The 65534-nt window shown below is 39.7% G+C and overlaps 4 protein-coding genes across 5 annotated transcripts; 2 read left to right on the top strand and 2 right to left on the bottom strand.

The window, feature by feature from the left end:
* The first annotated feature begins 10426 nt into the window (after nt 1-10426).
* Nucleotides 10427-16155, top strand: LOC120426708 (uncharacterized). Its single transcript, XM_039591488.2, has one exon. It carries the CDS (start codon nt 12530-12532, stop codon nt 14723-14725), a length of 2196 nt encoding a protein of 731 aa, XP_039447422.2. The 5' UTR covers nt 10427-12529; the 3' UTR covers nt 14726-16155.
* An 8081-nt stretch (nt 16156-24236) lies between these two features.
* LOC120426707 (craniofacial development protein 2-like) lies at nt 24237-36530 on the bottom strand. The gene is made up of 3 exons (XM_039591487.1): nt 35753-36530; nt 28870-28930; nt 24237-24405 (listed from the first exon to the last, which is right to left on the bottom strand). Exons 1-3 carry the CDS (start codon nt 36528-36530, stop codon nt 24237-24239), a joined length of 1008 nt encoding a protein of 335 aa, XP_039447421.1.
* An 8668-nt stretch (nt 36531-45198) lies between these two features.
* LOC120426712 (protein naked cuticle homolog) lies at nt 45199-47100 on the top strand. Its single transcript, XM_039591490.1, has 2 exons — nt 45199-45369; nt 45430-47100. Exons 1-2 carry the CDS (start codon nt 45230-45232, stop codon nt 45611-45613), a joined length of 324 nt encoding a protein of 107 aa, XP_039447424.1. The 5' UTR covers nt 45199-45229; the 3' UTR covers nt 45614-47100.
* A 5225-nt stretch (nt 47101-52325) lies between these two features.
* On the bottom strand, nt 52326-57976 carry LOC120426704 (uncharacterized). 2 transcript variants are annotated; one of them, XR_008212672.1, is made up of 4 exons: nt 57696-57976; nt 57494-57577; nt 52897-55477; nt 52327-52799 (listed from the first exon to the last, which is right to left on the bottom strand). XR_008212672.1 is itself a non-coding variant. In XM_039591483.2 (3 exons), exons 1-3 carry the CDS (start codon nt 57956-57958, stop codon nt 55462-55464), a joined length of 363 nt encoding a protein of 120 aa, XP_039447417.1. In that variant the 5' UTR covers nt 57959-57976; the 3' UTR covers nt 52326-55461. The 2 variants fall into 2 exon arrangements, 1 of the variants encoding a protein (XP_039447417.1); XM_039591483.2 differs by having other exon boundaries at nt 52326-55477.
* Between the last annotated feature and the right edge of the window lie 7558 nt (nt 57977-65534).

The following is a 65534-nucleotide window of genomic DNA, read 5'->3' as shown; positions in this document are numbered from 1 at the left end:
AAACCTCTTTTTACACCTTAGCTTCCATCCACCCCGGGATTCGAACTGACGACCTTTGGATTGTTAGTCCAATTGCCTACCAGCGACTCCACCGAGGCAGGACCCAGGGAGACGACTCCTACACCTGGACTGAGCTAACGACCTAACCTTTTAGGTTAGTTCGGGGCCAACATTTACTTCCCTTCCGACGGAAGGCGTGATCAGACAAATCTCGTCTCGAAAAATGCCACCGGGACCATCTGGGATCGAACCCAGGCCGACTGGGTGAGAGGCAATCACGCTTACCCCTGCACCACGGTCCCGGCTAAAAAAATACAAATAAAATCCATTTCCGGTGTTGGTAGAGAATTGCTCAGAGAAGGAAATGCTTGATGCTAAAAAAGCTTTTTGAAACTCACCGCACAAGTGTCGGTAATGTAGTATTTTGTTGTTTTTCTGGCAGCATAACTCTATATCAACATTACTGTATATCAACTCTAAACGTCGCCACTTTTGGCTTTATTCTCACTTTACTAGAAAATATAGAGTTATGTGACTGTAAATAGCTTACTATTTTGATATAGAGTTGATATAATGTTACTTTTAAGTGTCCCACGGTTACTTGGGTAATCCTCGGTCCTAACCTGGCCTTAGCACCTAAGAGGACCTAATAAAAATAAGTTTAGAATAAAAAAAAATTCATAGACGAAATTGTAGGAAATTTTCAAATACATGTCATGAATAGACAATCATAGACCCTACTTTTAAAAATCAAAAAACCGGAATTTTTCGGACAAAATTAAACTATGAATGGCTATATTTTGAAAACTGTGCACTTAATCAAAAAAATTTAAAAGTACTATGCAAATCCGATTTTACAAAAAATAAATTAAAGTCAAAAAATTGTAAGTAGGTACGAGATTCCATTTTTTACAAAAATAACTATTTGAATAAAATCATAACTCGTCGGCAATTTTGGTCCATACTTCTGAATGGCAGAAAAGATGCGGTATTTCGTCCCCTTAAACCTATAAAAAATAATAAATTTAAAAAACGGATTTTGGGAAATTGAATTTTGTGAAAAAAAAAGTTAATTAAAAAGTCACATTTTTTCCGAGTAGGTACCTTTTTTTAAATAGTCCTCATCAATACCTACAACTTTGCCGAAGACACCAGACCAATAAAAAAAATGCTCATTCCTTTGTGGACCACCAATCAGTGAGGTTCTCCTCGATATTAGCTCCTGAAAAGTGCAAAAATGCCTCACGGCAAGAAAAAGAGGCGGTCCTCACCAGCAGGATCGGTAGAATTGAAGAAGTTCAAGAATGCCGAAGCGCTACCTGTAAAGCCAGGCAGTTTGAGCAAGGAAGCTAAAAAATCGTCTGGAAACCAGTTTGCTACCCTCCCTGTGGACGTGAGCCAGAAAGAAGAATTTGAACGACGGGAAAAGGTGCCACTCATTTTTGCGAAAACATCGTCATCGGATTCGGTGCGAAAGTGGCTGACCGGGTTTATCAAATCTGTACGACATGGATGTGAGTATGCTGAAAGAAGAGCTCAAAACTCTTAAGTTGAACGTGATCGAAGTCTTCAAGAAGACGAGGCACAACAAGGACATCAAGTATCGTGATCAACTGTACCTGGTTCATCTGACCGATTCTTCGGCTCCTTTTCAAAAAAATTCCAAGTTTTTTTCAGCGTTTTGGCTGTAGTGGCAAAATAAAAGAAGAAACCCCCCAATGTTATAACATATTTGGAAAGATAATTGATTTTCCTAAAAAGAAATACCATATAGTACCTGGGCTTCTCCTGAAATAAAAATGTAGCGTGACGGGACAACATCGTAAAACTAGACTTTTAAAAGGCACACTACAAAAATCGCTACAGTTTTTCCAGTTTGATTTTCAAAAACTTTTGCTCTTCTACACATTATCACAAATTAAAAAACGAATCTTTTGCTCCTTGAACTGAAAGAATTGGTTGAAATTTGAGTTTTTGCCAGCCATTTCTTTTCGTGACGGGACAACGAAAGGAGCAGATTTATGAAAAAACTCCTCTCCCGTTCAATGGCTTGCAGACCACATTTGGTCAATATTCTTGGCTTTTAAGGTAAGAAAACGCATTTAAAGCACATTGCAATTATTGCATCATAATAAAAAGGATTTTTTTCATATTGAAAATCACATTGAAAATTGAAAAATGTGACATTTTGGTGTAGCTTCGCTAAGAATTGGTCATCTCGAGAAAGGATCGACAACGCCGTCTGAGCTGAAAGCAGTTCAGGCAATTTTCAACATCATCGTGACTTGGGAACGTTATCGTCCAGTGCACCGTGACGTGACACAATGTTCGAATTGCTTGCAGTTTGGACATGGTGGAAAAAAACTGTTTCATCAAGAGTCGTTGTGCAACCTGCGGAGTTGAGCACAAAACTCAAGCTTGCAACACAATCAATTCCAGCTTTGGTGTCACCAGGAGCAGGATCTGTTCAAGTGGTTCCAAATCTACGGCCATTTGCCGTTGAATCAGCGGCATAAAGTTGCAGAGAATACAACACCTCCAGGCTTCAGTCAGCAACCGAGAGAAAACTAACCAACATGAAGGCAGTAGTGACCTGTTTTCACCACAAGAACTTTTGAACATTTTCATCGAGATGACAACAACACTTCGTGGTTGCAAAACTTGCCAGGAACAAGTAAGAACTCTTGGAGCATTCATCTTAAAATACAGTTCGTAGTTTAATCGTTGGAAACCGTGGTGTAGGGGTAAGCGTGATTGCCTCTCACCCAGTCGGCCTGGGTTCGATCCCAGAAGGTCCCGGTGGCATTTTTCGAGACGAGATTTGTCTGATCACGCCTTCCGTTGGAAGGGAAGTAAATGTTGGCCCCGAACTAACCTAAAAGGTTAGGTCGTTAGCTCAGTCCAGGTGTAGGAGTCGTCTCCCTGGGTCCTGTCTCGGTGGAGTCGCTGGTAGGCAGTTGGACTAACAATCCAAAGGTCGTCAGTTCGAATCCCGGGGTGGATGGAAGCTAAGGTGTAAAAAGAGGTTTGAAATTGCCTCAACAATCAAGCCTTCGGACACCTAGTTTCGAATAGGAATCTCGCAGTGTCTTGCGAACCCTCGAGGTGAACGGACACTACAGCTGCGGTATTTTTTACTACCTAAGCTCAGAGTTATTTCAAACAAAATTCACAGTCTTTTTAAAGACTACCTTAGTTACTTTCCAAAATTCTAAACAGTCTTTTCAAGACTAACCCCACTTGAAATTTGTTGTATTTTACAAACGAAGCCATGCTTGCAAAATGCGTCAAAACAAAGGTAAACGCAAATCTTCTGAAGATTTGGTCGTTACGTCGGTGAAGCGTTTGAACGCTAAAACGGCTAACGGAAACAGAAAAAGAAAACAGCCTCATCCGAAGTCTGATTCTGATTCTGAAAGTGAGGTCAATCCTCCAATTCCATTGGCAAACAGTTTCGGTGTTTTATCCGAAACTGTTGACAAGGATCCTTCTCCTCGTACTGAGCCTTCTGCCGTCGAGAAACGAGTAAAGGCTCCGCCAATTGTAGTGCCATCCGTCTCCGATTTGGCCAGCTTTCGAACGCAACTGAAGAATTGCAAGGAAACCTGCAATTTGAAGGTTTCCTTCCAGCTTGGTCGAAGAGGAGAATGTCGCTTGTTGACGGAATCTTTACAAGATCACCAAACTTTTGTTGGTTATTTGAAAAACCACAAACACAATTCTACCACGTATGAGACCAAGAATGCTCGTCCATTCAAGGCGGTCCTGAAAGGTCTCTCCAACGACTTGTCGGTGGATGAGATCAAAAACGAACTTAAGGTGTTGCTTGGCTTTGCCCCATCCCAAGTAATACCAATGAAGAAAAAATCAAACGGGAATATTTCTCGCTATGGTTTGACTTCACAATTTTATCTGATTCATTTCAACAGAAATGAAATCAACAATTTGAAACTTTTGGACAAAGTACAGTTTTTGTTCCATGTACGGGTAAAGTGGGAGCATTTTAAGAAACATGGCGGTAATGGCCAGAATCTGACCCAGTGCCGGCGTTGCCAGGCATTCGGTCACGGTACTGATCATTGCGCCATGGTTCCAAAATGCATGGTTTGCGGGGATTCTTCTCACGACAAGGACAATTGTCCCGTGAAAGAAGTCACCCAATTTAAATGTGCCTGAAATTGGGCAGGTACCTCAAATTTCATTTGAAAATTTTTCTGCTGGCAACGCTTTGGGATCTTCTGATCTCGGCGATGTTACGTTTGAAAAAATGACTTTTTTGCAAAACTCACTGTTTGGTTTGATTCAAACAATGAGTAATGCTACATCCATGATGGAAGCTATCCAGATTGGATTAAAATTTGCGAATGATGTAATTCCAATCAATATTATGAATTTTAATGCTCGCTCTTTAAAAGCGAAAGAAAATGAATTTTTCAACTTTTTACGAGTTCATAACGTGCATGTTGCTGTTATAACCGAAACATTTTTAAAAACTGGCACTTATTTGAAAAGTGATCCAGATTATAAAGTTATAACCAATAACAGAATGAATCGAAATGGCGGTGGAGTTGCAATAGTTATCCACCGTAGTATGACTTATAGTACGTTACGTGACTTTAAGTTAAAAGTTATTGAAAGTTTGGGCATTGAACTTGAAACTTCTTTTGGGAAAATTATGATTGCTGCTGCATATTTGCCTTTCCAATGCACTGGGGAAAATAAAAATTATTTCAAAGGGGATTTGAATAAACTTACTCGGCATAGATCTCGATTTTTGATTATCGGCCAAACACCAATCTTGGAATCATTCAAAAGTAAATTCCAATGGTAAAATTCTATTCAGAGATTGCACTTCTGGTCTTTATTCGGTTATATACCCGAATGGGCCAACTTGTTTTTCTTCTGTTAGAAATCCATCAACAATTGATTTGGTTTTGACAAAACAAAGTCAGTATTGTGGTCCTTTAGTGACTCATGCTGATTTTGATTCTGATCACCTTCCAGTAACATTTTCACTTTCTCATGAAGCAGTTACCAGACCCAATAGTTCTGTGTTTAATTACCACAAAGCTAATTGGGACAGGTATCAGCATCATATTGAGAATAATTTAAATCATGATTTTGTTTTAGAAACCAAAGCTGATATTGATTCAGCCTTGGAATCTTTAACTAATGCAATTTTGGATGCTAGGAATATTGCTATTCCTAAAGTCCAAGTCAAATTTGATTCTCCCATTATTGATGACGATCTTCAGCTTTTGATTCGTCTAAAAAATGTTCGCCGAAGACAGTATCAACGTTCTCGTGATCCTGCACTGAAGCGAATTCAAAAAGATTTGCAAAAGGTTATTGACCACAGATTCACTCTCCTGCGAAATGAAAAGTTCGCAAGAGATGTCGAACAAATTAAACCTTATTCCAAACCTCTTTGGAAACTTTCAAAGGTTCTTAAGAAACCTCAAAAACCCATCCCTTCTTTAAAAGATGGTGATAATATTCTATTAACTAATGGGGAAAAAGCTCAAAAACTTGCTCAGCAGTTTGAGAGTGCTCATAATTTCAACTTGAATGTTTTGAGTCCTATTGAAAATCAAATTTCAATAGAATTTCAGAATATTGTTGAACAAGAATTTTCATCAGATGAAGTTTTTAATACGGATCTGAATGAAATAAAATCTATTATCAAAAAATTTAAAAATATGAAAGCCCCTGGTGAGGATGGCATTTTTTACATTTTAATTAAAAAATTACCAGAAGCAACTTTAAGTAGCTTGGTCAAAATTTTCAACAAATGTTTTGATTTGGCATATTTTCCCAGTAGTTGGAAAAATGCCAAAGTAATTCCGATTTTGAAACCGGATAAAAATCCTGCTGAAGCCTCAAGCTATCGGCCCATTAGTTTGCTTTCATCTATTCGCAATTCGCAATTCGCAATTTTCAGTGTAAGAACGGGCCTTGACCGATCTTATGCACTAGGTTCCCGACGAACACGCACTGCCCTTACACCTACATCTCACCCTTGCTCTGAGTCAGTACGAGCAGCACGCTAGAACACGCTTTGAGTGTTCGTGCCAGGCATGCACACCTTCTTTTCCGGTTACGCATTTTAACTCGGCCGGGGGTGGTACATTAAGTAGGGTTTGATGTAAGTATAAGCGCCTAACCATTTATAGTGTGCCTATCAACTTCATTAAAGCAAAAACTGTTTTATTTTAGTTTGAATTCAAAAACTTATTGTTATTTACTGTGTATTGATTTCTCCTGAAATCTTCCCTATTGTTGAGTCTGTTTATCTGTTGCTATTTCTTTTGTCGCGGTGTTTTGTTACAATTTTTAGTCCTAAGCATGTTATAAAAGTTTACCAAAAATACAATAGTAATATTTGTGTTAATCCTTTAACCATTCCATAAATTGAGTAAGGGCTCAAACCTCACTTGTTTGAAAAAAAAGGGTGAAGATTGAAAACAATAGACAGTAAAAGAGAATATATTTCATAAAAATCAGGTATCAATAGTAAGAGAATGATGAGCGTATTTTGAAGAATAAAAATGAGAAGCTAGATGTATTAGATGTAAAATTAGACAATAGTTAATAAATAGAGATACAAAACAAGCTTAGATTATAGTAATGATAATTTATAGAACAGATAAAGAATTATTCAAATAAATAAATTCGCAATAAAATCAAAAAAGATTAGGCGAATGATAAATAGACTTGATATTACTAGTACATTAAGGAAAAGTTTATTTTTAAGGAAAAAAACAAAACAAAGTTTGTTACAGCCTTGGTTACAGCAGTATCAATTGATAGAAAAGAGTGGAAAAGCTTTGAGAGATAAGAGAATCAAAAGTTAGTAAAATTAAAATCAAATGTTGGATATTAAATAGAAGAATCAGTGAAGAATTGGGAATCAGAAGAGCAAAATAAAAATAGGAGATAGGTGGTAGCTGAGAATGAAGAGAAGAGAAACCCCGTTGTGCGATGTTTCAGGTACATCTACAGCAGTTGACTCAACATACTGCGAATCAAAACAATACCGTCTACAATCACAAATTACTTCCCTTTCCCACATTGTCGCGCCCCTTTCTTTTAGCCGTCTCGACTCTGACCCGCGGTGGTCAAAGGTTTACGATCCGTTTCCACAGGCCACCAGCTAGGTCATCATGAAAACCAAGCCAACGTGGAGGTAAGAAAATAGGACACTCGCAAGGAACCAGAGCTATACTGTTCTGATCAAGATAATTCGGATGATCTAACAGAACTACGGATGTAGTTAGTTACGCTCCTTCCAGGATGTTCCTTACGTGGACGTCAACCGAAGAGCACGCAACAAGGTCAGTGCCATTGCATGCTCTTAGGTATCAATCCTTGGCCTGCATTAGTTTGCTTTCATCTATTAGTAAATTATTCGAAAGAATAATTCTTAATAGAATGATGACGCACATTAATGAAAATTCAATTTTCGCTGATGAGCAGTTTGGATTTCGCCTTGGGCATTCAACTACTCATCAGTTGTTGAGAGTTTCAAATTTAATTCGAAGCAACAAATCTGAGGGCTATTCTACTGGCGCTGCTCTTCTAGACATAGAAAAAGCATTTGACAGTGTTTGGCATAAAGGTTTGATTGCGAAATTGAAAAGGTTTAATTTTCCGATTTATATCGTGAAAATTATTCAAAATTATTTGACGGATCGTACTCTGCAGGTATGTTATCAGAATAGCAAATCTGATCAACTACCTGTACGTGCTGGCGTCCCTCAAGGAAGCATTTTGGGTCCAATTTTATACAATATTTTTACTTCTGACTTGCCTGATTTGCCCCCAGGATGTCAGAAATCACTTTTTGCTGATGACACAAGCATCTCCGCCAAAGGCAGAAGCCTTCGTGTCATCACAAGAAGATTACAAAAAAGCTTGGATATTTTCAATTCTTATTTGAAAGAATGGAAAATTACTCCAAATGCTGCAAAAACTCAACTTATTATTTTCCCTCACAAACCAAGGGCTGATTTTCTTAAACCAAAAAGTCATCACATTATAAAGATGAATGAGGTAAATTTAAAGTGGGAGGATCAAGTGAAATATCTTGGACTTGGTTTTGACAAAAACCTTACTTACAAGGATCACATTGAAAGTATCCAGGTTAAATGTAACAAATATATTAAATGTTTGTATCCTCTTATAAACAGGAATTCTAGGCTTTGTCTCAAGAATAAACTGTTAATTTATAAACAAATTTTCAGACCTGCCATGCTTTATGCTGTGCCGATCTGGACAAGCTGTTGCTTAACCAGGAAGAAAAAACTTCAGAGGATTCAGAACAAAATTCTGAAAATGATTCTGAAACTTCCTCCCTGGTTCAGCACCAGTGAACTTCATCAATTAGCCGAAGTTGACACTTTGGATGTTATGTCCAATAAGATAATTGATGCATTTCGACAAAAATCATTGCAGTCTTCAGCTGCATTGATCCGCTCTTTATATAGTTTATAAGTTAGTTTTAAGGTATCCCTTTTCCCTTTTGTACATGTAGGACCTCCTACATTTGAAATCACTGAATAGCGAAAGCTACAATATTTCATGAATAAATGAAAGTTGCTAGTATTTAAAATTGAGGTGAAAAGTCATCGATTGTGATTGGACACTCAATAATATTTTAACTGAATGAATGTACATGGAAGAGAAAATCAAAATAAATATAAACTAAAAAAAAAAAAAAAAAAACTGGCGGTATCCCGGGTAGTTTCGGAAAATTAGAAACGCCGAAAGCAGCCTCCGATGACTGTTTGCGATCTTTTGGGACGGCGCCGAGTTCCTTGGTCAGGGGCGTTGAAGTTCGCCCTGCGTTAAGCTGGTTCACCGGATTTCCATACAGTTGGTTAATAGACTCGGTAGGGTCGGTCATCGGTTTGTCGATGCCATGGCCGGAATTCTCGGCCATTCCTTGGTCCATTATCCAATCTTGGACTCTGTCCGTGGTCGTCCGGCTACTACGACCGCTGCTACGGGACTTGGCGTCTCCCTTCTGGCTCAACAGTTCATGTCTTTTGGCCATCAGCTGTTTCTTGCGTTCTAACAGCAGTGACATCTGATCCTCTAGTTGTAACTCTTCTTCTACTCTCCGCAGTTCCGCGGAAATCTGCGAGCTGCGCACGCTCACACTCGATGCAGAACGCACTGATGGGGTATTTCTTGCCGGGCGTAACTGGGCGCAGGTCTTGCAAACGAACGGCTTCAGGTACACCGTATCTATTGTGATTCCTGCGCACGAAAAGTGGTAGTAGATTTGGCACTGCCCGCATTGCACCATACAGCAATTCCCCACGAAAACAGCATGATTCGAAAAAAAAGTTCTCCGATCGGGCTCAAAATTTTTCTGGGGGATCCTTGGCCGAAATAATTAGACCCGTATTTTTTTGTTTGGCCATTAGGGTGACCTACGCCGTGTTAGGGTGGTCCGAAAAATGGCAATTTTCGTCGATTTTCGCAAAAACCACTTTTTTCAAAAAATCATATCTCCGCGCCATTTCATCCGATTTTAGCTGTCCTAGACGCAAAAGAAAGGTGATTAGTTTGGCTATTTGGGAAAAATAGTAAGAAGTTTCGAAAATCTAGCTTAACATTTGAAAAGGTCATATGAAAACTTAAAATGCTGTTTTGAAGGTCTCGGGACCAAAGAGCCTATGTCTGAAAATATTTTTATCGGATTCCTCGGAAAATTTCACATAACATATCAAAAAATGGTGAAGTTATGTTTTCGATACTTGCGATAGTTGCGTCTTTTAATTACGAAAATTTTAGTACCCTAACATGTATAGGTCATCGCTGAAATTTCAAAGTTATCGCAGTTTTAGTGATAAAAGTCGATTTTTTCCCGTTTTCGTCATTTTCCAATTTTTGCGCGTGGCGCGTCGAAAAACACAGTTTTTATTTTCAAAAAATCGTATCTCACAGTATCGAAAACATAACTTCACCATTTTTTGATATGTTATGTGAAATTTTCCGAGGAATCCGATAAAAATATTTTCAGACATAGGCTCTTTGGTCCCGAGACCTTCAAAACAGCATTTCAAGTTTTCATATGACCTTTTCAAATGTTAAGCTAGATTTTCGAAACTTCTTACTATTTTTCCCAAATAGCCAAACTAATCACCTTTCTTTTGCGTCTAGGACAGCTAAAATCGGATAAAATTGCGCGGAGATATGATTTTTTGAAAAAAGTAGTTTTTGCGAAAATCGATGAAAATTGCCATTTTTCGGACCACCCTAACACGGCGTAGGTCACCCTAATGGCCAAACAAAAAAAAAATACGGGTCTAATTATTTCGGCCAAGGATCCCCCAGAAAAATGTTGAGCCCGATCGGAGAACTTTTTTTTCGAATCATGCTGTTTTCGTGGGGAATTGCTGCATATACATCTCGGCGTTGTTCGGACGGACGCAACTCCCACAATCAATATCATCTCCGCCCTCGATGTCAACTGTTGAGGCTTCAAAGACTGCGGGCCGAGCTGCGGGCTCGCCTGCAGCGTCAACACTTTGGAGGTTAATTCCTGCTTGCTGCTGAAATTGCTGAGTTAGAGTTTGACGGGTGTTTGGACGCTGATCATGATTTATTCTGATCAAATGTATGATTTGCGGTAAATCTTCGAGTTTTCTGTACGTGGTGATTAGAACTCGGATTAATCCTGGAAGCAGAACACGCTAGTTGCAGTTCAGTTCAGCTCGAAGCTAAAATATTGATTTTTATTAGAGGCCGTCCTCGGCTAAGAAGGATAGAGAATAGTTACATTTATAGTGTCCGTTTATAATTCTAACCACTACAGAACGAACTCTTATTTGTAAGCAACCCAATAGATGTGCTGAAATTTCAATCGATTATAATAAATTTAAGTAAATTATAAATTATAAGTCCACCTTAATTGTACACGTCTACCGTTGAAGAGATTGCTAATAGACTGATGTCAGAAAAGGCTGACGGAGCGAATTTGAACTTGACGTTCCTTGACCATCTATCAAATGTGACAAATCGAACAAATGTACTCAACAGTTGGCTCCCGTGTCGACGAGGGATACCTACTGCACCGATTGCTCTTAACAACATCTGTAATGGGTTCCGGGCCACCGGGTATAGATGGAAACGAAAAAGCCAACTGTTCGAGCCTGAACATTTCAGCTCGAAGAAAATTTTACTTTGTTTTGACAGCACTGCGGTTGCTTCGATCTCAGTCGCAGCGATGTTGGCAACCATGCCTACGCCGTTGTAAACAACGAAGGGAACGCGCACAAAGAGTGCGCGAAACGACGTGCGTGGCAACAGCGCGCCGTTGACGACGGCGAAGGAGAGAAAGAGAGCGGAAACCCGAACGACGACGAAGAGTGGAGAGTTTTTTGGCGCGCAACGGACGAGTTTGCGCGATCGTTCGGAGAAGAGACAAGTCTATCGCAAGCAGCCGAACCGGTCGGACGTCAAGTCGAGCGCGTCGCGATCGTCGGAAGCAACACTAAATTAATCACTTAAGCTAAGTTTTAGTCGTAAAATAGAAAGTAGTGAGAGAAATTCTAGTGTTGTGTTTGTGTTTGCGATACTTTCGACCCTCCCAAACTGGTTCCCCAAGTCCGCCTGCAGTTAAGTGCAAAAAATACAGTCCGCTCCGAACATGGTCCGAACGACCCGGATTAATTGAACCAGAAGTGCCGGGATTTGCGGGGACAGTGAAGGACAAAAGGCGGAGGGTCGATTCTATCGCGGCAAGTGGGCACAAGGCCCACTGAGTGAAAAAAGACGCCGCGGAAAAAAGTGAAAAAAGACGCCATCTTGGCTCAAAAAAGTGCAAAGAGTGAAAAGTGCTAAGCGACGCCATCTTGGATGCGTCCAGAGCCTTCTGAAGCCGGAAAAAGGTTCCGGAAAGAAGGTTCAAGTGTAGTGAAGTTCCGGCCAAGAGGACACAAAGTTCCCCCAAGTACCGCGATTACAGACTTGGCTGTTTTCCGTGCTTGGTTCGGACACTGGGTCCGATCGTTGGTGTTCCTCTTGTGCCGGAAACTGCCATAAAGTGCCTGCAATAATTCCCGGGAGCGGCGCTGAGCAAGGACGCGTCGACTCCAGAGAAGAAGAAGCGGAAGTTGCAGGCAGAGTCGGAAGAAGCTTTCGGGAATTGGTCCTGTAAGTGAACGCTGAAGAAGAGGAGCGAAAACCTTCTGCGAACTTGGTCCGGAAGTGAAGACGCTCGAAGTGAGAAGACTTGCGCGAAAGTGGTTCCGGAAAACGCGAAGAACGTTCTGGAAAGTGGTTCCGGATGTTCGACGCAAAGTGAAGTGAAAGCGAACGGTTCCAGCAGCCGTTCCGAGCTCAGTGCTCCACCACTGTAGCATCGGTGGCCAAAGCGCTTCGCCCGAGGAAGTCACCGGAGAGGCTGGTGAACTCGGAGAAGGCGGCCACACCGAAGAAGAAGACCGGCGGCAAGTCCGGTCACTAAGTGCACTGAGTGATCCCCTGCGGAGCGAGCAGTGTAAAGAAGCTGGCGGAGATGGAGCGGTTCAGCGACGTCGTCCACCAGCGTGAGCTGGCTCAAGGTAAGCTTGTTACAATTCTTGACAGCTTGGAAGATGCCACGACGCTCACATGGGCAGCGTTGAAGACGTGTCAGAAGGAGGTAGAAGCCGCGTACGATGCGTACCATACGGCGTACGGGCAGATCCTTGGCATGGTTCCGTCAACATCACGGGACGAGCAAGATGCCCTCTACGACGCCTTCGACGACCTGCACACAGAGGTCCTGATGGTCATCGAAGAGAAGCTGCTAGAAGTGAGCCAGCCCACACGACGAAGAAACGCGTACACGCCTGGTGTACCACAATGGGTGGACGAGATAACGAACGCAACAACCGCTAAGATCGTCGGATGCGCCAACGAGACGACCATCGACGAACCCCCGAAGCGTTCCGGGAAGCTGCTGGCAGAGCAGCTGGACACGGAAGATCGGGTACGACCGGAGTTTACCATCCCGCATGGTGAACGGTCCGAGAACAACCACAAGATCGAGAAGTCCAAGACATTCATCGACACATGCAAGATCGCTGACGAGAAGGACTCGTCACATCCCACCAAGAAGCCACCCGGACAGAACGCTACGGATGATCCGTGTCAGCAGAAGATGGTCTCGACCGCCGGAAGTGAGCCGGCACAGAAGTGCGACGTGTGCGGACTAGGCCAGCACAAGAGCTGGAAGTGTCCGCAGTTCCTAGAGATGGCAGTCCCCCAGCGGCTGATCAAGATGAAGGAGAAGCAACTCTGCTTCAATTGCCTCCGGACGGGACATACCTCGGCGCAGTGTGTGTCCACCGGAGCGTGCGCGACGTGCGAGGAGCGGCACCACACCCTGCTGCACGCCGAGTACCAGAGAAACTCAAAGCAACCGACAACACAAACGAAGGTGGAGCAACCTGGTGCTCCACAACAAGCCGAATCGGATCAAGTGACGCCAGAGGCCAGCTCCTCTGGACAACTAGCGCCGGACGCGCTGTCAGCCGTCGCGGACTCTCAGAATAAACCCTGCAGCCCACACCCCTGCCGTGGTTTATTGATAGCAGCAAGTAAGACACATTTGACGAAAGACATCCTGGACAAACACAACGCGAACAAGTTGGCTGGCGTCGAGCAGATGCAGTCACGTTCCAACACCATGGCGATTCCTGCTGGAGTTCAACTCGCCGTCAGAGTCAACTTGGTGGCTCTGCGCGAGACGAGCTTCAGCCAGGTCTTGGACGGCACGATTGGAAGCGGTGCAGCACGTGAAGAAGCGGTTTGGGCTCAAGCCACGGCGTTTGAGAACGAACCCAAGTTGAAGCAGCACATCGAAGAACATGAAGGTGGACCGCCCTACAAGAAAGCGAGTGAGGTGAGCGATCCAACGAATGCGAATAAAGATTACCTGTCGTTCCATGCAGTAGCACGTACACCAAAGACGACGCTGGCTTTCCTAGCTGAGCGTTTCCTGCTAGAAGGCACGAGATTGGAAGTGACGGGGTGCAGCATTTTGCTGCAATCGAACGCATTGTGGCTCGTGGAGCAGATGATGGAACGTACAAGAGCGGCATCGGCACCGTACAAGGCGGCTGCAGTTGACTTACAGCTGATGATCGGTGAGCGGTCGAAGTATCCACCAGCTGCAGCACCAACGAACAAGAGGCAGAAGAGTGGCACTGGAGGAATTCACCCATACGAGCGGTCGGTGTACGCCGATCCACTGAAGCGAGTGTCACCAGACGGGACAGAAGAAAGTCCATTGAGAAGCAGAACAAGATGCCGGTTTTCGACAATCGGCAAGCACCAACAATCCCTGGAGTACATTCCACAAGTCGGCCAGGCCTTTTGGCGGCCCCTGCGACTGTCAATTGCGCTGACCGGCACATTCTGTAAGAACGCAACGAAATTAAGCCCAGTTTTGGACAACAGGGCGAAATGGGTTCGCATCGACTTGCGGATCCCAAGAGCTCCCGGCGAAGAAGTGAAAGAATACTTACCTGGCCAACGTACGGCCCAACGTGGAAGGCGAAAGAGTGACCTTTGGATCGCCTGGAGATCAACGGCAGTTCTTCGCGGGTGGAGGATGTTCGAGCCTGAACATTTCAGCTCGAAGAAAATTTTACTTTGTTTTGACAGCACTGCGGTTGCTTCGATCTCAGTCGCAGCGATGTTGGCAACCATGCCTACGCCGTTGTAAACAACGAAGGGAACGCGCACAAAGAGTGCGCGAAACGACGTGCGTGGCAACAGCGCGCCGTTGACGACGGCGAAGGAGAGAAAGAGAGCGGAAACCCGAACGACGACGAAGAGTGGAGAGTTTTTTGGCGCGCAACGGACGAGTTTGCGCGATCGTTCGGAGAAGAGACAAGTTTTTCGCAGGTAGCCGAACCGGTCGGACGTCAATTCGAGCGCGTCGCGATCATCGGAAGCAACACTAAATTAATCACTTAAGCTAAGTTTTAGTAGTAAATAGAAAGTAGTGAGAGAAATTCTAGTGTTGTGTTTGTGTTTGCGATACTTCCGATCCTCCCAAGCTGGTTCCCCAAGTCCGCCTGAAGTGAAGTAAAAATACAGTCCGCTTCGAACACCAACTTTCTTGCTAGAAATGGGTCAGAAGGGCACTTTATTGACCCAGAACCCTTCTGTGGGGTCTCAAAAATCGTATTAAAAATGGAGTTTGTAAAATATGAGGAAAAGACGATTCAGTTGAACTGGACGAAAACACAATTACTGAGACAATCTAGGGAGTTCATCACTCCCTCTACTCAAAAATAAAAAAATAAATACTCAATCTGAACAAGAAATATCTTGATATCTATATCGGGCTTATAACAGGACACTGTCCGTCTAGATATCATTTGAAAAAGCTAGGTCTTAGTCAAATAGATATCTGTCGGTTCTATGACTGTGAAACCGAAACATCAAAACATCTGATATGCGACTGCAGCGCACTATCTGCAAGGCGAAGGCAGATTCTTAACAGGCCTATTTTAAGCCCTAAAGAGATCTGGCAAGAACACCCCAGTAAGGTAGTTGATTTCATTTTAGAAATTATACTTGAATGGGGCATACCGCAACGTCAGCCAATGACCGCTACCCTAAATGGTAACGTCAAATCAAAATCAAACCATCCACATTAACGACCCCCGGGTCTTTTGTGGTCTCTATTGCAAGTTTCTGAGCACCAAAACCTCTTTCTACTCCAAGCACCCAAACCTCTTTCTACTCCAAGGAACCTTCCACCCCAGTGTTTGAACTGACGACCTTTGGATTGCGAGTCCAACCGCCGCCAGCGATTCCACCGGAGTAGGCTTGGTTTGGTGTGTTTTTTGTTCTTATGGCATGGAGACGACTCCTACACCTGGAATGACTTAACGGCCTAACAACAACCAAGGCCGAGACCGACATTTTACTTCCTCATCCGATGAAAGGTTGGAGCAGATGGGAATCGAACCCAGAATCATCCGCTTACAAAGCGGACAGCGTAACCATTCGGCCACGCACTGCCCCACAAATGGTAACGTGTCATCCTGAAGTCTGCGATAATAAAATGGGTATACGGTATACCACAATAGATCAAAGTCATGGTCGCAGTGGTCACAACCCAACAAAAAAAAAAAAAAAAAAAAAAAACGGAAGCAACCTGCTAGGTGCAATCGTTTTGGAGATACTGGTCCTCAAAGTAGGGGCCTCAAAAAGGACTTTCTTCGGTTGTAGCAAGTTCTCGGTTGCCACGGTGTCCAAAACCGGTTCTGCCGGTCGAAGACATTCAGGCTTTCATTTGCGGCCAAGACATCCAAAATCGGTAACATCAAGCTTCCCATGCGCCAGTGCCAACGCACACCGCGGGTTTGGTTTTCTAGCTTCGGTACGTGCCTGAACCCATTTGTGTATTGGTATCTTGGTACATCGTACCAGCGCACCACGACACTCTCGGCTCGCCCCATCGGTTTTGTGTCTGGCACTCACCCATGGCATGAACCCAGCGTGCCGTGGTACGTGTCGTGGTATTGAACCCGTTTTGTACCGCCAGCGCGTACCACGACACGTACCTCGGCTCGTAACGAGTGAAGCACCTTGGCTCATATACCGGGTTCATGCCATGGGTGAGTGCCAGACACAAAACCGACGCGGCGAACCGAGAGTGTCGTGGTGCGCTGGTACGATGAACCAAAATACCCTCGGTTCGTGTGAGTCGGGTACGGGTGTAAACCGAACAAAGCAGGCGCAAAGCAAACCCGAGGTACAAGCGAACCGCGTGTACCGCACGGTGCAGGGAAGCTTGGGTAACAGTCTTGAATTTTGGCAGCCGAAAACATTTCTGGGTCCTATAAACCCGGAATACCATTCGTGTATGTAAAAAACGAAGACCATAGCCAGGTTAATATCAATAGTTCATAAACACAAAATTGTAGTATTATTTAAGGCTGTTTAATGTTTTGATTATTTTTAATAAACTTACTCCAATAAACGTAGCAGGTCGGCGAAATGGAATTGTAAAGTCAAGATCTCCAGGCCACCATTCGGGTTCACTGTATTCATCAGATGTTGCAATTTGAATGAATCCTAAGGAACATTGCACCATAAATGGAATGAACTTCTCCAGTTGTACTTCAGTTATTTTTTCCAATGAGGTTGGATATCCTCCAGTAAACAGCAATGGCAAATTTGATACCATATTTTTGCAATTTCCTTGATCCATTGTTAACAACTTGTTAGTGCAGCACCTGGAAAAATAAAGTAGCATGACATACAAAATAGGTGATGTTGCCCTACGTGAGGTGAGGCAGTGCATTTCTTACTTAATAAAATATATTGACGGTGTTCATAAATTATTATAAATATGTCTTATGACTTTATACTAATTTAAAATTTCCAAAAAATCAAAATCGTATCATGTAAAACGTGTTTTGCAGGCGAATGGTCCTGGGTTCCATGTCCATCTGCTCCAACGAGAAAGTTTAGGACTTAGAAATATGTGAATTTGAACAAAGATAGGTAACAAGCAAAGCAATCCACTTTAGCGACCCCCGGGTCTTTTGTGGGCTCTGTTGCAAGTTTCTGCTCATTTCTAGGCGTCCGAAGGTTATGTGTGGTGAGTAACCCAAAGCCTCTTTTACGCAAATAGACCGACGTTTTACTTCCCCATCCGATAGAAGGCGTGATCAGGCAAATCTCGTCTCGAAAAATGCCACCGGATCCGTCTGGGATTGAACCCAGGCCATACTGGGGTTTATAGGCTACCACGCTAACCCCTAAACCACCGGACCCGGCAAAGATACCTGATTTAAAAAGATAGACAACTCTCAAAATCTGGGAACAACGCTCAATCATCAAAACCGCAGAGCCATCTGGTGGGCTGACATCTAAGTTGTCGAGCTTTTCAATGCCCGTACACGCACACAGTGAAACAAAATATGCGCGCACGCACACAGTCAAACATGGTAGTGATGTAGTTTTTCGTTCATCTCTTTCGCACTGTTTTGACCAAATTTTGACAGAGCGAGGAAAACATTCAGCGAAATGGCGAGCAAGTTTTGGAATTTCATGATTATTAATTAAGTTCAGATCAAATTGAACACCGGGCGGGTTTGTGCCCACACAGAAAAAAAAATGATGGTAATATTCATCAGGAAATGGTGACAGATTTTGTGGCAAAATAAATGTTAAATTTTACCTCAGAAAATGATGAATTTTCATTAGTTTTTGATGAATATTCATCAGGTTCACATTTTTACACATTTTTTATGTAATATTACACAAATAAAGAGGTAATATCCAACCTACCGAATTTTCAACATTCCAAAATTCAACTTTTTTTTCTGTGCAGTGGAAAAATCAATTCAATCAAAGAAACCTAATAGGGTGGGTCAATTTTTTCGAAAGTACTCGGATCCGACTTCAAAATCTCTATTTTAACGGTCGACGCATGCTACGAACCTATGAATGAAGCATTGGAAACACGACGCTAAACGTCAACACACTTTCCATAAAATTCAAAACCTCCATCGCCGGTTCACGATCCTCGTCCTGGAAGTTACTCTTATCGATCCACATCTCGCACGGCTATGTTGGTTTGCTTTTGGCATACAATGTTGCTTATTAAACGTTTGTTAGGATTATATACATATTATGGACCGAAACAAGCAAAAAATACAAAACATATTTCATGATCCAAAACAAGCAAAAAATCACATGCCGTCAACTCCGTCAAATTTCAGGCATTAAAGCACTAGCGACACTCCGATGCGAACGGGAAAATATTCAAACAATAAGCTTTAAAGCGATGGTGGGAGAGCGTGAGAAAAAAATAAAGTTTCAGCGCAGCGAAGAGAAGAAACACAAGAAACGAAAAAGCTTGTTGCTGCACTGCTTTTCGCACCACCTCACGAGATGGATGTATTTTGTTGTGCGTAGCGCTTTTTGTTTTAAATTTTTATTTGAAGCAAATCAATCAGTTAGCGAACATTTTTGTTGTTTTTCGATTGTGTAGTGATACGTATTGATCTGCATTGTTTTGACTGAAATAAATGAATCAATTTGTGACGTGAGAATATAATTTTAAGTAATAACTTATTTTGTAAGAAAACCCTCGTGATTATATTTGCTTTGATGCTTTGAGACAGTCCAAAATATTGATTTAAATATCGTTAAAAATACAAACACCCGTCTGACCTGTGTCCGATTGTTGTCCAATCCGGTCTTACCGGATGTGTGTGTGGTCCAATCCAATACCCGCTGGCCGGCAGCGAAATTATGGTAAAGTATAGTTTGTATCAGACTTGGGTTATGCTGATACAGCTTATCTCAGTCTCGGGTATTCGGTGGTGATAGCCCTCGCGCTGCTTCTAACGACCCATTTCAGAATGACAGAGCTCCTTGCGGTCCAATTCCGAGGTCTTGAGAGCTGATTTATGTTTAATCACTTCCAATAACATTCCTTTGCACACTGCTTCTATTTTCTTTCGCACTATTTGATTTTTGTCAAGATTTTTTGTTATTTTAGGCGTAGAAAAAACAACAGGTTAAATACCACCCTTAAAGCGAGCTAGCTCACATCACACTAATTCAACTGCAAGACCGAAACCACCGCGACGATTTGCTTGAACTGTCAAACCAGGCGTCGTAGAAAAAAAAATCGCGAAAAACTGGACAAAATCACAAAATTTAAGGAAATCTTCACTTTCTTCAAGCAAATCCACACATTTTACAAGCTTTTCACTACTTTTCAAGCCCATTACTATAACACAAACGTTCAAATAATTGAAATTCCGCGGACCGCACAGCTCCAGCTTCTGCTCTCTTGTCCAATCCGGTCTTACCGGATCACCTGAAAATAGTTTTGCTTGTAAACCTATCAATTAATTCGTCTTGAGGGCCCCTTTTGTTCTCTAACTCTACCACGCCCTCGTGTAGCGTTTCCTTTAAAGACCGGAAAAAGGCACTAACCAGGCACTACCTGTTGGCTGCTTTTGTCCCTGGGAGCCTGTGACAGTTCTCTATCTGGAAGAATTTACCAGCAGAGCATTTTCGATTGTGTCACGTTCCCCAGAAAACCATTCCCCCGAATACCATTCCCCAGTGTTGGAAGTCAAGCCTAAGTGCGGCCCTTGAAGATTAGTTTAAGTTAGCTTTAGGCGCAGTAGGCCATGCCACGCGCAAACTTTATAAAAACCCCACCCACTGTTAATTCCTCCTCTTTCCCCGAATAAACGCCAACTCGTCAGGTTGTGTGGCCCAGCACATCGCGTGGCGCGTTGCCATAGTAACCGCGATCGGAAGGAAAACATTTTCCACGTGCGCAGAGTTCGGGAAAGTGACGACATTTTTCGCGATTCGATTTGAGTTAAGTTTTTCGGGAAGTAAGACGCGGAAAGAAACGTGCTCGCGATGGAATACGAACAAAATCCGCGATTGTACCTGTACAACGGGAAGAATTGGCCGAATTGGAGTCTTCGGATGGAGGCCTACCTCCGGGAACTGAAGATTTTTCACTGTGTTGAGCGGACGCTGGAGCAGGAACCGTTTTTCCCGGCGGTGGAGGCGGATGATGCGGCGGAACAGGCGCGGAAGGAAGCGCTTCGGAACGTCCGAAGAGAGGAGGACGCGAAGTGTGTGTCGGTCCTGCTCCACAAGATTGCCGACTCGCAGCTGGAAAGAATCCGTGGAAAGCGGTCTCCGAAGGCCATTTGGGACACCCTCCAGAAGGCGTTCGACAAGAAGGGAGTTTCCGGCGTGTTTCTGCTGTTGAACCAGTTTACCACGTTGCGGTACGACGAAGAGCAGGACATGGAGGAGCACATTCTGGAGTTCGATAGGGTGGTCCGGGAGCTGGAAGCGGCCAACATCAAGTTCGTCGAGCCGGTGCAAGTGTTTTTCCTGCTGCAATCGATGCCGAAGTCCTACGCCCAGTTGGTTACCGTGCTGAAGACGTTGCCGGTCGAGCAATGCTCGATGGAATTCATCAAGTCACGGCTTTTGAACGAGGACGTGGAACGGCACCATCTTGCAGTGAAGGTTGAGCCCAAGGCGGAACCGAGTTCAGCGTTTGCGGGAAAAGGCGGCAAATTTACGTTCAAGTGTCACGCCTGCGGCAAACCTGGACACAAGAAGGCGGACGGCCCGGAGAAGGAGAAAGCGGAACAGGCCGCCGGAAGCTCGCATCGCCGGAAGAAGGGGAAGGCACACGCGGCGGATACGAAGGACGGTGCCAACGATGACGTGTCGTTTGTGTCAGTAACGCAAGAAGCCAACAGCGTGGAGACACACGGAAAGTTCCGGTGGGTGCTGGACAGCAGTGCGTCCGAGCACATGGTTGGCGAGAAGGGTCTACTGGTCAACGTACGACGGATGGAATCCCCCACGGTGATCAACGTGGCCAAGGCTGGAGTGACGCTCGAGGGTCGCTACGTTGGTGACGTCAAAATGAAGGCCGACATCGGAACGCGGACGTTGAACTGCACGGTTCGCGACGTTCTGTACGTGCCTGGATTGCTGACGAACCTGTTCTCCGTGAAGAAGGTTGCCGAGCGCGGCATGGAGGTGATTTTTGGCCAGAAAGGTGCGCGAATCACGAAGAACGGAGAGGTCAAGTGTACGGCGAAACAGAACGGGCGTTTGTACGAGCTGGATGTGAAAGTCGTGCGTGGATCGGCCATGGTTGGTGAGTCGGAGAGCAAGTTGTCGCTGTGGCATCGCCGGTACGGACACATCGGGAATACTGGTCTGATGAAGCTGATCCGGAACGAGATGGTCGAAGGACTGGTTGTTGGAAAGAACGCGAAGCCAGAGAAGGAGATTTGCGAGTGCTGCATGAAGGGGAAGCAAGCGAGGTTGCCGTTTGAAGAAGCGACCAAGCCTCGTTCTTCGCGTCCCTTGGAGCTCATCCACTCCGACGTGTGTGGCCCGTTCAACCCGGCATCCTGGAATGGCAAGAAGATGTTCGTGAGCTTCATCGACGACTACACTCACTTCGCTGCTGTTTACATCCTTGAGGCGAAGAGTGAGGTGTTGGATGCGTTCCGGAAGTACGCGGCGATGGCCACTGCTCACTTCGGAACCAAAATTGCCCGACTGAGAAGTGACAACGGCCGTGAGTACATCAACACCGAGTTCAAGAAGTACTGCGACGATGCTGGTATCGTCATGGAACCGACCGTACCGTACACTCCGGAACAGAACGGGAAATCGGAGCGGTTCAACCGGACGGTGATGGAGCGTGCACGTGCCATGATGGAGGACGCGGAAATCGACTGCAACATGTGGAATGAAGCGGTGCTGGCTACGGTGCACGTGATCAACAGGAGTCCCACGGCTGCGCTTCGGGACGCGAAAACGCCGTACGAGATGTGGTTTGGACGCAAGCCAAACGTGTCGAAACTGCGTGTCTTCGGCAGCAAGGCGTACACCCACATTCCGAAGGAGAAGCGGTCGAAGCTGAGCGCGAAAAGCCATGTCTGTGTCCTGGTCGGCTACGGGATGAATGACGTCTGCGTCGCTTTTGCGTTGAACGCCGAGGCCTACGTGGACGAGATTCCCGACACCATTGAAGCGCTGCAGAAACGTGACGACTGGCCGCTGTGGAAGCGTGCTATCGACGACGAGTTGCGGTCGCTAGAGAAGAACCGCACGTGGGACCTCGTCGAAGCTCCCGCTGGTCGCCGAGTTGTGTCTTGTAAGTGGGTGTTCAGAATCAAAAAGAAGGAAGACGGTACCGCTGCCAGGTACAAAGCACGGCTCGTCGCGAACGGGTGCTCGCAACGTGCGGGGTACGACTACCAGGAAACGTACGCCCCTGTCGTCCGGATGAGCACCGTTCGCACGCTGCTGGCTGTAGCGGTTCAGCAAAATCTTCACCTGCACCAGATGGATGTCCGCACAGCATTTCTGAACGGGCACCTGAACGAAACCGTGTACATGCGACAGCCTCCAGGATTTGAGAGGGGAAGTAAGGTATGCAAGCTAAACAAATCCCTGTACGGCTTGAAGCAGGCGCCAAGGAGCTGGAACGAGAGGTTCGACCAGTTCATCCTCAAGCTGGGGTTCAAGCGGTCGCCGTACGATTGCTGTCTGTACACGAAGGTCACGAAGGACGTTAAACTGTACCTGGTGCTCTACGTGGACGACATTGTGCTGGCGTCCAACTCTCTGGAGGAGCTGAAGAACGTGAAGGTGCAGCTGGCCAAAGAGTTCGAGATGGAAGACTTGGAGGGGCTTCGGAACTTCCTAGGGCTGAAGATCGAGCGCGACGTCGAGAAAGGTACGTTGACCATCAACCAGTCTCAGTACGTTTCTGGGTTGCTAAAGCGATTTGGGATGGAGCAATGCAAGCCCCTCGGAACGCCGCTGGAAGCGAACGTGAAGCTGGCTCGCAAGAAGGACGAGGAAGCAGTCACGGAACATCCTTACCGTGAGCTAATCGGATGCCTCACGTATCTGATGCTGTCGTCGCGGCCCGACATCAGCATCGCGGTGAACTTCTTGAGCCGTTTCCAGAGCGCCGCCACTGACACGCATTGGATCCACTTGAAGCGTGTCCTGCGGTACCTGCAAGGAACGAAGGAGTTCAGCCTGGAGTACAAACGGTCCGAGACCGCCGACCCGTTGGTGGGATTTGCGGACGCGGACTGGGGAAGCAACATCGATGATCGTCGCTCAACATCTGGGTTCGTGTTCAAGGTGTTCGGCAACACAGTCTCGTGGACAAGCAGGAAGCAAGCCACTGTGTCACTCTCGTCGATCGAAGCCGAATACGTGTCCCTCAGCCAAGCTGCCTGCGAATCGATTTGGCTGATGAACCTGCTGAGCGATTTCGGGATCGCGCTGGACGCACCGGCTGTAATTCACGAGGACAACCAGTCGTGCATTCACATCGCGGAGGAGCCACGAGACCACAAGCGGATGAAACACCTGGACATGCGCTACAACTACATCCGTGAGTGTATCCAGGACGAGCTCATCAAGGTGCAGTACATCCCGACGAAGGACCAACTCGCAGATGTCTTCACCAAGGGCCTCCCAGCTGTTTCTTTCAAGAAGCATCGAAGCACGTTAGGATTGAGAGGGGGTGTTGGAAGTCAAGCCTAAGTGCGGCCCTTGAAGATTAGTTTAAGTTAGCTTTAGGCGCAGTAGGCCATGCCACGCGCAAACTTTATAAAAACCCCACCCACTGTTAATTCCTCCTCTTTCCCCGAATAAACGCCAACTCGTCAGCTAAACAAATCCCTGTACGGCTTGAAGCAGGCGCCAAGGAGCTGGAACGAGAGGTTCGACCAGTTCATCCTCAAGCTGGGGTTCAAGCGGTCGCCGTACGATTGCTGTCTGTACACGAAGGTCACGAAGGACGTTAGGATTGAGAGGGGGTGTTGGATGTCAAGCCTAAGTGCGGCCCTTGAAGATTAGTTTAAGTTAGCTTTAGGCGCAGTAGGCCATGCCACGCGCAAACTTTATAAAAACCCCACCCACTGTTAATTCCTCCTCTTTCCCCGAATAAACGCCAACTCGTCACCCAGAAATCAATTCCCCAGAATGAACCGTTCCCCAGAAAAACATTCCCCAGAATGTATTATTCCCCAGAAAACCATTCCCCAGAAAACCATTCCCCAGAAAACCATTCCCCAGAATGTACCGTTCCCCAGAAATATTTATCGTGGTGATTATAATTATTTCCAAAATTTCAAAAAAAAAAACAAAATTTTCAAAATTTTTGAATGTTTTCAAAATTTTCCAAATTTCCAAAATTTTAAAAATTTCCAAAATTTTAAAAAATTCCAAAATTTCCAAAATCTCTAAAATTTTCAAAATTTCAAAAAAATTCAAATTTTCTAAAATTTACAAAATTTTTCTGGGGAACGGTTTTCTGGGGAATGGTTTTCGGGGGAATGGTTTTCTGGGGAACGTGACACAATCGCATTTTCCTTCGTCTTTGGCTGGATCCGGGTTTGTTATAGTTTGGTTTGCCATGAAAACTGCTTTGCATTAAGTATCTTTTATTGAATTGATTTTTCCACTGGGCCCATTCCAAACCAGCCCGGTGTTCAATTTGATCAAAACTTAAACCCTTACAGTCCGAACGTCTGATGCGAGATACCGAAAAAACCTTTAAAATGCTGTATCTTTGGCCTCTTTCGACCAAATAAGTTCGTTCACCCCTCAAAAGAACCGGACAAATGTCTATTTTCAGAATCTACAAAGAAACCCGGAATCGGACACTTGGCCACGGAGATATTACGGAAGGTTTTTGTCCGGGTATGCAACCCAATCTACAAATCATGATTATTATCATAAGTTCTTCAGAAAAAACCATCACAATTTGCTCCAAGACCTGTTCTGGACATATTAGGCATATTCCTTTGATCCCGGACCTACAGATATGAATTGGCCACCCTTCCGGAACCGACTACACAGGAACGGATGTCGAATTCTTCATCAATTCTAATATGGCTTCCGACATGTCAAACGACACTAATTTTGGCTCAGGAAATCAAATTTGACATTCTCAGTACGTTCTGGTGCCATTTGGCCACCCTGCCACCAACCCGGAATATCCGTAACATGGTTCCGGTGGACCAATTACGGTAATTTCACAAGTGTACTTTCCGACATGTCAAACAACACTGATTTTTGCTCAGGAACTCAAATTTGACATCCTCATTACGATCTGGTGCCATTTGGCCACCCTGCCACCAACCCGGAATATCCGTAACATGGTTCCGGTGGACCAATTTCGGTAATTTCACAAGTACACTTTCCGACATGTCAAACAACACTGATTTTTGCTCAGAAACTCAAATTTGACATCTTCATTACGTTCTGGTGGCATTTGGCCACCCTGCCACCAACCCGGAATATCCGTGACATGGTTCCGGTGGACCAATTTCGGTAATTTCACAAGTACACTTTCCGACATGTCAAACAACACTGATTTTTGCTCAGAAACTCAAATTTGACATCTTCATTACGATCTGGTGCCTATTGGCCACCCTGCCACCAACCCGGAATATCCGTGACATGGTTCCGATGGACCAATTTCGGTAATTTCACAAGTACACTTTCCGACATGTCAAACAACACTGATTTTTGCTTAGGAACTCAAATTTGACATCTTCATTACGATCTGGTGCCATTTGGCCACCCTGCCACCAACCCGGAATATCCGTAACATGGTTCCGATGGACCAATTTCGGTAATTTCACAAGTACACTTTCCGACATGTCAAACAACACAGATTTTTGCTCAGGAACACAAATTTGACATTCTCATTACGATCTGGTGCTACTTGGCCAACCTGCCACCAACCCGGATTATCCGTAACATGGTTCTGGTGGACCAATTTCGGTAATTTCACAAGTACACTTTCCGACATGTCAAACAACACTGATTTTTGCTCAGAAACTCAAATTTGACATCTTCATTACGTTCTGGTGGCATTTGGCCACCCTGCCACCAACCCGGAATATCCGTAACATGGTTCCGGTGGACCAATTACGGTAATTTCACAAGTACACTTTCCGACATGTCAAACAACACTGATTTTTGCTCAGGAACTCAAATTTGACATCCTCATTACGATCTGGTGGCATTTGGCCACCCTGCCACCAACCCGGATTATCCGTAACATTGTTCTGATGGACCAATTTCGGTAATTTCATAAGTACACTTTCCGACATGTCAAACAACACTGATTTTTGCTCAGGAACTCAAATTTGACATCCTCATTACGATCTGATGCCATAAGGTCACCCTGCCACCAACCCGGAATATCCGTAACATGGTTCCGGTGGACCAATTTCGGCAATTTCACAAGTGTACTTTCCGATACGTCAAACAACACAGATTTTTGCTCAGGAACACAAATTTGACATTCTCATTACGATCTGGTCTCACTTGTCCAACCTGCCACCAACCCGGATTATCCGTAACATGGTTCTGATGGACCAATTTCGGTAATTTCACAAGTACACTTTCCGACATGTCAAACAACACTGATTTTTGCTCAGAAACTCAAATTTGACATCCTCATTACGATCTGGTGCCTATTGGCCACCCTGCCACCAACCCGGAATATCCGTAACATGGTTCCGGTGGACCAATTACGGTAATTTCACAAGTGTACTTTCCGATACGTCAAACAACACAGATTTTTGCTCAGGAACTCAAATTTGACATCCTCATTACGATCTGGTGCCACTTGGCCACCCTGCCACCAACCCGGATTATCCGTAACATGGTTCTGATGGACCAATTTCGGTAATTTCACAAGTACACTTTCCGACAGAGTGGCTAAATGGCACCAAAACGTACTGAGGATGTCAAATTTGAGTTCCTGATCAAAAATCAGTGTTGTTTGACATGTCGGAAAGTACACTTGTGAAATTACCGAAATTGGTCCATCGGAACCATGTTACGGATATTCCGGGTTGATGGCAGGGTGGCCAAATGGCACCAGATCGTAATGAGGATGTCAAATTTGAGTTCCTGAGCCAAAATCAGTGTTGTTTGTCATGTCGGAAAGTGTGCTTGTGAAATTACCGAAATTGGTCCATCGGAACCATGTTACGGTAATTCCGGGTTGGTTGCAGGGTGGCCAAATGGCAGCAGATCGTAATGAGGATGTCATATTTGAGTTCCTGAGCAAAAATCAATGTTGTTTGACGTATCGGAAAGTACACTTGTGAAATTACCGAAATTGGTCCACCGGAACCATGTTACGGATATTCCGGGTTGATGGCAGGGTGGCCAAATGCCACCAGAACGTACTGAGGATATCAAATTTGAATTCCTGAGTCAAAATCAGTGTTGTTTGACATGTAAGAAAGTGTACATGTGAAATTACCGAAATTGGTCCATCGGAACCTTGTTACGGATATTCCGGGTTGGTGGCAGGGTAGCCAAGTTCCACCAGATCGTAATGAGGATGTCAAATTTGAGTTCCTGAGCAAAAATCAGTGTTGTTTGACATAACCGGCTCCGTGGCTTAATGGTTGCGGCTTCTGCCTCGAAAGCAGAAGGTTCAGGGATCAAATCCCGGTCGGTTCCCTTGAAATTTGGAATCAATAATTGAACTTAGAATATGAACAAAAAACCTTTAAGAATCAGGTGGGATTCGAACTCACACCTTTGGATTGATGGTCTGGGACGCTAACCAGTCGGCCATCATGGAGTTAATGCTCTAGAACTGAATTGATCCGTAGTGGTGAAATAATGTCACAAGGTATAATATATCAAACCATTATATAACTACTAACACCGTCTCAAAACAGCCCAGGGCCATCTCATATACTCATGAACTGGACGAGGGAGTCGTGGATTGCCTGGCCCGAGTCATCTGCATTACCGATCTATGGCTGTACAATTTCAGAAGAAATCGTTAGCCAGAGAAAGGTAATCGCTTCAAAGGTCAAGTCCTGCCAAGACGGGGGTTCAAATACATACATACATACATACATACAAAAATCAGTGTTGTTTGACATGTCGGAAAGTGTACTTGTGAAATTACCGTAATTGGTCCACCGGAACCATGTTACGGATATTCCGGGTTGGTGGCAGGGTGACCTTATGGCATCAGATCGTAATGAAGATGTCAAATTTGAGTTCCTGAGCAAAAATCAGTGTTGTTTGACATGTCGGAAGCCTTATTAGAATTGGTGAAGAATTCGACATCCGTTCCTGTGTAGTCGGTTCCGGAAGGGTGGCCAATTCATATCTGTAGGTCCGGGATCAAAGGAATATGCCTAATATGTCCAGAACAGGTCTTGGAGCAAATTGGGATGGTTTTTCTGAAGAACTTATGATAATAATCATGATTTGTAGATTGGGTTGCATACCCGGACAAAAACCTACCCCACTAGGTTCCGGAAAATCTCCGTGGCCAAGTGTCCGATTCCGGATTTCTTTGTAGAATCTGAAAATAGACATTTGTCCGGTTCTTTTGAGGGGTGAACGAACTTATTTGGTCGAAAGAGGCCAAAGATACAGCATTTTTAAGGTTTTTTCGGTATCTAGCATCAGACGTTCGGACTGTAAGGGTTAATAATCATGAAATTTGATTTGGTCAAAACAGTGCGAAAGAGATGAACGAAAAACAACATCACTACCATGTTTGACTGTGTGCGTGCGCGCATATTTTGTTTCACTGTGTGCGTGTACGGGCATTGAAAAGCTCGACAACTCAGATGTCAGCTTACCAGATGGCTCTACGGTTTTGATGATTGAGCGTTGTTCCCAGATTTTGGGAGTTGTCTATTTTTTTTAAATTAGGTATTCCACACTTTGCACCAAATTCTCCACCCTTGCAAATAATATCTGCTCACCAAATATTTGCACACTTGAAATCCTACCCATTCTCCCCCCTGCTTGCCTATAGTGGTGCGTGTCTCGACTGAGCTTTGATGCTTTCGACCACTTTAGAACAGTTTCAAACTAGGGTGTTTGTCTTATGGTACGTTCGTTTGAAAAGTAGTTCCGCACTGAGTGCCGCACTCAGAGCTGTCAAAGTGTTTTTTTGAAGAAACTCGCGCTAGTTCCGCACGAGTTTCGCCGCCATCTTGGAACTGAAACTCTAGTGCCACACTCGATATTTTTTCAGTTTCATGCGAGTTCCATGCACACTGAAAAAGCATGTTCGTTTGAACCAAAACTGGCACCAACGAGTGCGGCACTCAGTGCCACACTGGCTGTTCAAACGAACGTACCATTAGATAGTTTCTGCTGTAGTTTGAGGTGTGCACTTTGTTGGAGAGCTTTCCACAACATGTAAAATCGCTGCAATCTGCAATATCTTTGAAAAAATACAAGAAGACGCGGAGTAAAAATAATGTCCGAACACTCACGAGCAATGCAACCAGCGCTTCCAAACACCACAGAAAGAACCTACTGGCCGGAAAACCGCGAGAACCAGAAAAATACACGATTTAGGATGCCAGAAAAAAACTTGCGACATAACGCAGGTTCCGTATCCGGAACACCGTTTCTACCGGCAGCCACTACCCGAAACAAACAGGATCTGTGTTATGTTTTTCCCACGCGCTTTTTCCACTGTTACGGCCAGTGGCCAGCGAATGTTGCCTCGGATGTTTTTCTTAAGGTAAGAACAAGATTGTCCGTCAGGCCTGGACGCAAACGCAAAATGTTGCGCCTGTCATCATAGCCTGCCAGTCATCGACCATTGAACAAAGCAACCCCTGTAGATTGTTCGACTAACAGTTGATGGAAAAATCGATCAGGCACAGCGTTCTGCGTTCACCACTGCGTCGAACCGATAATCTTGTTCATAGCTTTAGTCACGGACACGGTTCCGGCTGGTGGTTAGTAGGAAACAGGTTTTTTCAAGAGCTTCTTTCTGCCTCACTGTCTCAGGCTCGGTCTCGGGTTTATTTCTGGCACTACGGTCACACGGACTTGGTTCCGGTCAGCTCCTGGGCAGCGGCTTTCGGAGATAAACGGGTTGTCTCGAAAATATTCCGGCCAGCAGCAGAAAATGATTTGTTGTGTGCGGATGATTCGGAAGCAAAAATGTGTGACGCCATCTTGGTGAAAATTTTTGACAGGAGTTCAAGAATGACGTGACGTGAGCGTGCGTTAAAAAATTGGTTTGACAGTACCACCGTACCGTTACAAGCGATTGCTTCGGTATTCGTCCATGTTGTTAAAAACCTAGATATATTCTCAAAACGAATACTTTTTTTCTTATACAACAATTCCCCACGAAAACAGCATGGAAAAAAACAAAAGTGCTCGGATCGGGCTCAAAATTTTTCTGGGGGTTCCCTGGCCGAAATAATTATACCCGTATTTTTTTTGATTGGCCATTAGGGTGACTTACGCCGTGTTAGGGTGGTCTGAAAAATTGCCATTTTCGTCGATTTTCGCAAAAACCACTTTTTCGAAAAATCATATCTCCTCGCCATTTCAACTGTCAATTGTCTTATACGCAAATGAAAGGTGATAAGTTGACCTTTCAAAGAAAAATAATAAGAAGTTTCAAAAATATAGCATAACATATGAAACATTAAAATGCCGTTTTAACGGTGGCTGGACCATTGAGCCTATGTCTGGAAATATTTTTATAGAATTCGCCGGACATTTTTACGTAACATACTAAAAAATGGGAGGAGTTCATTAACAGGATTCAGTTATAGAGCAATTCCATGCCAAATAGGGAATTGGTTGTACCCGACCCTCTCCGATTTCAATGAAACTTTGTAGACATGTTATCCTTCGCTTATATAAGCCATTTTTGTGTATATGGAGCTAGTTCCACTCGATAATGACATTTGAGAAGGGCGTAAGTGTTTTAAATATTTTTGTAATTCGGAATTTAAATATTTCTGTATTTCGAAGCCGTTGCATCGTATCAAAAAGTGGTCAAAGACAAACTTGTAGGAAATTTGACGGGCTTTTCGATAAAAATACACTGAAAGAAAAAAACACCCAACTTTTATGAGATTTTTTGATTTTTAAGTTTAAAAATCAAATTTGAGGGGGAGCCCACGATTTTTTTTCGTTCAAAATTTTTGTGAAGATAGCCTAAGATGTTAAGAAAAGACTCACGAAAAATGCAGGATGGAGCAACTCACCTAAAAAAATACAAAAATCATTTACTGAAACTGTTTTTTTGAAAAGTGCTCTAAACGTCAAAATTTTCAAAAACCGAATACGGGTATCGATTCTCCAGACAATTTTACATAAAAGTCTCCATATTGACCATTGTCCTAAGTCCAACCCTTGTGAAGTTACAACGGTTTTAAAAATAAAAGTGTAGAAAAAATAGGTTTTTTGATGGTTTTTGGCAATTTCTATATGACAGACTTGATTTTTCAGTCTCGTAAATATTTTTACCGGAAAGCTCGTCCAATTTCCCATAAGTTTGTCTTTGACCACATTTCAATTGGATGTATGGGCTTACAGATATAAGCTAATTTACTATCCAGGTTACTATACTACACTGAAAAAATATGATGTTTTCAATTATGAGCAATGTAATTAGCTTATATCTGCAAGCTCATACATCCAATTTAAATGTTGTCAAAGACAAACTTATGGGAAATTTGACGAGCTTTCCGGTAAAAATATTTACGAGACTGAAAAATTAAGTCTGTCATATAGAAATTGCCAAAAACCATCAAAAAACCTATTGTTTCAACATTTTTATTTTTAAAACCGCTGTAACTTTACAAGGATTGGACTTAGGACAATGGTCAATATGGAGACTTTTATGTAAAATTGTCTGGAGAATCGATTCCCGTATTCGGTTTTTGAAAATTTTGACGTTTAGAGCACTTTTCAAAAAAACAGTTTCAGTAAATGATTTTTGTATTTTTTTAGGTGAGTTGCTCCATCCTGCATTTTTCGTGAGTCTTTTTGTAACATCTTAGGCTATCTTCACAAAAATTTTGAACGAAAAAAAATCGTGGGCTCCCCCTCAAATTTGACTTTTAAACTTAAAAATCAAAAAATCTCATAAAAGTTGGGTGTTTTTTTCTTTCAGTGTATTTTTATCAAAAAGCCCGTCAAATTTCCTACAAGTTTGTCTTTGACCACTTTTTGATACGATGCAACGGCTTCGAAATACAGAAATATTTAAATTCCGAATTACAAAAATATTTAAAACACTTACGCCCTTCTCAAATGTCATTATCGTGTGGAACTGGCTCCATATACACAAAAATGGCTTATATAAGCGTAGGATAACATGTCTACAAAGTTTCATTGAAATCGGAGAAGGTCGAGAAAAAAGTACCTGAAAAATTCCTGTTTTGGGCTGGAATTGCTCTATATGATTTTTTGAAAATAAATTCATGTTTTTCGACGCGCCGCGCGCAAAAGCGGGAAAATTACGAAATCAACAACTTTTTTCACCAAAACTGCGATAACTTTAAAATTTCAGCGATGTCTGGGTTTCGATTCCTTTGTAGACCACCGATCAGTGAGGTACTCCTGGATATTAGCTCCTGAAAAGTGCTTAAAAAGTGCAAAAATGCCAAGAAAAAGAGGCGGTCCTCACCAGCAGGATCGGCAGATTTGAAGAAGCTAAAGAATGCCGAAGCGCTACCTGCAAAGCCAGGCAGTTTGAGCAAGGACGCTCAAAATTCGTATGGAAACCAGTTCGCTACCCTCCCTGTGGACGTGAGCGAGAAGGAAGAATTTGAACGACGGGAAAATTTGTCACCCATTTTTGTGAAAACATCGTCATCGGATTCGGTGCGAAAGTGGCTGACTGGGTTTATCAAATCTGGTGCTTTACGAGCTTCCATTCGCTTGTGTGCTGACTCAAAATTCTGCTACCTACCAGAAAGGATTACAACTACGTTCGGGATTTCCTGAACAACACCAAGATTGAATACTACAGCCATGACGATCCAGGTAAACGCCCCATGAAACAGGTCCTCCGAGGCCAGTACGACATGGATGTGAGTGTGCTGAAAGAAGAGCTCAAAACTCTTAAGTTGGACGTGATCGAAGTCTACAAGATGACGAGACACAACAAGGACATCAAGTATCGTGATCAGCTGTACCTGGTTCATCTCGAGAAAGGATCGACAACGCCGTCTGAGCTGAAAGCAGTTTGGGCAATTTTCAACATCATCGTGACTTGGGAACGTTATCGTCCAGTGCACCGTGACGTGACACAGTGTTCGAACTGCTTGCAGTTTGGACATGGTGGAAGGAACTGTTTCATCAAGAGTCGTTGTGCAACCTGCGGAGGTGAGCACAAAACACAGGCTTGCGAAACAATCAACGAGAACATCGAAGCGAAATGCTTCAATTGCGGCGGCGACCATTCTACCAAGAATCGAAGCTGCCCAAAACGAGCTGAGTTTGTAAAAATTCGGCAGCAAGCGACGACGAGGCACCAACCAAATCAGCGCAGAACACCACCAGCATTCACGGACGTGGATTTTCCTGCTTTGGCGTCACCAGGAGCAGAACTGTTCGAGTGGTTCCAAATCTGCAGCCATTGCCGTTGAATCAGCGGCAAAGAGTTGCAGAGAATACAACACCTCCAGGCTTCAGTCAGCAACAGAGGGAAAACCAACCAGCATCAACGGGTGAAGGCAGTAGTGACCTGTTTTCACCACAAGAACTTTTGAACATTTTCATCGAGATGACAACAACACTGCGTGGTTGCAAAACTCGCCAGGAACAAGTAAGAACTCTTGGAGCATTCATCTTAAAATACAGTTCGTAGTTTACTCGTTCTAGTGATTTTGAATATTTCAATAAATTTATTTTTGACGTAGACTTACGTCTTTGTCGAAGGTACTGGGGTGCCATTCCAAAAAACTCGGGCCGAAGGCCCTGGATTACTGCGTCATCCGTCAAACGCTTATATCTTCCTTCCCTCTAATCGAATCGACACGATTTATGTTCCATTCGATTCGAAAATTATTCTGCAATTTGCTATAAAACTTTCATTGTTGGCAAAATAGTTTAACTATTGAAACAATTGAATGTTTTAAAATGTTTTCAAAATGCACAGATTTTGCAAGCAAAATGAGCGCTTCCCACTCACGGACGGGAATGTCAAGTACCTATTTTGAGGGGAAAATCATCCGAGCAACGCGACCGAGTGTCGGTCGCGAAAAAGGAGGGGAAGTAGCGGGCCGAAAGGCTTTATAAGAACGCGCGCCAGAGCCCATTCTATCATTCACGTCTCAGACGTCGGACCGGCAGCAGCAGCAGCAGCAGCAGGAAAGCTCAGCCCAGAGCAGCAGCAGCAGGAGAGAGGGACCAGAACTGGAAAAGAAGCGCGCATCGCCTTCTCGTCGTCACCGTCAGCCAGTTGCCTCTCGATGGCCGGACCGTTTGGATCTTTCGTGGTTGCCGTGGTTCGGAGTTGCCTCACTCCCCGTCCCTCGTCCCACCCGGGACGAGGCATCAACGAGATGAGGCGCGCGCCTGCTGCCTTCCGCTGAAGAGCCTCTCGTGGGTCAAGCCGTGGTTGTGAAACAACAACTAGCTCGTCGCATTCGCGGCGAGCGCTTCTGAAAGAATTGCGTCGTGTCCAATTCCAAACTGTTGAAAGAGTTGCCTAACTCCTCGTCTTTCGTCCCACCCGTGATGAGTCGGTGAAATGCCTTTCAGGAACTAGTGTTGGTCTTCGGGGGTGACGGATTGTACAGCTTTCTGAACCCCTCTCTCCCCCACATTATGGTACCAAATTTTCATTCGATTCGCGAAAAAATCGTTTTTCGTTTTTCTCTCCTCCATTCGATGTTTCAATTGTTTAAATACGGCTTTCTAGTCAAATATTTACCAACACATTCAAAGTATGGTTACATGACAGTTGAGTTGACTGGAGTGTTAAGTTCTGTTTTGTCGGGGGGTCCATCTCCCATTTACGATCTTATTCCGTTAATGTATTTCAAGTATCTAGCTAATTCTTCAAAATTAAGATATGGAAAACCCAATGTCCACATCTCAAAACTTTACGTAGTCTACGCCATTCCGGTTATGTCTGTGACATAACTACTTTGACTTTTTTAGTTTTAAGTTAGGATTAGTTGATAAAGTGATTTTTTTCTTTTTTACCCAAATGTATTCGATTCAATGCAATAATGTAAAACAATTTGAAGTAAATAAAATAAATGTGATCAGTTAATAATCAAACGAAAAATACAACAAAGATGAAGAGCATTAGGCCATACCACTTAGCATGTAGAAGAAATGTAATTATTATAAGAATGTTCAATAAAGACATATTTAATTTCCAAAAAATTTCTACCGTCGATTACGACGTGGTCGATTTGTGATTCCGTTCCTTGCGGTGATCTCCAGGTGTACTTGTCACGGAGGTTGTGCTGGAAGCAGGTACTTCGTACGGCCATGTTTTTGGAGGTGGCGAAGTCGATCAGTCGCAGGTCGTTCTCGTTCGTGCGTACGTGGGCGCTGAACTTCCCTATCACTGGTCTGAATTCCTCCTCCTGACCAACCTGAGCGTTAAAATTTCCAATAACGTCTTTGACGTCATGTTTTGGGCAGCTATTGTACGTCCAGTTCAGCTGCTCGTAAAATGCGTCCTTGTCGTCATCTTCGCTACCTGAGTGCGGGCTGTGCACGTTTATGATGCTGATGTTGAAGAAACGGCCCTTAACCCTCAACACGCACATTCGGTCGGTGAGCGGGGTCCACCCAATCACGCGATCGCGCATTTCGCCCAGCACTATAAAGGCTGTCCCCAGCCTCCTGTTTTCGCCGCGGCTCTGGTAGATTGTACAGCCAATCCTTGTGTACGCTTGTATCTCCTCCGCGCCTATCCAGCCAACCTCCTGCAGCGCTACGATGCTGAACTTGCGGACCCTCAGTATGTCGGAAAGTATGCGGATACTCCCGTCAAATTTGAGAGACCTGCAATTCCACGTCCCGAGCTTCCAATCGTGGGACCTCGTAAGAGGTCCAGTTCCGTGCCGATTGGTCCGGCTCGCATCGTGTGCTTCCTGCACTGGTGTTTTACGGCGGGTTCGTGTGGCCTGCACCAACCCCCTGTCTCGCCGGAGGACCATCGTGCCGGTACTGTTTACAGTCCCACGCCGACACAAGGACTTTCACTCAGCCGCCCCTAACCTGGGGTACAGACGCTGTTTCGAGCCGCCCCTAACCTGGGGAACAGCTCGGAGGAGGGGGGGGGGGGGGTTTCTACCACCTTCCGCAATGAGCCGCCCCTAACCTGGGAAACAGACGCTCACGACGGGGATGGAGGATCGAACTCCTGGTTTTTGAGCCGCCCCTGACCTGGGGAACAGGCGCTCAAGGGTGGGGGGGATTGGTCACTAACCACTGCTATAAGCCGCCCCTAACCTGGGATACAGACGCATACGGGATGGGGTCAGTCACCTGGTTTTCGAGCCGCCCCTAACTTGGGAAACAGACGCTCGACGGGTGGAGCACAAACAAGGGGGGGGGGTACTTGCGTGCACGCAGCAGATCACTTCTCTATAATCCACTTCCACTTTTTTTTTTTACAACTTTCATGCTCTTTTTTTTATTCGCACCCAGGGTACAACCCTGTTCTGGGTGTACTTTGCGGTTTCTCTTCCTCGCACACTTTACACTGCTACACCATCGAAGGCGACGGCACAGACACAGCAAGCATTCTTCGCGGCTTCTCTTTCACAATGCACAGTACACAGAACACAACACACGGTGACGACGATGACGGCGTGACACATGTGTTTGTTCGACTGCGACGACTTCTTCACTTATTTTGGCCCGCACGGGTCGCAATTTCTAGGATAATTCCTAATTTATTGCGATTGCCGGGTTACAACTCCAGGTGCCTCCGATTCACTCCGTATCCCGACGGCGTTTTATGATCACTCGCGCCGGGTAAGGACCGGAATACCACGGGTTTTTTCGAGAAAACGACGAGCTTAGTCGAGAAACGCGCCCGTGCTCGAACTCACGCACACAACGAATTAATGCTCTATGGGTGTGTAAAAAAACTTTTGGAAAAAATGGGGCCTTCGCCCTAAAATGATTTATTGGATATATACATGTATAGTAAGACCAAGAATTACGTACGCCTCACTTGTCTGGTGGCCAAAAGTTAAGGAAAAAAAATCACAAGATAAACTAGCTAAACTGCAAAGATTGGCCACCATTTCAATAACAGGAGCTATGCAAAGCACTTCATCTGCCGCATTAAATTCCTTGTTAAATGTACTTCCTCTTCACAAATTTGTAGAATTAGAAGCATTTAAAAGTGCTTTATTAATGAATCGATCCACAAGAATTCAGGATAAAGAATTGACTGGGCACTTAGAGGTCCTTAAAAACTTTACTCTGAATCCGGCGTTAAACTCAATAGTAGACTGGATGCCGACCAAGGCAAACTATGACATTCCATTCACAGTGGACGCTAAAAGTCGCTACGAGTGGGATAATGGTGGGCCTAATCTTCGCCCAGGCTCTGTTGTGTTCTACACGGACGGTTCCAAAATGAACAACAAGACGGGAGCAGGAGTTTTTGGCCCAGGAATTGAAACATTTGTTTCAATGGGACAATATCCAACAGTTTTCCAAGCCGAAGTTTATGCAATAATTGAATGTTTGCACATTTGCTTTAAAAGGAATTATAGATTTGCTAATATTTGTATCTTTTCTGACAGCTTGGCAGCACTGAATGCTCTGAAAGGGTATACCTGCCAGTCTAGACTAGTATGGGAAGGAATCTATTTACTAAGGCAATTATCCCAAAATAACGTGGTTACTCTTTACTGGGTTCCTGGGCATTGTGGAATTCTAGGAAACGAAATAGCGGACAGCCTGGCAAGGAAAGGATCTGATGCCGACTTCATTGGCCCAGAACCTTTCTTTGGTGTCCCAGACTGTTCTCTAAAAATGGAGCTCAAACGGTGGGAAAAATCAACAATACAATCTATTTGGAATTCTACCAATTCTTCTAGACAGGCAAAAAGATTTATCTTTCCAAAAGAGAAAATTTCTCGAGAATTACTAAAACTAGACAAAAAGAATTTAAGGGTGATCGCTGGTTTATTAACTGGTCACTGTCCATGTAAATATCACTTATTCAATATGAGGAAAATCCCAAACGCAATTTGTAGATTTTGTAATATTGAAAATGAAACATCAGAGCACCTGCTTTGCAATTGCGGTGCTCTGACCCAAAGTAGAATTTCATTTTTCGGAAAAGGGGTTTTACAGCCCTCTAATATCAATATATTCCGTCCTAGTAGGGTGATAGACTTTATAAAACAAGTCGTACCTAACTGGGACAACACGCAGTAAACAGGAGCTGCCTCTCATCGTTCCATGATGTTGGGTTAACCTGATTTGCTATATAAAATAGGGTCACACCACAATATTCCTCTAATTGGTCGCAGTGGTATCAAGACTGAACAAAAAAAAAAGTCGTGCTCAACGCGGCGGAGATTGAAGCTTCGGACAACGGCGACCAGAGAGCGCGGGCTACGATCGGGCTGCTGATGGAGGACTCCCAGTTGCCTCTCATCAAGAATGCGACGACGGCCAAGCTCTGCGAGACGGCCAAGAATGCGACGTCGACCAAGCGTCCCACATGTGCGTCAATCCTGATTGTTTTGTATCGATGGATCGGAGCGTGAAGCAGGACGTCTACCTTGCGGACGGCAAGAAGACGACCTCGGAGGGTGTTGGCTCATGTAAGTTGATCTGGGAGTCTCCGGAGGGCAAACGAAACGACGTTGTCCTGTCCGATGTGATGTACGTGCCCAAGTTCGAGACCAGCATCATCTCCGTGAAGAAGCTAACTGCCTGTGGGGCCAAGGTCGATTTCGATGCGAGCGAATGCCGTATTGTCAAGAACAACAAGGTTATTGGATCCGCGGCGATGGCCGGCGGACTCTACAAGATGCGGCCGGTTCGTGAAGCGCTGTGGCGGAATGGAGTCTCGGAGCGCAAGTGTCGCTCGGCTCGTTCTATCGATCCGGAGACGCACGAGTGGAACATCAGCCGACATTGTCATTTTATGACATATCAGGAGGTTCGGGAAACCGAACCTTCGCAGGGAAGTATCGTTCTTTATCGATTTTCTGAAATCTTCCCGAAAGAATGTGTGGCTGATGATGTGCCCGTTGTTCTAGTGCCCGATGGCGAACACGACGGCGGTGAGGATACTGCCGGAGCGGTCTACGATGGCTAGGAGAACGCTGATGACCCGATCGAGGCAGACTCCAGCGGTTTCGAGGTGGAGGTTTCCGGCGACGGACGGAATGATACGGACGACGTTGATGACGCGTTGTCGCCCGAAGACGTCGAGATCCGGACTGCAGGCAGACAGGAGGAGCTGCAAGATGGGCGGAGTGTTTGTCGTACGACTCAAGGTGTCCTGCGATGTCGGGACCTGGCTGACCCTTTCCAGGAGCGCTGGGAAACCCGTACGTTTGCTGATGTGATGGAGTGCTCGGATTGCGAGAAGTGGTTGCGTGCTTTGAAGGAGGAGATCCAGTTTCTTCACGAGAACTCGGTCAGATTTGAGACCGGCGCGATGCTACCGGGCAATGTCAACTTTCTTGAGAAAAGCTGTTATGGGCTGGAGCAGGCGGGATGCGTTTGGAACCAGCAGTTTCTGACGTGCTGCGAAACTTGGAGTACCAGCCGTCGGAAGCGGATCCCTGTTTGTTCGTGAGGAAGAAGGCCGACGATAGATCGTTCGATCGATCGCAGAACGGACAGTTCTTGCTGGACCAAAACGCGTACATCCGTACGATTGCTGTGAGGATTGGTCAAGCAGATGCCAAGCCCTCGCGTATTCCGATTAAACCAGGTTACCCGAAACGCCAGCAAAAGGAGGAGGAATCGCTGCCCTGGAATGACGGCTACCAGAGGCTCGTTAGTGCTTTGCTGTACATTGCGGTTAACACACAGCCTGAAGTTGCGATCAGTGTGTCCACTCTGGGATGCAAGGTGAGCAACCCGAGCCAGACGAGCTGGACCGAAGCTGAGCGGACGCTGCAGGATCCGAAGGCCACGGAAGAATTGGAGCTCGGAGGACCAGGACGACGATCATCAGGACCAAGTCGAATACGTGGCGCAGTCGGAGGCCGGCCAGAAGTTGCTGTAGCGGATGAAGCTATTGCCAAAAGTGGGAGACAACCAAAGCCGGAGCTGATGGTCGCTGCTGTCGAAGACCAAACTGAGATGCTGATGAAGAAGTTGATGAGTTCCCCAACCTACGCAGCTTGAGGAGGAGTGTTGGGATCTAGCAAGCTGTGGAGTTGGACCGATCGTAGTCAACTTAATTAGTTAAGACATTTGAATAAACCATTCTTTATCTGAACTTCTTAGAAACCAGTCGCCTAGTTATTTCGCTCTCCGACAGAATATTGGTCTGAAAACTGGCGCACATTATTATATATGTTTTCGGCTCGCTACTTCCCCTCCTTTTTCGCGACCGTTGCTCGGGTGATTTTCCCCTCAAAATAGGTACTTGACATTCCCGTCCGTGAGTGGGAAGCGCTCATTTTGATTTGATTTGATGAGATAACCAACAGGGCCACAAGGATGACCTATGTAGCGGTTGCCTAGAATTACAGTGGCTCAGACTTAAAGAGAGCATCTTCAAATTACTGCCGTATGAAGGGCCAAAAGGGGGTGATTGGACGCGAACAAGCAAAATCACTCACGGTGTCCTCAGGGGAAGAGAATCTCCTTCCGACAGTAATCTCCAATAGCTCCAATATTCTGATATTCAAAATGGAAAGATCTCACCAAATCAGGAATCTTTGACTTCAGTCCATTTGATCGTCTCGTGTCACATGTCGTCACATTTCGCCAGAATCTTCAAATGTTCAAGGTTGAAATATCCAATTCCATCTGCAGTTCCTGCAGCTCATCTGGTACGTACTGCATGATCGACTGCATGCATCACCCGTTAGATGGCCATCACTCGGCAATTTCTTCTGCTGCTAGGATTTGTGGCGCTTATGCAAATGGGAAGCAGTTCTTGGAAGCGAACTACTGAAACCATTCCTCAAACAAATGCAGCTGTTCACTGTTTTTAGTTGTCTCTTCCTTTCCGCTAACGACAAACCGTGAAAGATTTTTTTTCCATTTCACCGAAACTACCAGTAATTCTCTTCTACCACTACCGGTACCGATGGCCAACGGATCAGGGGAAGAAATTCCCGTAAATTCATTTATAATATCACAATGTCGAAAAAAAACTTGACATTGAAGGAAAAAAACATGACGCAGCTAAAATTTTCCACGCCCGCGCGCATCGATTACTACGATGAGAAGCGGGAAGCGCTCATTTTGCTTGCAATATCTCTGCATTTTGAAAACATTTTAAAACATTGAATTGTTTCTGAACTTTTTTGTGCTGTCATTTTTCAACAATAAATTTTTTGTTCAGAAAAACAAAAAGTTAGTAGAAATACGGATATTTCGCCGGTAAATCTGTTGTTGACCAGTGATAACCATAACGGTGAAGCATCTTCGTGACGAACAGGAAGTGGCCATTGCGGAAAATAACGGCGGATAAACAGCACCTCTACATTGACATCGTTTCAAACATCCTGTGGTTCCAGTCTCGATGTTATCAGCCAGGATCGGTAGCATTCATCTCGAGGCCCCTCAAGATTTAACCGGCAACCAGGAAGTTGTTTGCTGTTTTGATGTACCAGTTCCGGTTCCGGTGGTCCAGCAAACCAAGGCCAGAAGTCCCAGATGTTGAAGCTTGCCGATTTGGTGAGATCTTTCCTATATAAATAGCAAAATATACTTTCATTCACTCTAACATTCATACAATCCATTTAAGACCAACCACACCAATTTTACTAAATACGCGGTAGGGTGTTCTCTTGGGCGTTCGCTCTGAGTTGTGGATTGCCTGCTTCTCTAATGAAGGTTCGACTGGGGGTTCATGCTTATTAATTTCTCGTCGCTCCATACCCTCAGTGACGTGATGGGAACAAGGGCGTCTATGCGAAATGTCCCTACACCCGCTACAAATTTCCGGCGCTTGGGGAGGGAAAAGGGAAACCATTTTGTTATATGCGCCGGTATTTGTAGCACTAAAATTAGTGCAAAAAAAACTTATGCATGTGGGTGTAGAGATTACGGAGTAAAAGATGATCGAATTGTTCACCTAGGACCAAGTTGCCTGCGGGTATGGGGATCATACATACATTTTAAAACATTGAATTGTTTCAATAGTAAAACTATTTTGCCAACAATGAAAGTTTTATAGCAAATTTCTGAATAGTTTTCGAATTGAATGGAACATAAATCGTGTCGATTCTATTAGAGGGAAGGAAGATATAAGCGTTTGACGGATGACGCAGTAATCCAGGGCCTTCGGCCCGGGTTTTTTTTTCGGAATGGCACCTAGTACCTTCGAGTAAGACGTAGTCTACGTCAATATTTTTTTTAAAAATTAACCATCAATCATACCTTTAATAATTATACTTTTATCTCCGAGTACACTTGACACTGTGGACAAAACAGAAACTTTTCAGTATAACTTTACTCTAACTCACTCTGGTCTATCGTGAAACGATATTCATGGCCGAAATAAATTTCACGAAAATCACGTCTTGAAAAAGAATTTCTGCTCAATGTTTCTGAATATTGTTAGCCAAGCTTTCAAGCTTTTTTTATGCAAACTGACAGACCCATTTGGATTGACAGCCCCACACGCAAAACGGAATTTAGGTATAAATTCCTAATTTTTAGGTATTATCGAACCTGACTGCATCAAAAAGGTATCACGCCTACACTGAAAAAATCTGACATAACAAATTCATATGCTTTTTCACGTGAGCTGCTCCAAAAATCAACACGATAATTTGCCATGCTTTTCCCTTGACATTAATGCTAGGGGTGAGACACTCCTAATCAATTATTGTAACACTAATCAACTAGCGTTAATTTTGGTCAATTAGCTAATTGATTAGCGCTGATTTGGCAGATCATTCCCACCATGAATTAAATAATCTTGTCATGTTGAGAGAAGTTATTTTGACAGCAGCAAACGTGTTTTGTTTCGAATTGTTTTGGTAAAATTTGTACCGGAGAAGGTGGAGCAGGCTTGAATTTTGCTTAGTTCCCGGAAGGCTTCGAATTTCGACGGACGACGGAATCCGGTTAAACGAAATAATTTTCCTGGAGGTTTTTCTGCAGACGCACCTCAACGAGGACAGATGTTAGTGACAATTCAAAACCACGTCGCAGTGGACCTGATCGCATGCACCGGAACGCAAGCAGCAACGATAAGCCAAGCGCGCCTTCGGGAACTCTACCTCTACCAGCTGGCGGCCAAATTAAATGAGCACTTGCGACGGGTGAAGGATCGATCAGCAGCGGCTGCGGCCGCCGTAACTTCAAGCTTGATGGTTATCGAGTACGTCAAACGAACAGAAGTAGGTCAATCTGTCCAAGCTCCCCGCGGAACGTCCCCCTTCGCCAAATGTGACCGTCCCCAGTAGCTCCAGTGCCGAAACGTTCGCTAAGTAACTATCTGAGCTGCAGGTGGACCAGGGCGCGTCCGTCATTTCAAGGAACCGGGAATGCGGTCAGATGGCCGGATGTAGGATGAACCGGTCGTTATGTCCGTTCGGTTGGTGAAAGCGATAATGGAAACGTTCTGCTTGGACTTATGCCGTCAATTTCCACCGGATGTTCTGCGCAAGCGCCTGCCTCTTCCACAAGCGGTGCCCATTTCAAGAAGCCCCGCCCTTCAATATGGACTCCGACTCAGAGATCGTAGGCTTTCTCGAGGACGAGGGCGCCGTGGGGACATTTCGTTTCACAACAATCTCAGCGGAAAGAACAAAAATGTGAAGACCGGACACATCTACGAGAGCATCAGCAATCTGAGGTGCTGCAACCTGCAGGCAGCAGCCAAGACGCCCAGCCATGACGACTGCGCAGAACAACTCTGCCACCTCGCTCTGCAGGCGGGAATGTTGCGTGAAGGACGATACGCTTCCACTGGGGGCGACGTTGGTCATTCCAACCTCGGCTGCGGTAGTCGCAACGGCAGCGGAAGTCAGTCGAGCGAACTCGAGGTACACAGAAAAAAATATGTGAATTTACTCGACACGGAAAAACTGAATCACATGTAAACTCAGTTGATGTAAACTTGAGATTCGATGTAAACGGTTGAATCACACGTAAAATCATGATTTTACATATAATTTGTTGCAAATTTACATCAAATTGCATTTGAATTTAAATGTTTAATGACGTGCAAAAGTGTTACATCATAAATGATGTAACAATCAGAAATATTTTTTTGTGTGTACGTAGTTCGCAAGTCTTGATCCTCGCGGAAGGCCACCAAGCTGGTTGAGGACAAGTTGAGGATCTCAGCCGGCCACGGGTGCGCAGCTTGTCAGTTGGTAACAAGAACTGATCGTGGACAAGGAGTGGTGCTGCAAGAGTTCACTCTGCCGCCGGGAGCTGATCAAGATCATCTGGGATAGCATGGTGAAGAACAGTCTCTGATAGGTGTTGAGACCCCGAGAAACCCCTCCTTAAGTAACTCGAACTCTCGCTTCTCCCCAAATTTAGGCAACCCCTGGAAAATTCACCAAAGCATCGCCACCGGTCGCACACGATATCGGCCTGCGTCAGCGTAGATCAACAGCAGCAGTGTACCACGATCGGTGCCGACCAAAAGCTGGTGGTTGTCGTCCATGACGAGACTCGTCTCGTCATGGACAGTGCTGTTACGAGTCCTATCTGCACCAGACGATCTATGCGGCGAAAGCTTCGGCAAAGCATGCGGCCTTTCATGGTGAAGTTGTCGTCAATGGTGGAGTCAACGGTCCTGCCAGTCGCGACCCTAACGCCTAGCAGGATTCTGCAGCACCACGTCGCACACGCCAAGGCTAATAAGTAAGATGCGTAACGTGCAGTTAAAGCTGAATTATACTCATTTGAACGCTTTCCTTTCAGGAAGGAACAACGCCTCGCAGTAACCAATCGGGCCCATGGTCATCAGGGGAAACTCAGTACGGCGGTGCTCAACCAGCAGTACCCGAATCTGTCAGCTGGCGGAAGAGCTGGCCGAACGGTGAGGCCCCCGGATGGCTATCGCCCTCAAGCTTGCGATCTAAAAGCAAAGAGAATATCATCCTGAGAACAGCCAAACTCGACATCGTATTCGCTGCAGATCTCCTAATGGAAATCCTCAAAATCAAAAAGTCTTCAACAAAGAATGCCTCATCAGTTCGGCGACCAAAAAGAACATCCGGACGCACCACACGACCAAAACGATTTCAACCTCGGCCGCACTCAGTAGAAGGGTACATCGGCAAGAAGATCGGACTGCTTAACGACTTGGAAGATATGCGGCTGGTGAAGAAGAAAGCTGTTTCGAAAGGGACCAGTGGGGGTAGATTTAAGATTAGTTTTGTTTGATTTTGTTTTTTTCTGTAGTTTATTTTAGCACACGCTAAGGCAAGTTGGCAATCTTCCATTAGTTTTTAAGACTAGCTAGCATCCCTAGCTCTGCAACCCTCGTTTGGCATTCTCCAAACCACCGATCTCTGTCCAGGTCGTGACTTCCACGGCGGATATCCTTTGCAGGCCCGTCCAAGTTTAAATATAGAATCTCAACGAGGGGAAGCGGCCACATCAGGGAATCTTCCGTTCAACCTTCTCCGTTTTTTACGATTCCTTGCATTACTCGTACTTGTGTTCTAACTATCCGAATTCGTTCATTTTCGCAGCTGATGAGGTAATATCTGACGAAGTTGTTCGCTCGAGTTTTAGCTAGTATTGACCATGGTCCGCGTAGGAGATTCTTAAGCAATGGCCAATCGCTAACGAAGAGGTCGACGAGCGTGAATTCCGACATCGGCGACGTTGCTACAGTACAAGCTATTTACTGACCGTGCTTGGTCTTCGGCGACTTGCTTCATGATTGATGACTGTTTACCATGATTAACCGCTCGTTGATGGTGTTGAAGCAAAGCTGATGGCTGTCCCCAAACTTACGCCTCTTGACCTAACCTCCGGCGTATGTTCCGGAGTGTGTTTACGATGGCTGCTGGATCTTTTTTTAGACTGGGAGAAATCGTCCAAGATCGGTGACAGGAGGGAAGGCATTTCCATGATGCATTCGTTCAGAATATCGTCGATAAACTTTGCACACGACCTCGGGGCAGTTAACACGGTCGTCAACACTCCGGATGAAGGCGATTCTGGAGTGGCCTTTTCGGAAAAGGTTTTGGCTGGAGCGAAAACTGGAAAAGGTTCTGCGGTACTGTTGGTTGGCGTTTCTTTGCGTGCCATGATGATTTCCGGAAGTTGTAAACCGCAACCTCCCGTGGTCAGGACAGGTCACCGGGGAAACCTTCGGATGTTTCTTCGATGTCGACATTCTTGTGCGTTGTTTTTCGGGCGAGCCTTTTGAGTTCGTCTGTTTTTTAGCAGCAGCACCATCGTATTCTGGATGGAAATAGACACTGTGTAGCGTGGAGGTAATCCTGCGTAGACGGGACAGGTACAGTTTTCCTCTTCCGTCATCTGGAAAAGTGGTCCATTAGGATTCGCGGCCGTTCCGGAAAAGCAAAAATAAATTTGTCGCAGCAACCACAACATTTTGTTTGTTGTTTTGGCATTCTTGACGTTCTTGACTGATTTTTCATCACACCAAGATAATTCGAGAGGGTGGGAACGCGCTAGTTGATTAGCGTTGCGCTAATCAACTAACTGATAATTTGTAATCAATCAGTCGAATATTTTAGTTGATTAGGGCATGTGTCCTGCCCCTAGCATTAATGTGTTTTTCATGTGATTTTTTTGTTTTATTGCGCGTATTGAGAAAAAATCAGTTTTAGTGATTTTCTTGTAGGGGTCTCAAAGATAGGAGCGCAAGCCTTTTTCAAATTCATCGTAGCAACCGTGTTGATTTCCACTTTGCATTGCTGTCAATTTACAAACGTTAAGAAATTTATGTTCAGAAATTCCGCCGGATGCAGCGGATCTGTGGCCTCCGCGGCAGGCATGGTGATCTGAGTCTTCGTACCGGGTCGGATGGATGCATTGTGGGTGGGGTGGTGATGACTTTGTCGGGTCGAATTGTCCTCCGTTGATGAATCGGCTGTACTTGCATCCGCTATATTAATACGAGCACACACCCGGACCACCGATTCAACTACGAAGATATCTCCCCGAAGAAGCCAGCAACGCAGTGTGTTCTTCCAGCCAGGGACGAAGCCAAAAGACCACCAAGTACGCCGCGAAGGCCATAGAACCGCTGGATCCAGCCCAGAAGACCAATCAATGGGTCGGTCCGGTTAGGGGGTTGAAAACTTTAAACAATTGTTGCACTTTGAGGGAGCGTTCTTTTATTACGTAACGCAGTTGGGGGAAAATTGTGTGGGGAAATTTTGTAGCGAGGGGGAGGAAGCCGGATGTGGGCACCGAGAACATGGAAATCTGTCCAGGAGACGAAATTGGACTAGAGACACTCTTTATTCAAATTCAAGAAGTTGTTGCATGATCACGTTATATCTGTTTTTATTTCCTAAAACGGTTCTGGATGAGGCCACCGGCGATCTTGAAACCGGTTTTGATGTTCCATTCTTATGTATTTGTAGTTTGCATTTGTTCCTGCAAATGTTTGGGTCCATTTTCCCCGTTGTCTTGCACCTTTTAGCACCAAAAAATCAAGGACGGCTTAACCTGCAAGGATGGTCCCCTTTAAGGCATGCCCCGATAAGCGCATTCCTGGGCAGAAGGTTCACCGCGACGGGGAAGCCTGCCCAACGAAGCCAACAACGCCCGCAGTGCCTCCATTCGACGGTACGGTACAGCTTGTCGCGAAGTTCTCAAATTCCGGCACCACTACGGATGCCACTGAGCCAGCCGCGAAGATCGTAGAACCGCAGATTCCGTCACCAAACATCAGTCAGCTAAAACCAACAAGCAATCGAAAGCCAGCTCCAAACGTTCCTACGCTTTCTTTCAGATTGACAATCAACATTTTTTTTTGTCTAAGCCTACTCTCTTGCCTTCTCTATAGGGCTTTCTAATTTTTCTCGAAATTATTAATAATCATTTGAAATCAGCTGATCGCGAGCGAGATGCTTTTCATCCATTTATCGCTTGGATTTAACAGAATTTTACTTGGATTTGCCCCATTTTACTTTTCCCTTGATTTCATCGTGAAAAACACGTGAGATTGAAATGTATTGGTCTTTGAAGTTTCTTGATAAAAAATTTCTTATTCGTAAGATGGCGACGGACAAAGACAGTCCAAATTACGATTTCTTTGTTCGAATTAATCGTTTTAATTAATAATTTTGTGTGAAATGAAATCGTACTAAAACTTTTTGGTAAGTATTTAATAGAAAAACTGTGAAAATTGATCCTTTTCCTTACATCCACGGTATCTTCCCGATTTGACCTTCCCCGGGAACTTCCTTGTTGTTAGCTCGTTTGCACTACTCAGCTGTCAAAACCGACATGAAAATTTTGCTAAGTCTAAACATTTCGTCACTGCAAGAATGCCAAAAACAGCTAAGTGTCATCGCAAAATTGAGTTCACATTCTCCAACTCAAAATTGCGAATGTAAACAAAACAAACTGATCGCAAAAATTGAGTTAAGCGAACTACTTTTTGCGACGTTCATCCCCAAAATTGCGATCGCCTGGTAAGCGTGTATTACGCAAAATCCATATAACACAGATCTGTGTAAAATTTGACACAGATCGCCCAAAATCGGGAATAGAGTTATCTAAGCCCGCTCTCACGCACACTAGCACGCCATTTGTTTTGCTGGACGGTACAAAATTTAACCTCACTTTTTTTTGTGTACGTACACGCAATACATGCGCACGTAGATAACTCTATACACAGAATCTGTGTAGAAGCCTTGTTCACAGATCTGTGCACAACCGTTGTCCGTCAAATCTGTGTAATTTTTAAACCTGCAATCTGTGTAAAATTTTACACAGATCTGGGTAATATTTTACACAGAATCTGGGTAGAAAATTGCAATAATTTCTTGTTCTGAATAAAGAATTCATTTAAAATCTAATGAAAAAGGAACATGATGCCATGATTTATTATCGAGGAATTAAAAGTGAGAGTGTGTGCAACATGGAGTTAAACTTTCTGTGAAGATTAACATGGCACTTTGAAAAGTTTAACTTCATGTTGCACGCACACACTCTCAATTTTAATTTCTCGATTGTCGCCGCGGCACTAAACCAAATTGAGCAAGTTTAACTCTCACGACGATTTTCTGTCGCAAAATATCTGTCAACCATGTTTAGGTGATTTTGATGATGAGAAAAACGTGGCTGATTTTTCTGATCTGCCAAGGAAAAGACACGCTTAAGATTAAATTATTGTTTAAAATCTTGGTTTTTAGTTCTACTATCACTAGAACTGTTTCATTTGGGATTTATGAAGTTCAGTCAGTTTCCAGCTTCAGAAAAAGACGCAGAAGGGAAAAAAATCTTGGTTAAGTTGCTGATTACGGATGGATTTCCGTCTGAATAAAACGAAAATAAGTGGCCTCATTGTCGAGGGACCTCAATCCGTTCCATTGTGTCCTCTCACCGGGAGAGTTTTGCTGATGCGGGATGTTGCGGGTGCCGATTGAATAAGCTCCAAGCTAGACATCATGAAATGGTCCATCCGGATGATTAAATCCACGCTCACAGAACGATTTACGGTAGATTTTCATGATCGATTCCATGCTCCATGTAAGACGCGGCACGAGTCTTGTCGCAGTTCAACTGGCGACATTTCAGTTTGGTGCCACGGCGAAATTTTGTTTTGGTTTCGCGTGTGACATTTGAGGTACACTCAGAAAAGAAACAACAGAAAATTGCTTCGCGAGATGAAAAACACTCGCGCTGTTATTTCGATTTATTTCAAAAACCACAATATTTCAAGTTTCTCTGATACATTACATTCCTTTTCAAAATAGACTAAAATCTAGGGGGGTGTCACTTCAGGTTTTCGAAACAGATTTGGATCCGCTCCAGAACCTTGAGACCCGATTCCTCCATTTAGCCGAATCTGGGTAATTTCATTCAGAGTGTTGGTTTTGTTTTGACGTTTCGTCGGGTCGCGTTTTGTGTATTTTTTTTCTTTTGAAAAGCGTGGTTAAGAAAAACTATCAATTATTTTAAATATTTCTATTAGCGAATATGCCCGGTAATGTGTGAGCCACGGACCGACAGCCGGCGAGGAACACGAAGCGACTGTCCAGCGTAGTGCCCTCCATGAAGGATTTCGTAGAAAGGTGGCCAAGGGAAGAATCGACGGGCAGCTGTTCCCGCGACCATTTCATTTCAACAGGTCTATAAACGATCCAGTTCTGCGTGGATTGGACAGTGCCTAATGGAAAAGATTCGGACAATGTGTGATAAACAGTACTTTAAACCGAGCCGCTGGTTCCAGAGTGGTCGCAAGGACGCTGAATTTGATGTAAGAGAAGCCTTGGGTCACGCACATTTCGGCGACCTCAATCCGGTGTTCGGTCTTTACTAAAAGAGGACGAATCACCACGTGAATGAAGGATTTGCTCGATTATGTCAGCAGAAAGCTGGAACAGTGGCCACCAGCCATCCGGATTTTGCTCTGGACAACATCGTATCGCTGCACACGTGTACGCTTTACACGGTTGCGCGCACCGAAAGTGGTGTCTTGTCATTAGGCCAACGGAAACGACTTTGGGACAAAGCCGGTTAGACCGAGCTTCAACGCATTGGAATTGGCCGTCGGTTTGTGTGAAGAACAGTCCCACGTACAATCACGGAGCGATTGGATTCCCAATCTCGCACGGAGTCCTGAAGGTCGGTTAGCTACTGAACGCCGCTTGGGATCTTACCAAAATGTTTCGCTTCCAGCTACTCTCGATGTCGACCCTGTCCCAGCTGTTGGGGCTCATCTCCGGTAGTTTATCCTACTCCAGCTCAAGCCTAAGAAATAAGTACCCAACTCTAGCTCGGGCAGTGGCAGCACCGAAGCTACTGAGGCAGCAAGGGAACGGCCGACCGGCTTGATATGCCACTACCTCCTTGGCCGGCTTCGACCACTTGCAGTGATAACGGAAGTGCTAGCAACTCACAAAAACAGCATAAATGGATGGCCCCCAAGAACGACCAGGACGGCAAGAAGGACGCGGAGTAGTGGCTGCTAAAGCAAGATTCGTTAAGCAGCGACTTGAGTTCGTATCGATACTAATCCTATATCTTTGCAGAGATTTCATCTTCGTGGAGGAGGGTCCATACAAATCGGAGGCGTGCTCAAGGTGAACGGTGACACGGTGGTCAAGTTCCCACTGCTGGTTCCGCGAGTGATTCCGGAGGTCGCATCGGCGGTGATAGTGGAAGTAGTAGCCAGGACTTTGTATTAGTCATACACAATTAAAGTAAAACGCAACAACACATACTATCAATTAGAGCTCATCGGAACTACAATCTGAATACTGGCAGCTGTCCCGATTCGCCCCAGATGATGATATCTAGGAAAAAGCATTTATTTTCATCTTTTCACCTCTAAGCGGTGTATGCACATCGGAAGGAACCGGTCAAGAAAAATTTCAAATGGGCAGCAGCGGCAGCGAAAGCAAGCTAGAGAGGGTGAAGAAAAGCCCCAAGAAAACATTCCCTCTCCTTTGTTCTGCTGTTCGTAAAGCTGTTTCTTGACCCCTTTCCTTCCGATCTGCGTACTAGCCCATAATCAGAACTTAGATTTACATGTACAGCAAGTTACATAAACCTCCGAGGGGTGTAGATACTGGTTTTAGCCAGGACCTTCGTTCCGAGGGGTCGTTTGGGTGTGAGATTATACTTTCGGATTTAGAACACTTTACTTTACACACTCAACTTTCCTCTTCTATTTTATTGATGCACAAATACAATTACAATTTCAAAGATCTACTGTTTCCACAATTCAAGGATCTACTGTTTCCACAATTTAAGGATCTACTGTTTCCACAATTCAAGGATCTACTGTTTCCACAATTTAAGGATCAGAACTAGCCTACTGAATAAACTGAATAACCGAATAACTCAATAACTGAATAACTAATTAATGGAGTCCTTTCGATCACTATTTATACTAAGGTCGAGATTAGCATTCCATACCCACTCATTTGTACTAAAATATCGGTTCTCTCGATAATTGGAGGGGAAGTGACCTTGGTTCCGGTCAATAACCGCGAGCGCGTGGACATTCCAAAGGTATCGGAAATTTCCACTACTAAGTGATCTTTGGACTTTCCCACGATCAAGTTAGTGGAAATTTCCATTGTTGTTTTTCACCTTTGGACCCGGGGCGCTGTACTTAGATGTCGCTTGGGATCCTATGTGTGGATTTGATGTATTAGGAGCCCATGAGTACCAGCAACTTTTTAGTTTCCCAGAAGATGAGTAACTTGGAGGTCTCGTTACCTATTCCCCGGGTATCATCCCCAGGCGAGAGGTCTTTTCTCCGTTTGAACCTCTTGGCCTTGACCTGCCCCAAACACCGAACGGTGACGTCATAGTCCGAAGCGCACTTGCTACCGGACTTGCTTATCCCTGACCTCCCTTCATAAATTGATGCCCTTGTGTGCTATCGTCAGGCGAGATGACGTCCCAGCCCAAATGCATATGGAACCAGGGCCGAGGACTTAATAAGAGGTGTGCTTTATTAGAGTTGCGCACTTTCCTGGGAATTATAGAATCGGTAAGGGTGAGGGAGAGGAAAGGTGTCGCCGACGTGTGCGGGTCCGAGTCAACCGAGGACAGGAATGTCAAGGTTACTACCTGGTGAAATTAATCAATAAGTGAGAGCCTCCTTAACTCTCTCTCTCTCTCTTTCTCTTTTGTCTGTTCTAAAGAGAGAGTAGTGGAGAGACGGACCTCTGGCTTTAGTGATGCCTCACCAGCCTTGTTGCTAGGCGGGTACGTTTGGATTATAAAATAATGTCTGAGCGTGGATGAGGATGTGAGTATAAGTAGGAAATTAGGTTCGCTACACAAAGCTGCTGTTGATCTACAGTGTACCCATGGTCAGTCCAGTACCGTCCGAGTTGTTGCAGCCTGTATCATAATCGTTGCACATCAATGTTGCACAACACTTTCTTCAACGACTCCAACTCTCTCTTCAACGATCTTCCTCGCTATTGACAACTTACCTGATTGCTACAGACTGCAGTCCCGCCTAGACAAATTTGCCAACTGGTGTGCGTTGAATCGTTTGGAGCTGAGCGTCTCTAAATGCACTACGATATCGTTTCATCGCAAGACCAGCCGGGAGGTTTTTACATTTGAATCTTGATAAAGAGAACTTTTAGCTAAAAAAAGAATATTACAACAAACTACCGATTATTCTACCTTCAGATACGTAGCTTCTTATCGTATCCCTCGTTTTATCGCTCTCCTCTTGCCTTCACGTAGCGATTCCGGACCTGCTCCATTGTCTCCTTTTTTTCTCTTCTTCCGATCGTAATTCTTCAGCAAAACTCGCTTCTCCCGGAACTTCTCTTCTCAACAACGGCGAGACCGGAACATTTCCAAATGTGGGCACCATCGAGCCTGCGCACCTTTGTTAAAACCACTTCCGCATGCCGTCTCTTTATTCGGTGCATCCGCCGCCCCGGTTGATCAAGAACAAATCTCCTGTTTCTGTCCATGTCCACGAGCTCGTGGGACCGCGTTCTGCTCGCCGGACATGGTCGTCTAAGCTGAAAGAAAAGAGGAATGAGAAATCTTGGGGTTCTTCAGTTGCGTTCTCAATATTCTTCAGTACCGCATCAACTTCCGGAACTTCCTGCGAAGACGTGGGTGGCTCTTGCTGACGCAAGAGCCATCGTACAGCTGCGATCGCCTTCAGCAGATCATTGCCGTTGACGGCGGTGCAGGTCCATTCGTAGGCCGTGGCGTGCCGAGACTGCGCGGGGTGGTGCCGATGTCTGTACGGTAGGTAGGTACGCTTCCCGTGTTCGTCCCGCGTGCGCTTCCCGGTTTCGTACGGATGCTGCTGATGCTGGTCAGAATCACGTCCAGAAGGCTTACCGAAGATTAGTCACCTGGATTACAAGAGCACTGGAAAGCGGCAGAGTGGTGATGCCTTTTTGTTGTCATCCTCCAACGAAATCATCCCGCATAAACGAGAACTATAAAAAAACTTTTTGTTAAATGGTTTTCTCACCATTTCAGAGATCGTAACCACTATTTGAAAAATGGTAGGAAAACCTTAAAAATACCATATCGGAAATGGTACCCTACCATTTTTCATAAAGTTCGACCATCTGAATTGAGGGTGCCCGCATAAAGATTTACTATAAACCAACAGTAGATTTTATGGTTATCACACGATAAATTCTATGGTTATTTTTACCATGATTCTACAGTAGCCTTTATGTTTTTTCACCATAGAATATATCTTATTTTGGGAATTTACTATAAAAAAGGGGTATTTTTAGGCACAGTCACCATAAAAATTTCGACTTTTCCCCATACAAAAAAAAAACAAATACTATACATTCTACCGTATTTTCATTGATGCCTTTTCCGTCAAAAAATTGACCCAAACCATAGAAAACATCATGCATCTATAATAAATACAGTAACCATTACTATGGTTTGCACAGTAAATTCACAGTTCTTCATGGATTTTCCCATACTAAATGATATTGTAAAAACTATAATCGGACAATGAAATAAATAATAACTACAGTAAGTTTTATTGTATTTTTATGATATTTATTTTTTTTCTCTCCACTAAATTGTACTGTAAAACATATATTTATACATTGAAATTAAAGGTGAAACAGTAAGTTTTAGTGTATTTTTATCTTTTTCTTGAATTTTTATTTCACTTCACTTCACTTTCTTTCTATGGCGTTTTCTTTTGTTATTCCGCTTCAATCCGCACTGTTTGAAATTATTCGGAATACCTATCCGTCGCCGGTGCCGGATCAACTGCTTCGTAATTGGGATAGACATTCGCGTAATCGAGAAGCACAATCCTTAGTGAAATAAGCCCCTGTAGAAGGGAAAAACACTAAATTAGACATAGGGAAATTTTACATATGTTTGGCATGTTAAGGATTCGGTTAAATTTCTATCAAATTAGCTGTTCTTAAATTCTGAAATTCTTAAATTTTGAAATTCTTTAATTCTTCAATTCTTAAATTTCAAAACTCCTTAATTCCTCAATTCCCAAATTCTAATTTCTAAATTTCTAAATTTCATAATTTCAAAATTTAAAAATTTTAAAATTTCAAAATTTTATAATTTTTGAATTTTTAAATTTTTGAATTTCTAAACTTCTAAACTTATAAACTTCTAAACTTCTAAACTTCTAAACTTCTAAGATTCTAAATTTCTAAATTTCTAAATTTCTAAATTTCTAAATTTCTAAATTTCTAAATTTCTAAATTTTTAAATTTCTAGATTTCTAAATTTCTAAATTTCTAAATTTCTAAATTTCTAAATTTCTAAATTTCTAAATTTCTAAATTTCTAAATTTCTAAATTTCTAAATTTCTAAATTTCTAAATTTCTAAATTTCTAAATTTCTAAATTTCTAAATTTCTAAATTTCTAAATTTCTAAATTTCTAAATTTCTAAATTTCTAAATTTCTAAATTTCTAAATTTCTAATTTTCTAAATTTCTAAATTTCTAAATTCCTAATTTCTTAAATTTCTAGATTCCCAAATTCCTAAATTCACAAATTCCTAAATTCCTAAATTCACAAATTTCTGAATTCCTAAATCCCTAAATTCCTGAAATCCTAAATTCTAAAATTACTTATTTCATAAATTCCTGAATTCAAAAATTCTTCAATTCCCGAATTCCTAAATTCCTTAATTCACAAATTCCTAAATTCCTAATTTCCCAAATTCCTAAATGACTAAATTCCTAAATTCCCAAATTTCTAAATTTTCAAATTTCTAAATTCCTAAATTCCTAAATTCCTAAATTCCTAAATTCCAAAATTCCTAAATCCTAAATTCCTAAATTCCTGAATTCCAAAATTTCCTAAATTCCTCAATTCCTAAATTCATAAAATCTGAAATTCCTAAATTTCTAAATTTCTATATTCCTATATTCCTAAATTCCTGAATTCAAAAATTCCTAAATTCTTAAATTCCTATATTCCTATATGTATTCCTATATTCCCAAATTCCTAAATTCTTAAATTCCTTAATTCCAAAATTTCTAAATTCCTTAATTCCTAAATTTCCAAATTTCTAAATTTCTAAATTCCTAATTTCATAATTTCCTAAATACTTAAATTCCTAACTTTATGTCCTCCTAAATTCTTAAATTCTAAAATTCCTAAATACCGAAATTCCTAAAAATACCCCTGGGATTGGATTGACGAGCCCAAAAACTTTTTAGAAGACGAAAAAAATCCCAAAAATATTCCTGAAAGTTAGATTTTCAAAATATCCCTAATCGTGAACCACCCTAATTTTGAACCAAAACAAAAGTTGCCCTTTTCCATTTGCAACAACTCGTCTGAAGACACCAAAGCTACAAAACGTCACCATTTTTCGGAAAATCCATTTCCTCTTAATTTTGCGTTCTGGACCACTGTGCATTGTTGCCAGCGATTTTCTGCACTTTTGGTGCTATTAAAAACATACCTTCCAACAATGCCAGGCGATTCGAAGAAGATCAATAAAAACAAAACGTGCAGTATGGGATTTGACAGCGCGCATTTGCCAAAAGTGCGGCGCATCGTTCCTAGTCTGGTTTGCCGCGTGTCTTTTTCGGGAATACGCGCAATATTTCGCTGATTCTCGAGCTTCAGGAAACTTTTTGACAAAAGTTTAAAACAATCGCTGGCCTCCCAAGCTACCTCAATTGTTGTATAGAAACTTGTAAAACAGTTGCAGCTGTCAAAATGCTTATGGGCCCTTTTCAAATGTTGCTGCAGTAGGCCACGAAATATGTCTGCTGCTGCTGCTGCGGAGATTTCGCAACTTGGCTCTGCCCTCCCACAATAAAGAAAGTTTTCCAAGCTAAATTTCACCACAGCTGAAATACTCACCCAAAATGGTTTACAATTTCAAGTTTACTTTTCCGGATCGATGACCCGCAGATTTTTTCTGCCGGAAACGTGTGGAAGAAGTCCCTGTAAAGTAGAAAAACACAAACACTGTGATTAAGCAATCTGCCCAAGAAGGCAATGGATAGTGTTGCTGTTTTGTTTGGAGTTCCGCCCCCACCCTCACGAAACTCAAAATACTCACCCAAAGTTTCGCCATCCCGGAGCCGCTCCAGTTCGATCATCCGACCAACCGACACTAGAACCGCGTTCGGCAACTTGATTGCCAATCGCCGGATGTGGCCAATTGGCTAAAACGACCGCCTCAACGCGGAAAATCCGGTTTTCCTCCAAAACTTTAGCAAACACCGTCAACACAAACAGGATCGAACACGCGTGCGATTGAAAACAAATGACAGCTCGCCATGGTGCGTTCGTCAGGGGAGCGTCGCCCAGTTTAGGTGTCATGGTGCGTTCGTTATGGGAGTGTCGCCCAGTTTAGGTGTGTTCGTGTTGTGATTCTTAATATTTTTTGCCGTTTCTATAATTGAATAAAAATGTTTAAATGTTTAAATGTTTAAATGTTTAAATGTTTAAATGTTTAAATGTTTAAATGTTTAATTGTTTAAATGTTTAAATGTTTAAATGTTTAAATGTTTAAATGTTTAAATGTTTAAATGTTTAAATGTTTAAATGTTTAAATGTTTAAATGTTTAAATGTTTAAATGTTTAAATGTTTAAATGTTTAAATGTTTAAATGTTTAAATGTTTAAATGTTTAAATGTTTAAATGTTTAAATGTTTAAATGTTTAAATGTTTAAATGTTTAAATGTTTAAATGTTTAAATGTTTAAATGTTTAAATGTTTAAATGTTTAAATGTTTAAATGTTTAAATGTTTAAATGTTTAAATGTTTAAATGTTTAAATGTTTAAATGTTTAAATGTTTAAATGTTTAAATGTTTAAATGTTTAAATGTTTAAATGTTTAAATGTTTAAATGTTTAAATGTTTAAATGTTTAAATGTTTAAATGTTTAAATGTTTAAATGTTTAAATGTTTAAATGTTTAAATGTTTAAATGTTTAAATGTTTAAATGTTTAAATGTTTAAATGTTTAAATGTTTAAATGTTTAAATGTTTAAATGTTTAAATGTTTAAATGTTTAAATGTTTAAATGTTTAAATGTTTAAATGACTTCAATATTTTAATTTTTTAATATTTTAATATTTTAATATTTTAATATTTTAATATTTTAATATTTTAATTTTTTAATATTTTAATATTTTAATATTTTAATATTTTAATATTTCAATATTTTAATATTTTAATATTTTAATATTTTAATATTTTAATATTTTAATATTTTAATATTTTAATATTTTAATATTTTAATATTTTAATATTTTAATATTTTAATATTTTAATATTTTAATATTTTAATATTTTAATATTTTAATATTTTAATATTTTAATATTTTAATATTTTAATATTTTAATATTTTAATATTTTAATATTTTAATATTTTAATATTTTAATATTTTAATATTTTAATATTTTAATATTTTAATATTTTAATATTTTAATATTTTAATATTTTAATATTTTAATATTTTAATATTTTAATATTTTAATATTTTAATATTTTAATATTTTAATATTTTAATATTTTAATATTTTAATATTTTAATATTTTAATATTTTAATATTTTAATATTTTAATATATTAATATTTTAATATATTAATATTTTAATATTTTAATATTTTAATATTTTAATATTTTAATATTTTAATATTTTAATATTTTAATATTTTAATATTTTAATATTTTAATATTTTAATATTTTAATATTTTAATATTTTAATATTTTAATATTTTAATATTTTAATATTTTAATATTTTAATATTTTAATATTTTAATATTATAATATTATAATATTTTAATATTTTAATATTTTAATATTTTAATATTTTAATATTTTAATATTTTAATATTTTAATATTTTAATATTTTAATATTTTAATATTTTAATATTTTAATATTCTAATATTTTAATATTTTAATATTTTAATATTTTAATATTTTAATATTTTAATATTTTAATATTTTAATATTTTAATATTTTAATATTTTAATATTTTAATATTTTAATATTTTAATATTTTAATATTTTAATATTTTAATATTTTAATATTTTAATATTTTAATATTTTAATATTTTAATATTTTAATATTTTAATATTTTAATATTTTAATATTTTAATATTTTAATATTTTAATATTTTAATATTTTAATATTTTAATATTTTAATATTTTAATATTTTAATATTTTAATATTTTAATATTTTAATATTTTAATATTTTAATATTTTAATATTTTAATATTTTAATATTTTAATATTTTAATATTTTAATATTTTAATATTTTAATATTTTAATATTTTAATATTTTAATATTTTAATATTTTAATATTTTAATATTTTAATATTTTAATATTTTAATATTTTAATATTTTAATATTTTAATATTTTAATATTTTAATATTTTAATATTTTAATATTTTAATATTTTAATATTTTAATATTTTAATATTTTAATATTTTAATATTTTAATATTTTAATATTTTAATATTTTAATATTTTAATATTTTAATATTTTAATATTTTAATATTTTAATATTTTAATATTTTAATATTTTAATATTTTAATATTTTAATATTTTAATATTTTAATATTTTAATATTTTAATATTTTAATATTTTAATATTTTAATATTTTAATATTTTAATATTTTAATATTTTAATATTTTAATATTTTAATATTTTAATATTTTAATATTTTAATATTTTAATATTTTAATATTTTAATATTTTAATATTTTAATATTTTAATATTTTAATATTTTAATATTTTAATATTTTAATATTTTAATATTTTAATATTTTAATATTTTAATATTTTAATATTTTAATATTTTAATATTTTAATATTTAATATTTTAATATTTTAATATTTTAATATTTTAATATTTTAATATTTTAATATTTTAATATTTTAATATTTTAATATTTTAATATTTTAATATTTTAATATTTTAATATTTTAATATTTTAATATTTTAATATTTTAATATTTTAATATTTTAATATTTTAATATTTTAATATTTTAATATTTTAATATTTTAATATTTTAATATTTTAATATTTTAATATTTTAATATTTTAATATTTTAATATTTTAATATTTTAATATTTTAATATTTTAATATTTTAATATTTTAATATTTTAATATTTTAATATTTTAATATTTTAATATTTTAATATTTTAATATTTTAATATTTTAATATTTTAATATTTTAATATTTTAATATTTTAATATTTTAATATTTTAATATTTTAATATTTTAATATTTTAATATTTTAATATTTTAATATTTTAATATTTTAATATTTTAATATTTTAATATTTTAATATTTTAATATTTTAATATTTTAATATTTTAATATTTTAATATTTTAATATTTTAATATTTTAATATTTTAATATTTTAATATTTTAATATTTTAATATTTTAATATTTTAATATTTTAATATTTTAATATTTTAATATTTTAATATTTTAATATTTTAATATTTTAATATTTTAATATTTTAATATTTTAATATTTTAATATTTTAATATTTTAATATTTTAATATTTTAATATTTTAATATTTTAATATTTTAATATTTTAATATTTTAATATTTTAATATTTTAATATTTTAATATTTTAATATTTTAATATTTTAATATTTTAATATTTTAATATTTTAATATTTTAATATTTTAATATTTTAATATTTTAATATTTTAATATTTTAATATTTTAATATTTTAATATTTTAATATTTTAATATTTTAATATTTTAATATTTTAATATTTTAATATTTTAATATTTTAATATTTTAATATTTTAATATTTTAATATTTTAATATTTTAATATTTTAATATTTTAATATTTTAATATTTTAATATTTTAATATTTTAATATTTAATATTTTAATATTTTAATATTTTAATATTTTAATATTTTAATATTTTAATATTTTAATATTTTAATATTTTAATATTTTAATATTTTAATATTTTAATATTTTAATATTTTAATATTTTAATATTTTAATATTTTAATATTTTAATATTTTAATATTTTAATATTTTAATATTTTAATATTTTAATATTTTAATATTTTAATATTTTAATATTTTAATATTTTAATATTTTAATATTTTAATATTTTAATATTTTAATATTTTAATATTTTAATATTTTAATATTTTAATATTTTAATATTTTAATATTTTAATATTTTAATATTTTAATATTTTAATATTTTAATATTTTAATATTTTAATATTTTAATATTTTAATATTTTAATATTTTAATATTTTAATATTTAATATTTTAATATTTTAATATTTTAATATTTTAATATTTTAATATTTTAATATTTTAATATTTTAATATTTTAATATTTTAATATTTTAATATTTTAATATTTTAATATTTTAATATTTTAATATTTTAATATTTTAATATTTTAATATTTTAATATTTTAATATTTTAATATTTTAATATTTTAATATTTTAATATTTTAATATTTTAATATTTTAATATTTTAATATTTTAATATTTTAATATTTTAATATTTTAATATTTTAATATTTTAATATTTTAATATTTTAATATTTTAATATTTTAATATTTTAATATTTTAATATTTTAATATTTTAATATTTTAATATTTTAATATTTTAATATTTTAATATTTTAATATTTTAATATTTTAATATTTTAATATTTTAATATTTTAATATTTTAATATTTTAATATTTTAATATTTTAATATTTTAATATTTTAATATTTTAATATTTTAATATTTTAATATTTTAATATTTTAATATTTTAATATTTTAATATTTTAATATTTTAATATTTTAATATTTTAATATTTTAATATTTTAATATTTTAATATTTTAATATTTTAATATTTTAATATTTTAATATTTTAATATTTTAATATTTTAATATTTTAATATTTTAATATTTTAATATTTTAATTTTTTAATATTTTAATATTTTAATATTTTAATATTTTAATATTTTAATATTTTAATATTTTAATATTTTAATATTTTAATATTTAAATATTTAAATATTTTAATATTTTAATATTTTAATATTTTAATATTTTAATATTTTAATATTTTAATATTTTAATATTTTAATATTTTAATATTTTAATATTTTAATATTTTAATATTTTAATATTTTAATATTTTAATATTTTAATATTTTAATATTTTAATATTTTAATATTTTAATATTTTAATATTTTAATATTTTAATATTTTAATATTTTAATATTTTAATATTTTAATATTTTAATTTTTTAATATTTTAATATTTTACTATTTTAATATTTTAATATTTTAATATTTTAATATTTTAATATTTTAATATTTTAATATTTTAATATTTTAATACTTTAATATTTGAATATTTTAATAGTTTAATAGTTTAATATTTTAATATTTTAATATTTTAATATTTTAATATTTTAATATTTTAATATTTTAACATTTCAATATTTTAATATTTTAATATTTTAATATTTATGTATTTTAATATTTTAATATTTTAATATTTTAATATTTTAATATCTTAATATTTTAATATTTTAATATTTTAGTATTTTAATATTTTAAATATTTTAATATTTTAATATTTTAATATTTTAATATTTTAATATTTTAATATTTTAATATTTTAATATTTTAATATTTTAATATTTTAATATTTTAATATTTTAATATTGAAATATTTTAATATTTCAAAAATTTAATATTTTAATATTTTAATATTTTAATATTTTAATATTTTAATATTTTAATATTTTAATATTTTAATATTTTAATATTTTAATATTTTAATATTTTAATATTTTAATATTTTAATATTTTAATATTTTAATATTTTAATATTTTAATATTTTAATATTTTAATATTTTAATATTTTAATATTTTAATATTTTAATATTTTAATATTTTAATATTTTAATATTTTAATATTTTAATATTTTAATATTTTAATATTTTAATATTTTAATATTTTAATATTTTAATATTTTAATATTTTAATATTTTAATATTTTAATATTTTAATATTTTAATATTTTAATATTTTAATATTTTAATATTTTAATATTTTAATATTTTAATATTTTAATCTTTTAATATTTTAATATTTTAATATTTTAATATTTTAATATTTTAATATTTTAATATTTTAATATTTTAATATTTTAATATTTTAATATTTTAATATTTTAATATTTTAATATTTTAATATTTTAATATTTTAATATTTTAATATTTTAATATTTTAATATTTTAATATTTTAATATTTTAATATTTTAATATTTTAATATTTTAATATTTTAATATTTTAATATTTTAATATTTTAATATTTTAATATTTTATCATTTTAATATTTCAATATTTTAATATTTTAATATTTTAATATTTTAATATTTTAATGTTTTAATATTTTAATATTTTAATATTATAATATTTTAATATTTTAATATTTTAATATTTTAATATTTTAATATTTTAATATTTTAATATTTTAATATTTTAATATTTTAATATTTTAATATTTTAATATTTTAATATTTTAATATTTTAATATTTTAATGTTTTAATATTTTAATATTTTAATATTTTAATATTTTAATATTTTAATATTTTAATATTTTAATATTTTAATATTTTAATATTTTAATATGTTATTATTTTAATATTTCTTATACTTTTATTACATGATACGCATTATTTAAAAAAAAATCGTTAAAAAAAAAGTTCACACTATGAAACTATAACATTACAATAAAACTTACTGTAACAAAAATTTGGAAAAAATGCATTATGAGATTTCCAATAACAAAACCATGATATTTGCTGTCTTCATGTATTTTACGGTAGTTTTATTGTTTCAATTTATAACATTTCCAATAACAAAACCATGAAATTGACTGTAACCATGAAATCTACGATAGCTTTATCGTCATTCCAATGAAGTTCAAAAAAATCTACCATAAACTAACCATAGATATTATAATATCTATTGTAACTGCATGGTTTTGACAATGCATATCATCATATAATTTTATTCGGGAACCCGCATAAAATTATATGATGATTTGCACTGTTAAAACTAAGCAATTACAATACATATTATAATATTTATGGTAAGTTTATTGTTGACTTTTTACAACTTCATTAGAATGACGATGAAGCTACTATAAAATTCATGGTTACAGCTAATTGGAAGGTTTTGTTATTGGAAGTCTCATAAAGTTATAACAAATAAGCTACCGTAAAATGTATGGATACATCAAATTGCATAGTTTTGACATTAGTAATATGATGATGTATTTTTTAAATTTTTTAGCAATAGTAAATTCCATTGTAATATCTTAGTTACGTAATGGAAAATTGTTATTCTTTGAAATATAAAATACGCCAGCTTCAAATGGATTCAATATTTGAATGAAACAAGTGTTTTAAAATGCATTTTACACCTGGTCAATTGTTTTGCAATCTTTAGTTTTCAAAATATCTAAGTTCAATACAATTTTTTTGTTTTGCAAAAAAAAAATTGCGGTACTGCCTCAATTTCACAAACATTAAACATATTTTTAAACGCGCTCAAACATGCTAAATAAGTTTATCAACGCAGTAAATGCATTTAAGATTGTTTTCAGCTGATTAGACCTCCTGATTTTTCAAGCCGATTTTGAAGAAAGCGACATAAACTATGAAAAATATTTGCAAGGATAAAAATTAAATTAAATTGATTAAAGATTGTCCATTCCGTGTGGATCAATCGGACCGCGCACTGGACTCTCAATCCAGAGGTCGCCGGCAAGTCGCCGGTTCGGATCCCGTAGCGGGCACCCTGAAATGCTAAGTGTCAGGATG

Source organism: Culex pipiens, chromosome 1, assembly GCF_016801865.2.
Source record: "Culex pipiens pallens isolate TS chromosome 1, TS_CPP_V2, whole genome shotgun sequence".
In the NCBI taxonomy this organism is placed as follows: domain Eukaryota; kingdom Metazoa; phylum Arthropoda; class Insecta; order Diptera; family Culicidae; genus Culex; species Culex pipiens.
This window is presented reverse-complemented; position numbering and strand designations above follow the sequence as displayed.

Excerpts from the sequence above, each read along its gene's own strand:
- LOC120426708 (XM_039591488.2), top strand. The coding sequence starts at position 12,530 with ATGGAGCGGTTCAGCGACGTCGTCCACCAGCGTGAGCTGGCTCAAGGT.
- LOC120426707 (XM_039591487.1), bottom strand. The coding sequence starts at position 36,530 with ATGGTCCTCCGGCGAGACAGGGGGTTGGTGCAGGCCACACGAACCCGC. Across the intron at positions 28,931-35,752 it reads CGACCACGTCGTAATCGACG|ATTCTACAAAGAAATCCGGA; the intron begins GTAGAAATTTTT and ends GTCTATTTTCAG. Across the intron at positions 24,406-28,869 it reads ATTTTCCGGAACCTAGTGGG|GCTTGACATCCAACACCCCC; the intron begins GTAGGTTTTTGT and ends GGCCGCACTTAG.
- LOC120426712 (XM_039591490.1), top strand. The coding sequence starts at position 45,230 with ATGCGGCGAAAGCTTCGGCAAAGCATGCGGCCTTTCATGGTGAAGTTG. Across the intron at positions 45,370-45,429 it reads GCACACGCCAAGGCTAATAA|GAAGGAACAACGCCTCGCAG; the intron begins GTAAGATGCGTA and ends CTTTCCTTTCAG.
- LOC120426704 (XM_039591483.2), bottom strand. The coding sequence starts at position 57,958 with ATGACACCTAAACTGGGCGACGCTCCCCTGACGAACGCACCATGGCGA. Across the intron at positions 57,578-57,695 it reads CCGGGATGGCGAAACTTTGG|GGACTTCTTCCACACGTTTC; the intron begins GTGAGTATTTTG and ends TCTACTTTACAG.